Raw genomic sequence first — 72,089 nt, forward strand, 5'->3', positions numbered from 1 at the left:
CCCAGGTGACAGAGAGTGAGATGGGGGAGGGGTTCCTGCTTGCACCCATATCTCAGGGAGTAGGAGAGCAGGGTGGGGGTCCTGAGTTTCTGCTTGCACCTTTATTTCTGCTCTAGTTTGCTTCTCTGTTGCTGTCATACAATGCTGACCAAAAGTAACCCGAGGGAAGAAAGGGTTTACTAAGCTTACAGGCTACAGTCAGTCAGTAAGGGGAGCCAAGTGGCCAAGTGGGGGGGAGGGGGGGACGACTCAAGGAAGGAGCCTACTGGAAGGATCTCAGCAGAGACCACGGAGGAAAGATGCTCACTGGAAGGAAAGGCTCTCTGTGGCTTATGGTCAGCCAGCTTTGCCAGGACCACCAGCCCAGGGATGGTGCCACCACAGCGGGCTTGACCCTTTCACAGCAACCAATAATGAAGACATCCTACAGACACACCTACAGCATCATTTGATTGATCAGGGCAATCGCTCAACTGAGACTCACCCGGACTTCTTGTCAAGTTGACAGCCGGATCTAGCCAGAAGAATTACTGTGACCAAAATTAATATTAAAGGTAATTTCGGAATCAGCTCATTTGTTTCTTTTTAATCCCTCTCTTCATAAAACTAGAACCCAGAGAGGGTCATTTTCACCTCCCTGGGCATTTTGTCTTTGGGCAGAGTGTATTCTCTGACCCCTTTCTGTCCCCTTTCCATATAGAACAGTAGCTTAGTAACCCTGCATAGCACAAAATCTTCAACCAAGTATTTGACTTTGAAATTAATGTTTATAGTTATATTTGACTTTGGTCATCAATTCTATTGGGAAAAGCCCCCTGGGAGCCAAGTTAAATATTGTTCACTGTCCCCAGCCTCGCCTCCTCCCTAAGCATCAAATGATGGAGACTCTATTTGGTCCTTTTTTGAATTATTTCATGTTGCTTGGGACCAGATGTCAAATTGGGAGGTTCCACCCACACACCCCACTGCCGAATTAAATCCTTTCCCATTACCGATTCTGTAATTGTTGTTGTTGTTTTGTTTTTTTTGTCTTCCTATTCATTCGTCTTTGGTGACTGTTTTTTCTATGTAGCCCCGGCTGACCTGGAAATCTCTACATAAGCCCAGGCGGGTCTCATGGCAATCTTCCTGTCTTAGGCTGCTAGAATTACTGATATGTGCCTCTGTGTATTGCTTCCTGTAGGTGTTTATTAGACATTCTGGTATACTCAGTGCTGTCAGCCCTCTGGAGACTGGGGGAAGCTGAAAAAAAAAATCCCTGCTTTCAAAGAACTTAAAAATCCAGTTAAAAATGAGGAAATGCCAGGCCAGTAAAACCCAAATAGAAGCAAAAGAGACCAAAACCTTAAGTGACCAAGTGTGTGGAGAGAGCAGAGCTTGGGAGAGCAGAGACGGAGGCCGAGGTCAGCTCCAGCTACAAGGGGAAGGTCCTCAGCTGTGTGTGCAGACTTCTCATCCCATTCAAAGCTGTTTTACGCAAACCCTCTAACTGGCCACTTCCCCTGTTCCTGCCCTGCATCTTGAGGTGACCAGGCCTGAGTCAAGCCTGCCTTCCAGATCGACACCACCACAGGTGTCAGTCTGACATTTGCTATTGTCCTTTGGTCCCCTGCTGCCTGGCCTGTACATGGGCAGCCTAACCCCTTTCTCCACACGTGCTCCTGTGTATGAGCGAACCAGAAGGTATTGTTCATTTCAAGGGGGAAAGTATGTGGAGATGAGGCCTCCCCTTCTCACCGATCCTGAGTGTGGAGAGGATGTGGAAGAAGCGAGAGGGGTGGGATGAGGAACAAGTCCACTCTTCAAGGGAGCAAAAGCTGAACTCTGACCTGTCCACCGTGGAATCCCAGAGAATTCACTTGTCCTCCTCCCAGGCTACTCCCACCCATGATGGCCTGCTAGGTGGACTGCCTCTTCTCCAACCCACAGAGTAGAGTAGCAACAGAGGCTGGCTTCTGCAGGGGCTAAGCTTGCAAGTGTGGGCAAGTGTTGGCTGATGTTCCCAGAGATCAGCAGGTCTCAATTCACTTGAATCCATCCTGAGATGCATGCCCCAGGACTCAGCAAAGCATCACCTACTCCAAGGTGATGCACATCTGTGACCCGCAAAGCTGGTCCCCTGTCCCATGCTGGCACACTGAAGGTGCTGAGTCAGTGTTCATTGAGATGGTGCTATTGTCCCCTCCCCTTGACTTCAGGACAACAAAGAACGTCTTTGGGAATGACAAGTGCTTTAATCATGACTTGCATTTTTTTATAATTCCTTCTCTCTTTTGACCTAGTTTTTTTTTTTTTTTTTTTTTTTTTTTTGTTTTTTTTTTTAGGTTTTCAGTCCCTTTTCTTGTTGCGCACACAGTGTTTGAAGCAGACGTAGGTGGCCTTGAGCTACTCCACTGTGCAGTGCACAGTGCAGGGAGTCAGCTTTCCAGGGCTGAGTCTGGCATCCTGGGGGAGGGGTTGGAGCAGAGGCAGGAAGTGGAGGAAGATGGGTAAGGACGGCTGGTCCCCTACAAAGCTTCCTGTGCCTTCCTGTCTGTTTCCCTCCTGCCCACTCCAGCTAGCCTAACCTCCTGACATGTTCTCAGAAGACATGGATGCCCAGACCCTTCCACTGACTAGCTTCCCATGATAGCTCAGGGGTTAAGAGCAGAGCTGGGGGTTCAATTCCCAGCACCCACATAGCAGTTCATACTATCTGTCGCTCCAGTTCCAAGAATTCAATGCCCTCTCTTCTGGCCTCCATGGGCACCAGGCATGTATGTGACACCCTTCCATACAAGCAGCCAGACACTCATAATTAAAATAATAAGTACAATCTTTACAAAAACAAAGCAAACAAGCAAACAACAACAACAAAAAAAAGAAACACACATCCTAAACTGGCTGTTGTCATACACACCTCTGATCCCCGAACTCAAAAGGCAGAGGCAAGTAGGTTTCTGTGAGTTCAAGGCCAGCCTGGTGTACACAGTGAGCTCAGGGCACCCAGTACTATAAGGACACCCAGTACTATACTGAGAGAACTTGTCTCAAATATACATACATACATATGTACGTATGTATGTATGTATGTATGTATGTATTTTTACTTTTTTTTTTCTTAAAAATGTCTTTATGACCATAATGAGCTGCCAAGGGCCAGACACTCTGACCTACTAAGATGGCAGAGTTCCCCCTTTCTCAGGAGGAAAACCTGCTTAACAGGCCTCTCTGCAGGTGGGAGGCGTCCCTAGCCTGGGGACTCAGAAGTATAATTGGCTTTATATTCCAGGTCATATGTGAACCCAGAACTCCTGTGCCTCAGTTCCCACATCTATAATCTAGAGAAAAATAGCAACGTTTCCTTTATCACATCATTGTGAACTCAGGGGGTCAGATGTTGTTTTGGGGTTCTCCAGAGAAGCACAGGCATTAAATAAGTGGATATCTAGATAGGGGATTGGCTAATTTTTCATCCTTGACACCTTGACAAAGTGGCTGACATTGATGTAAGAAGTTTTAATTTGAAATGTAGAGAAGACAGCATCCTGGCTGAAATCGGCCAAGCAGGAATGGGGCCATCACACTCTTGGTTCAGTGCAGACCTTCAGCCTCTCATCACAGACTGTTGTACTCAGTTAAACAGCTCAGACATTATCCTTGTCAGAAACAGTCACAAAGGCACAAGCAGAGTAACTAAATGTCAGGGCACAGTCAGGTCAACGCAGCCATCCTAGGCACAGGGAGATGGCATCCTAGGCACAGGGAGATGGCTAGAGCGTTTAGCGGTCATTGCTGTCCACCACCATCACTGGGCATGCTGTTGCCACTTAGGCTCATTGCTCTTACTTCCTGCCTAATTGTACAAAGGGAGATAGCCCTGGCTGGATCTTTAGAAGTTCTTATCTAGAGGATTCTGTAATTGCCTTAGACAGTGACACTTTAAACCAGTGTTTCTAAACATTCCTAATGCTGTGACTCTTTCATACAGTTCCTCATGTTGTGGTGACCCCCCAACTGTTTGGCTTCAGACCCCAGGACAAGGGACTGAGGTACATATTCCACATACCAAAGCAGAGTAGACCTTGTCCTCAGGTTCTCCCAACATGCCCCAGTCCCTACCAGGCATACCCTGCACCCACCCCTGAACTTTCCAGCCCAGGGACTGGGCTGCCCTTCCCCCAGGAACTCTTCCCTATATAATGAAGACATTTTTTCTCTCTCCTTCTCTTCCCCTCTTTCTCTTCTCTCCCTCTTTCTGCACATGCCTCCTTTCTCTCTCTTCCCCCTCTCCTCTCTCTCCCTTCTGGTGGAGACTTCCCTGCCTCCTTCCCTGGGGTTGGTGAACTTGCTCACCCAAGAGCAGTCTCCCAATAAGCCTGCATTTAATAGACTCTAATCTGGTTTGAATTGGCTCATTACACTGGCAGAGAAATAACTTATCACCAACCAAAAATTTATTTTTGTTGGTTCTTCATAGCTAATATTGCTCCTCTTTTAAATTGTAATGTGTTTCCCCAATGGTCTTAGGGTGACCCCTGTAACAAAGGCGCTTTGATCTATCTCTAAGGGGTCTTGACCTACAGGCTGAAAATGATGCTCTAAACCGTTCCTTTGTCTCCGTATGCCAAACAAAAACAAAACAAGACAAAAACCCCACCTCCCATTGGACCTTTTGTTCCCAGGGGTGATGTACATAGCCCCTGACACACTCTGTCCTCCCTTTAGTACTGGCCCCACTCTTGCAGAAGTGTCAATGCTCCTCTCAGCCTGAGGGTCAACCTGAGCCTTTCCTCTCACCGCAGCTGCAGGACAAGTCAAGACTAGTCCAGAATGGTTTTTTTGGGGGGAGGAGTGAGGGGACAGGGGGAGTTGGGGCAGGGTCTTGCTAGGTTGACTACGAAGTCAGAATCATCCCACTTTTTCCCTGAAAGTGCTCTAACCACAAGTGTGCCACACCGGACTCAGCTTGAGATGTGTGTCCCAAAACTCAGTGGCTTTAAACAACAGCCTCATTATCTCTCACTGGTGGGTCTGTGCAACGGTGATTCCGGTGGGTGTTTCCATCTCGGGTCTCTAGCTGCCGTAGTCAGACAGCGAAAAGACGAGAGTAAGCTAAAGGCTGAGCTGGGCTGTGTGGCCTAGATGTTGGCTCCCTTGTTTGGGTGTTTGTTTCATCAGAGACTGCTGTTGAACCATAAGCCTGCCTAGGTCTTGGGGTTTGCCTCTGAAAGCAGGGAGTGGGCTGCTTCCTAGCTTGCTAAGATGCCTTGAAAATATATGACGCCTTTGCTGGCCTTTACTATTAGCAGAAAAGACAGTGCCAATTCCAAAAATTCTGATAATCTGCCTTTACCTCTGCTGATATTTGCTGACTTAGCATGGACTGAAGAGTTTGCAAAGCACCCCAAGGCATCTTCCAGAAGACAAAGATACCACTGGCCACATCGGACCCAGTTTCCTCATTTCTAGGAAATTTAAGTACCACATGTTTGTTTGTGTGTTGAGGACTGAACCCAAGACCTTGTTCCCATTGATCACCTACCACAGCGTTACATCCCAGCTCATTCTTAACTAACACTGCCAATCATTTACAAAGGTCACTTGACCACAGTGCCATTCATCTTTCTTTTATTTCCAGAAGCAACTGTGAGACCAAAACAGGAACACAAACAATATACCTCACAAGTTAATGAGAAACTAAAACAGGAAAAATACACCTTGCAAGTTAAGGGTTCCATTTGCAATTAAGACAGCTAAGAATATGTTCCGGTGGGGCTGGTGAGATGACTCAGCGGGTAAGAGCACTGACTGCCCTTCCAAAGGTCCTGAGTTCAAATCTCAACAACCACATGGTGGCTCACAACCACCTGTAATGAGATCTGATGCCCTCTTCTGGTGCGTCTGAAGACAGCTACAGTGTACTTATGTATTATAATAAATAAAGCTTTGGGCTGGAGTGAGCAAACAGAGCGAGTAGAGGTTAAAATTCAATTCCCGACAACTACATGAAGGCTCACAACCATCTGTAAAGCTACAGTGTACTCATATATATATATAATAAATAAATAAAGCTAGAAGAAGGAGAAAAGAAGGAGGAGGAGGAGGAGGAGGAGGAGGAGGAGGAGGAGGAGGAGAAGAAGAAGAAGAAGAAGAAGAAGAAGAAGAAGAAGAAGAAGAAGAAGAAGAAGAAGAAGAAGAAGAAGAGGAGGAGGAGGAGGAGGAGGAGGAGGAGGAGGAGGAGGAGGAGGAGGAGAAGGAGAAGGAGAAGGAGAAGGAGAAGGAGAAGGAGAAGGAGAAGGAGGAGGAGGAGGAGGAGGAGAAGGAGAAGGAGAAGGAGAAGGAGAAGGAGAAGGAGAAGGAGAAGGAGAAGGAGAAGGAGAAGGAGAAGGAGAAGGAACTTGTTCCAGTTTGTCCTGCCTTTGTTTGACCCATCTGCACCAGATGTGCTTGATCACATGTCAGAAGATAGATGGGCAGGAAACATATCAGGATGTATGCTTGCCCCTGATTGGACATGATGGGAAGTGTGGTGAATTATGGGTTTTGCTGTCCTAAGCTCTGTAAACATGACTCAGGGCCGTTGTTTTGGAACCCTGAGATGGACCTTGCCAGAGCCATCTCTACCTGACCAGTGTTTAATTAAAGCTTGTTTCAAATATGGCTTTAAATTATGGTAGACTGCCTTATTCTCAACACCTGGAATCAACACAGCCATTTACAACATTGCTAATTTTTCAACTTTTAGTTCTATTTTAAGAATACGGATACACACTTTTCTTTTTTGAAGAATTTACTTAAATTCTTTTCACTACAAGTGAATATTCCAAAATTATATATTTTTATTTGAAACAGGGCCTCATTCTGTATGAGAGTCCAGGCTGGCCTAGAGCTTGAGGTATAGTCAACTGGACTGGAGCTTGGTACCTAGCTCAGGGGATGACTGCTGTGTCCTCCAGCCTCCACCTAGGAGCTGAGAGTCCAGGCACACACGACCACAGTCACTGTAGATGGATGGCTTAGATCATTCACTCTCCTTCCTGTGTACTTTCTCCTTCCAACATAACTGTTTATGCACCTTTGGTAAAATTCCATTATTATGATTTTGTAAAATAAACATTATCCACTGCTGCCCCAAGTCATAAATTGAAAGGAGACCCTTTGTCTCAGAGTGTCCTCTTCCAACAGAGGACAATTCCTCCAAATTTTGCTTGCTGTTTTCCTAAAACATCCAAGTCTTTGGGTATTGCTTTGTAGGTCAACTTCACATCCTTTCTGGGTGCTCAAACCCATGGACTAATGTTGTATTGCTTTGCTAATGCGGTGCCTCTCAGAGCTCCCCAGTCCTGTGCAATGCTATCTTCTGGGATTCTCTGTCATCTCCCTAGATCACAAGCTTCCCTTTTTTGTTTTATTTCTGTGGATTTTTATCATTGTTGTTTTGTTTTGTTGGGACAGTGAAGTCCTGGCTGGCCTAGAACTTGACATGTAGATCAGGCTGGCCTTGAACTCACAGAGATCTGCCTCCCCTTCCTCCTCAGTGCTGACAGCACCATGCCTAGCTGGCCTTCCTGTTTTGTAATGGAGTCTTTAGCAGCTTCTAATACAACAAAAGTTGGGTGTAAATTTTTTGTGCATTTTTTCATGTTCGCATGTGTCTTTGTGGATTGATAATGTCTGGCACTAACAATCACACTTTTTGAGGAGTGTGGTTAGGGAAGAAATTTAGAAATTTAGGGGAAACTCTCCCCTGGAGCACTGAGGACAGCTTTCCATGTATCTTATTCCCCATGCTGCTAATGGGAAGCACCGTGCCATACATTCAATCTCTTCTTCTGGAAAACTCTTAAGATTGCTGTGTCCCTGCTCTGTCACGTGGTGCAGTCAACTGCTCACAGGGTGGTGCAGTCTTCACCAGCCAGGCCATTTTTCTTAAATTGTTTGTTTAATGAGTCCCTAACCATCATTTTCTCTTAGAGTCACTTCTTAAATGCTGAGCCTTCTGGATTGCTTTTTCCATTTCTTTATGTTTGCCTTTTATTGTCTTTTAAGAGGGTCATTTCAGAGTCTGTACTAGTCAGTGTATTTGTTTGTTTTGCCTCTTGACAAAACAAGAATCACCAGTGAAGAGGGACTCCCAACTGAAGACTGGCCTCCACGAGCTTGGCCTGTGTGTCTGTGGCTTTTTTTTTTTTTTTTTGGTTGTTAGTTGATGTAGGAGGGCCGAGCCCATTGTAGGCAGTGTCATTCCCCAGGCAGCTATCTAGGTCATGTGAGAAAACAACTGAGCATGAACCTAGTAGGCAGCTTTCCTTCATCATTTCTCTGACTTCCCTCCATGGTGAACTTTTACCTGGAGGTATAAACTGAAATAAACTCTTTTCTCCCCAAGTTGTTTCTGGACATGGTTTTTCCTCACAGCAAGAGAGAAGAAACTAGGCCAGGTACATTTTGTCAACTTTACCTTTCAATGCTGTACTAAAAGCTTTGAGATCTCCTCTCATATTTTTAACTCTCAGTAACTCTTGCCCTACTTACACCGTTTCACACAGTGTGTGGATACACGTCTCCCTGCTTCTCCAGACAAGAACTTTCATTTGTCTCCAGTTTCTTCTGCTGTTCATCCTTTGTCTCCTTTGCTTTTCCACTTCATGACTCTGTTGTCATGAGTAGGGATCAAAAGTTCAAGGCCAGGGCCTAGAGAGATGACTCAGCAAGAGTTCTTGTACTGGGTGTGATGGTACCTGCCTTTAATGCCAGCCCTCTAGAAGCAGAGGCAGGCAGACCTCTCTGAGTTTGGAAACAACCTGGACTACATAATGAGTTCCAGGCAAGCCAGGGCTAAAAAAAAAAAAAAAAAAAAAAAAAAAAAAAAAAAGGAAGAGAAGAGAGAAAAGAAAAAGGAAAGAGAACACTTTTCTTGTTCTTACAGAGGACCTCAGTATGCACATGAAGGTTCACAAACATGCATGACTCCAGTTCCAGGGCATCTGACACTTCTGATAAAATAAATGATCTTATTTAAGAAAAACAAAAATAAAAACCTCTCAAGTCCAGCCTGAGCTATATGGTGAGCTCATGGCTAGCTTGGGCTGCACAGCAATACGCTGTCTCAGGAAGAAGATGAGGAAGGGAGAAAGAGGAGAAAGAAAACAATAAAAACCCTGAGGAGTCCATAGGAAGTTTGGGAGTGCTGTGCAGGGGCGGGGGTCCTTTTAGGGTCACCAGGCACCCCCCGAGTCAACACACACGTGCTTAGACTCACTGTTTCCGGAGTGGGTTGGTTTCTGCAGCAAGAAATTCTCAGTCTCCTGCCAGCCAAGGTCAGGGGCAAGGGAGGAAGTTCATTTCTAATACAAATTCTGACCTCACTCCAGCTTCTCTCTGCATCTGACATCCCTAGCACAAAGTCTCTCTGGTCCAGTTTCTCTAATGAATAACTCCCTCTCCTGCTGGGTGGGGTGGGGGGCAGGGGGAGAAGAGCTTGGCCCTTGCAAGTCTACTTCAAAATAACCTCTCTGTTTCAGGCTCCATCTGCTCCCTTCCTCAGCATCTCGTGTCTCAATTCCTGAGACTTTCCAAGATTCTCTGGGTCTGGGCAGCTCGCTTATTTCTCCAGACCCTCAGCTTAGAGCCCTCCTCTGGTAACTCTACCTCAGCTGTCTTTCCACACAAGGGCTCAAGGCTACATCTCCCTGTAGGTGAGGCTGGGAATCTGCCTATCCATCTTAAAACCCAGTCCCAGTAGCCTTCAAGTCAGTGGAAAACAGTCTTTCATGCTACCATGCCTTTTAAAGGGCCCAGACCTCTATAATAATAAAGGGTGGGAGGCATTTCTTAGCACCTACTGTGTGCCAGGCATTTTGCATAAATTATCTTTAATTTGAAAACTAGGTATTCTTGTCCTCATTTTACAAACAAGAAAACTGAAACTTGGCAGAGTTCTATACTTAATTTGTGTTACTTCATGCCCTTGACAATGGGAAGGCACTGGATTCGAATCCGTTCCTATTTAGCTGCAACTTGACGGTGACAGTCGTAACTTCGTTAAGCCTACCGTGATCACTTAGTGAGTGACCCTTGACATCAGTCACACCCACACACTACCGTGCATCGATATCGTACAACGGAGAGGTCTCAGTTGGTAAAGTGATTATCTTGCAAGCCTGAGGACCTGAACTCACATTTAACCACATGCAAATCCCTGAACCCACATAAAAAATAAAAATAAAATAAAAATAAAAATAAAAAAAATCTGAGCATTGTGACACCAACCTGTAATCTCGGTGCTTGGGAAGGCAGAGACAGACAGATCTCTGGGACTTGGTGACTAGCCAGTCTAGATCACTTGGTGAGTTCCAGGCCAGGGGATATCCTGTCTCAAAACAACAACAACAGGTAGAGAGCATGTGAGAAATGACATTCAAGGTTCTCCTCTTCCTTCTACTCATGAAGCTACACATGTGTATGTGCACTTATGCACACATGTGTACCTGCACACACACACACACACACACACACACACACACAGAGAGAGAGAGAGAGAGAGAGAGAGAGAGAGCTAGTGGCATCCTCCCAGGCTATGACTAAGCCTCCCTGGGCTAGGATATCCTGTTTAGTTAAGCCCATCTTTTCTGTGGAAGGTGAGCCCTCAAAGAACCGGCTGGGCCCAGGACATACAGGGTGCAGCCCCAAGCTGACTTTGAGAGATCCCAGCTTAACAGGAAGCCTAATGACCGGCCTCCCTCCCCCAGCTCTGACTCCTGTTGAGTGTGGAGCAGAAGCAGAAGCAAGCGTAGCCATGGTGATGGTGGCAGTCTGCTGAGAGCCAGGGAGATGCGGGGTGGGGGAGAGAGGAAAAGGAGAGAGCAAGCCAGAGCAGGCACCGTGCAGAGGCTGGGCAAGCCGGTCTCTGGGAGTTAGACATGAGGAGGGGAGGCTGGTGGAGGGCTGGCTCTCCATCCCTCAGTATGCTGGTGCCCTGCCATGCCACCTTACCTGGGGTGGCCAGGGCAGCCTCTTTCTGGAATGATCTGCCTTGTCAGGCTCCAGAAGGGACACAGACCATTTGGAAAGGCAGGCAGCAAGGACATCTTCCTGCTTTCTGTCACTGTTCCCGCCCAACCATTTTCTCAGGTTTGCATCCTTGCTTAAGGGCTGAGCACGAGGATCCCATCCTTAGCACTGTTGACAGAGAGTGGAGAAGCCCCTGCCATGACTGCCCACCATGCAAGATGCCCTAACATATATGCGATGTACCCCAAAAGTCCTTCCTGTGCAGCCCTGCTCACGGCACAGAAACAGGTGATCATGGCCCATGTGCTCTGTGCTGACCTCCCTTTTGATCCTGCCCTAGCCTTTGCCTGTAAACCTCACTCTGAGCATCCATGGTTGAACCTCTCAAGGGTCAGGAAAGCCTGCCCCCTGCCCTTCAGGTCAGGCACATCACAACTCAGGACCCAGAAACCTCACTCACTATGGTAGCCTTCTTCAGAACTGCTCTAGGTAGGGTATCTCTCTCTCTCCTACAGGACTCTAGAGCCAGAAGGGCAGTGGCCAGCATTGCCTCAGATCTCACATTCCCTGTTTCTTGCACGCTGTCTGGAAGGAAGTCCTTGGGAAAGGGGGTAGGGCACGAGAGGGGAACTATCGCTTTGCTCTGCTTAGAAAAGTAGCTGGAGTGTCTCCATCTGACCTCAAGGCCAAGAAGATAGTAAAAATCCTGAGGATGCCCAGGGGCAGGAGGGAAGATACAGTCTAAAGAGAGACCCTTGTGCTGCTTGAGCTATCAGACTTCTAAAGAAAGGCTTCAAGGAAACTGGAACTTCCCAGGAATCCCACAGCGGCGTGGGGGGTGGGGTGGGCTGAGGAGCCTAAAACTTGCTTCCAGACAGAGGAGGAACATGTCTCCTCTGAAGAGATTTCACACACTTCTCACAATTCGTCAGACTATCTTGGAGGACAGACTGGAACCAGAGACCAAGTCAGATCAATAACAGGCAGGACCACACCTTGGCCAGGACTGTATAACTATGTGTAACACTTGCCCTCTATTTGAACTGAAACCTCCTGTTAGTTCCCTGAGCATGGACTTGAGGAAAGAGGAGAGGGGTGTGGGGAGGGGAGCTTGCGCCAGTGGGGGCGGGGAATGCAGTCCCCCTTATTTGTTTCTCTTCTCAGTGTGAACACACTGAATAAACTGTCTCTTAGCTCTGCTCCTCTCTTTTGCTTGTCTGTTTATTCAGGACAGGGGGTTGAGACTTGCTTGTTATGGCTGCCAGAGTGCACGCTCTAACCCTAATAACTCCAGACTCCACGGCCTCCTAAAAGCAAATGATGACGTCTTACCTCAACACTGCTTCTTGAAGGTGGGAGCAGCTAACACTAGGATTGAAGGCAGTGTTCTCTCAGCCCTGCCTCTGTGTGGGGGACAGACGTCTGGCTCAGGGTTCAACGCATTTGCTTTCTCCTCTGCCATCACCAGCCGGTACCACGACCAGTTCTGTGCCATCTACCCTCCCTAGCTGTCTGACTTCCTCAGAATCCTTTGCCCATAAAAGCCACTTGTAGGAAAGCTCTCCACCGACAGAGTCGCCTGGAGCCAGGGCTGCAGAGGGCTGGGCCAAGGAGGTGGAGGAGGTGGTGCAGGGGTGGAGAGGCAGATTGTCAGCCCTGTCTTTGCAAGGAGGGAGCCACCCCCTGATAAAGCAGCCAGGGTAAGATAAGAGGGAGCTTGTGTCCACACTGGCCCTCCTACACCAGGAGAGGCCCCTGTTGTGGAGGTCAAAGAGCATCCCTGGAAAAAGAGCAGTCCTGTGAGAAAGCAGCACAAGGCAGAGCACCTGTAGGCAAGGCTTTCTCCAGCCTACAGTTCCAGGTGCTGATTTAAAAAGCTCCCCGCAATCCCTACAAAGTCACCGATGTGGTGGAAGATCACTGCCACCCAGTAAGAACCGAATGTGTGCACTTGCTGTGGACTTGAGCAGATCATGTCAGGCCTCTGCCTAGTGAATCACTAGGAAGCCAGCTTCGAAGGTTTTTGAGGCCCCTTTAACCCTAATATATGTTTGTGGGTTTGATTAGCAAGATGCTGTGCATGTTTCTTCACTCCTGACCCAGGTCAGAGCTGAGTTCTGAGTCTTGATTTTAGCATTTTTAACTTCCTGCCTCTATAAAGTGAGCCTCTGCACGGTCATCAAGTTCCCAGTTGTAGAAGAATGGAGGTCCAGGTCCAGGCCCTGGTAGGAGAAGGCTGCCAGGTGTGGAATTGCCCCACTTACTGCCCACCTGCTAGGAGGTGAGGCAGTAGATAGACAGGGAGGGTGAATGGGAAATTAACAGTGCTTAAAGACCATTTATTGTACTGTGCTCTGCAAAGCCCCCTGGCTTGTTCAGCTCCATCCAGGAATCAGGAAACTTGCTCCTTTTCCAGGAGGCCTGGGTCCAGAGTGCGTCAGCCTCAGATCCACAGAACACTTCTGTCATTGTCAGGAACAGAGAGGCAGAATAAGGACCAGTGTGAACAGCGTGAAAGTGGCACCTGCTTTGAGGCTATCCCTACGAAGACAGTCCTAGAAGGGAACTTAGGGGTGCTCAGATTTAGATCGCTTATTTAATGAACAAGACAGCAGCAGCAGCGCCACAGCCACCCAGGATCCTTCAATGCTTGGGTGTGTTAGCACTGCGTCGCCTTTGGATGACTCACCCATTGTAAGCCTTCTGTGCTGGAGGTCACTGCTTATCCTGCCAAGGGTTTACAGAGAACTGAGGCACAAAGGTCGGTTATTACTCTTCTGTTGACTTAGTTCACTTTCTTGTTTTTCATCTTCGCTGAAGGTAATCATTTATGTTAGACCTCTTGAGACTTGGCCACTGTGTCAAAGGTCTCAATGAGATTGCTAGGAGGCGATGTAAGAGGAAGGAAAGCCAAAGGTTCCAGGTAGCGCATGCAGCATCCAACATGTCTGACCTCCTGGGCCCCTGCAAAGGCCTAATTCCAATGGCGCTGTGGAAGAAGGATGATAAGGCTGGGAGAACTTCATTTTCTCATCAGAGACCAGGCGCAAGCTCTTCTTAGGGCTAGCATTCCCCATCCCTTACGGGGAGCACAGGACCTTCTGGCTCCTCTCAGCACTGTCATATAAGTAAATGGAACCATCACCAATTTGGGTACCACCACTGAATGATGGTCACTACAGTGGGTGAAGGCTGTGACAAAGAGATAAGGGGCAAGAGGTGTAAGTCCCTGTTAGATGGAAGATGGAGCTGCTGATAATGATGTAGTCTGCCAAGATTGTGGAGCAGAGGCAGTCCAAGCATTTCTAGCTCTGCTGAGATGTTAGAACTAAGAAGATTAAAAGACTTGGGGGTGTGAAACAGGACAGAGGGCCGCAGGAATGTGCTAGCTGCAGTCGTTAGAGACTCCTTGCAGAATATATAGTGCCCGAGTTATGAGAACACCTTCTTCTGCTTGCTAAACATGGAGACACTACAGTGATGATGCTTAAGCTATAGTGTGATTACTGACATTGTTGGGACAGTAATACTGTGTCAGCTCCTTATCATTGTGATCTAGTGGGAAGCAGTGGAAGGGAAAAGAAGCTTATCTTGGCTCTCAGTTTAAGGGAATACAAGACCATCCTGGTGGGAAAATGTGGTGGTAGCTCTGTGATAGCTCCTTGTTATGTTACTGTTAAGGCCTCGGTAACTGTTACCTGTCCAGCCTGCCATTTTGTGCTGTTACTAATATTATAAGGAGACTTCCTCATATGTTGTTACTGCTGTGACTAGGAATCTTTCTCATGCCTGAGTTGATTACATATTCTGTTATATTCCGTGCTTTGGTGTTCCTGGAAACCAATCACAATAGAAGTCAATTAGTACTGCTTTGCATAGTTAGCCACAATAAGCTTGGCGCCATACCAAGTGCCAGGCTGCACGTCCTGCACCTGGGGATGACTTATGGTCTTTGTTTTTATAAGCTGTCCCTAGGATGGACCCCAGCAGAAGAGAAACACCTGTACCAGTCTCAAAAGCTATTTAGAAAACCACTTCCATCTTCAGTAAGGGTCAAGTAAAGTTTAAGTTCCCAAGACCTCCCCAGGAACTGACATCCAATTTGGCAGAAAGAGACATGTATGGAGATAACTGACATCTTGGTTGGCAAGTTAAGACATGAGTGTTAGACAAGGCAAGTTTCTCACCACAATTGAATACTCCAATAAATGGGAACAGAATAAGCATTTAACGAAGGCATGTTTCTAAGGAAGTCTCCTATCCCTAAATCCTGATTGGTGGAATAACTGGGCAGGGATGTTTATGGATTTGAGGCTTAAAAGCCCTCTAGGGTCTTAACTCAATGTTGCAGCCAGCTCCTGAGTCCGCTCTGTGACCCTGATCAATCAGTCTTGGGGTGTGGCTTTCAATAAGCCATTCCTATTTGACTGAGATTGGTATCTGAGTGGCATGTGCAGTGATTCCCAGACCCCAACAATAACCCAACAGACTTGAACAGACCCACATGGGATATAACCTGTAAGTCCTACCCTTGTATGACCCTGTATCTGCCAACTAGGTCACATGTCCCAAAGATTACTTCCACAATCTCCCAAAGCAGTTGATGGGAACTGAAGTGTTCAAGCATATGAACCTATAGGGAGACAATTCACATGAGGGCCATTATAAATACCCATCTAAGGCTGTTGACTAATTACTTAGATAAAACAACTACCACAATGCTTGGCATATTAAAGCACATGTTTCTGTTACTTACTAATTGTTGGGTGACAAGTTATCCCCAAATTCAATCAGAAAATGGGTTTGTTTAGATAGATGCCTCTGGTATAACGACTCTTGAGAACAGCCATTGAGAAGGTGGCCACAGGGTTTCATCTGAAGGTTTGGCTAGGTCTGGGAAATGGTACAGTCCAGCTCCATCCCCTGACAGTCTGGGTCCTTCAGTCTGGAAACCCAGGGCCACTGGGGACTCTTAAAGACTGCCCATCACGGCATTTAACATATGGTATTTGCTTCCATTAGTCCCCTTTTGCGTCTTGTTCATTCTTCAGACTATTCTCCACTACTGCCACCACGACTTCCTGTGTCTGCATTCTGTAGCTATTGCTCCTACCTCTAAGGTTCTCCTTCTGGATCTGCTTCTCCTAATCCTTTAAGGCAAGATGAAAACCCTCTCCCTGAAGCCTCTGAAAATCACTCCCTTTGCCAAGAAGCAGCCATCTCCTTCTGTGGTTTCCAAGAAGGAAGTGAGCATGCCCAGGACCAGTGAGGTACCCACTTGTATTCCCACACAGATTGCTTCCTAGCCATGCTTGTGTTGGGTTAGCTGAGCACCTGCCTGTAGCCAGCTCTTAGCTTCTCTGACACAATGATGTATGTCAGGGGTTGTGGATGAGGCTCAGTGGTAGATTCCTGGATTTGATCCGGAGCATTGTACAAAACCAGGTGTAGCAGTGCATGCCTGCAATCCCTGCACTTGGGAGGCAGGAGGATCAAAACTTCAAGGTCATCAACTATAAACAAGTTCAAGTGTGTTCCAAAATGAAATGAAAGCATGCATGCATGAAGTGCATCAAGAAACTGAGGACTCTTCTGAAGGCTAAACCCTACCAGCCCTGACAACATTTACAGACAAAAGAAAGAGCTGGCTCTCAACAGAGATAAACTATCAGGGAGAGAAATCTGAGTATTTCTTTCTTGTGTAAATTCTCTTGTGAGTCTGCAAGTTGCATCTTCAAACAAGGCTCCCCTGGGCCTAAAGGGTCTCTCCACACCAGAGAACTGTTCTGTAATGGGTCTGTTCTAAAAGAATGAGCAGCCATAGTGACCACAGGTTTACAGGAAGCTAGGGGGAAAACCAAGCCTGGGCAGCAAGCATGAGCATGGAGTCCTGAATCCACATGAAGCTGATTTACCACAGTTTTCTGCACAGGGGCAGCAACTGGGAAGAAGCAAGAAACCTGACAGCATTGTCCACCTACAGCGTGTAAGACCTTCAATGGCCTGAGGCAAATAATCTCACTGAAGGAAGGCTCAGGGAAGCCTCTTGAGGAAGATAGCAGTTTCTACATTTTCTCTGAGAAGTGACTGCCCCGAGGTCACACCACCATCAGCGGGGCTGCCTGACTCCTTCTGGTGCTTACACCATGATTCCACTTGCAGAGGACTGTGGAAGAACCATGGGTTGGGGGAGAGGTTGGAAGCAGTGTGGGTGTTGGGCCATGAGCTAAGCTAAGTAAAATAACTTCAAAAACAGTTCTGATGGACCAGGCAGGAAGTCACGGAGGGTTCTCCACCATCCTTCTTAGCTAGATTCTAACAACTTTTACCCATTGTTCCCTCTCTGCACAGTGAGCAAAATGTTAGGCCAGCAGTCAGAGAGAGAAGATATCGTTTGTCTGTTAGGTAACTTCAGTCCATTTTGGCTGTTGTAACAAAATATCTGAGCTTGGATAATTTATAAAGAACACTGTGTTTCCTTCAGCTCTGAGGAGTCCAAGGTCAAGAAAGAGGCTGGCACCTGTCAAGGGCTTTTTGGATACATCATTCCTTGACAGGAGGCGAAAGGACAGAGGAGCAGGGTGTGGAGGTGAAGGTGGAGAGGCGGAAGTCAGTCACCTTTCGTTGGTTGGCTGTTTGTTTCTTGAGAAAGGGTCCTACAGTATAACCTGACTGGCTGGGAACTCACTAATTAGGCCATGCTGGTCTTGAACTTGTGATGCCCACTTGTGATGCCCAGAGGGGAACTGCCTCTGCCTCCCAAATACCTTGAGTATGGACATGTACTAGCACACCTGCATGAGTCATCCTTTCCAGGAACTCTCTTCCTCCTCAAGAACCAGCTGACCACCTTTCTCTCACGACAACAGCGTGAGTCTAGGCGGCAGGCTGTGCCCATCTCTCTCTCTCTCTCTCTCTCTCTCTCTCTCTCTCTCTCTCTTAGACTTATTTATTTTTATTTATACGAGTACACTGTAGCTGTCTTCAGACACACCAGAAGAGTGCATCAGATCCCATTACAGATGGTTGTGAGCCACCATGTGGTTGCTGGGAATTGAACTCAGGACCTCTGGAAGAGCAGTGAGTGCTCTTAACCGCTGAGCTATCACTCCAGCCCTGTACCCGTCTCTTACTGAGGGCTACATTCTATCATGTGAGCTTTAGGGAGCTATAATGAGACTTTCACAGCCCTCTGACCCTTACCTTCATCTTTGTCAGAAAATACATTTCAAAAACAATGACTTTCATAACCAAAAGTTAAAAATCTAAATCCCAGTGTTATTTTCGTATGAATCGTCCCTGTCACTCTTCTACGGTTCTTTTATGAGTCAGCTTTCCAGTCTCAAAGGAGATATTTCCCAAAGGAAGCCAAGAGTCCCATCCAGAAGAGGCTACAGACTGACCAAAGATGCTGGGTAACAAGATGGGCTTGAGACCGATGGGGTCGGTTGCTCTCTTTCTTCTTGCTTTGGATTTTATTATTATTATTATTAACATTGTTGAGCCTTTTAGATCTGTGGACACTGGGGGTCGGGGGCACAAAGGCTCTTAGAAGAGTCTAGCTGAGACCAGATGACCACAATCGTTTTTGATTCTCTTTACACAAATTTAGAAGGCACGTGCTCTCTGCTGTACATTAGGCTAATAGATACAATGGAGGCTCTGACTACAGACTGATACCATGTCCTCTAGAAGTTTAGAACTGTATAAAGAAGACAGCATTCTATACAAAGCTTAAAAAAAGACAGCATGTTATGTAGGTCACTAGAAAATAAGCCAAATTATTATTCCTGGAGAAGAAGTTAGTTCTACCCCAGGGCAGGGCAGAGCAGTTCTAGGCTCTAAGGACAACTGGTGAGACAAGTCAGTGACAAAAGACAGCAATTGTACAGTTTCTCTTAGGAGATACTGCCAAACTTCCAGACAGAACAGCTGCAGGTTGTCCCAGCTGTGGGGGAGGGCCAAGTGTGGACTTACTGCTTAATAGTTTTTTTCCCCCCAAGACAAAGATGTTCTGGAACTTGATCAGGCAGTGGGCATCACAACACTGCTTAACTGCGCCCTTAGAGATGGCTGGGAGGCTCGGGAGATAACCTTGTCAGCATCTGTAGGCGTGGTTCTGGGAGGCAGGGTTAGCTGGAGCTCTGGTAATCACCAACTGGATAGCCTTGCTGAACTGGCGAACTCCAGCTTCAGGCAGAGATCCTGCCTCAAAAAATAATGTGGAAAGCAATAGAAAAAAAACCCAAAACACCCAATACTGATCTCTGCCTTTTACAAGCATCTGCACACATGTATCACATACATAAAATCGCGAATATGGTCATATATTTCCACAATGGTTTTTTTTAAATTATTAATTAAAAATCTATAAAATGACAGGAAGTGAAGTACTAGTGCATTTAATTAGGGATACTCAAAAGGCTTTGCAGGACTCAGGGCGCTGAATGAGTGCTGCAAAACAGAGAGGTCACAGATGGGCAGAAAAGGGCATTCCAGCAAAAGCCAAAGAGAGAGACCCGGAGAAAGGGGAAAGGCAGACATTCCTTTCTTGCTCTGCAGCAGGCTTTATGAGAAAACATCTTTCCAGTGATCAGGCTGCTGCTACGTGGACATCTCACCTCCTGCCTCCTGAGGAGCCCCGCTGGACTCTCCCACCTCCTGCCGCTCCTCATCCCTCCCTCCCTGCTCACTTCCTGCCTCCTGTTCTCTCGGGCTCCAGTGTCTTGGAATATTTTTAAGTGAACTTGACACAGGTTTGCTTTCAGGAAGGCAGCAACCTTCCAGAAGGTCTCTTTAAAAACGTCAAACACCCGGAGGAAGGCTCGTGTACCTTTACCACCACACCGAGAGTTTTGCTTTTCCCCTTTCTCCGTGGACACCAGCAGCTTAAGAAGGAATTACCTCATTCCCCATGGGAGGCAGGTCTCACCTGCAGAGCGGGCCTTTGACAGATGCGTCGTTGCCAATTCTCCGGGCTTGTGCAGCTTCAGTGCTTAGCCTCGGACCAGGAAGGAAGCAAGGAAATTATAATTCATATTTAATTTGTAGGCAAAGGAGGGCCAGTTCTGCAGAGAACTGCTTCAGTTTTGGAAGTATTACTGCAGTCAGAACTTATTATTCTCGTGTTCATCACAGGGACTCTGGCGAGACCAGGCCATTTTTTCGTTCATTTGTTTTTGTTTTTTTTTGTTTGTTTGTTTTTTGTTTTTTTCTCCTTGCAGCAAACAGCAACTGCAGATGAGGTGTGTGAGGCTGGAGGAGGTGAGCCTTGCAGATCTGCATACCCTGCACACTGTAGGTGCCAGCGACTATTCCCCAGAAACCCACATGAAGTCAGAGATAGGCAGGGGGCTTGTGTCACCAAATTGGGCAGCAAGGAGCTCAGGCACAGTCCCCGGAGTGCAGACACGTGTGGTGAGAAAGAAAGGAATGTGCAGCAAATTGAGTCAGCCTCAAGGGAAGCCTCCATTCTACTCTGCCAGATCGCCAACCAGAAAATCGCCTTACGTTCAGTTTTGCACCTTTTCTGTTTCTCAATTTACCGCCCTTCAGTATTTAGTGAGGTCGAACTGCTCGCTAGGGAGCAGGCGGCACGAGGGGCATTGTGGCAGGCTGGTGTCCTCTCCCAGTCTAGAGGTTCCATGGGCCACTTTCTCTTGATTCCTGCAGAGCCTACTCTCAAGTGACCCGGTAAGTGCTAGGGAGAAGGGAGAGTTCTGAATCTGAGCCCATCTGACCTGCACTTCCATGGGACCATCACAGGGAGCTAAGTAGATAGAATGTAGCAGGGACCACAGCCTCCCTGGAGGGGGAAACCATACACAGCCTCCCTGGATGGGGACCATCCACAGCCTACCTGGAGGGGGAAAACATACACAGCATTTTGGCCAAGCCCAAGGGTCTGCATCTGCTATGAATATTGAAATTAACTAGACATTTTCCCTGCAAGAAAAACACAAGCTCCCTTTGAGTAAAATGCTTAGAAAATTCTTATTCAAACTAAATAAAAAAAAATGAAGGTTGTTTGTTTTCCCATAAATACCAATGCTGGCTTGTGTGCCTGCAATGACTAGCCAGCTGCCTAGATGAATGCATGCATGCATGCACGTATGCATGCATGCATGAATGAATGAGCATGGCAAACTGGTAAGAAGGGAAAGAAGGGGAGAGGAAGTAGTCACAGGCTGTGGAGCAGCAGAGGAAGGGAGAAGAGAGCACTTCTTTCTGAGCAGGTTTTCATTTTGTTGGGGAGAAGCCCTGGCTGCTCCCGTCACACATTTTCATTCTTCAACATCTTTAAAAGGAAACTAGCAACAATGGCAAGTCACCAATCCAATTTACCACTGAATTAGATCTAACAGACAAGTCCATTTGGGAAAAAGGAAATTATCGTGATTAGGATTAAGGCTGCTAAAGATAAGATTATTTCCTCAAATTGCTTCGTATGACCACAAACATGTGCATACATATTCATAAACACCTATACATATACATATATTTGTGTGTGTGTGTGTGTGTGTGTGCTTGCAAACCATTGTTTCCTAGCTTCCTTGGAATGAACCAGGTACCCTGTTCTTCCTTAAGCAGTCTTTTAATCTACTTCTTACCCCCAAAATAGCTGCCCCCACCTCCATACTAACTAGGATTCAAGAGGCCCTCCAGAGCATCCTCCCTGCTCCCTCATCCCCAGCTCCACACTCTGGCCGCTTGTGAGAGCAGGCTGGTGCCTCCTCCCAGGCCACAGACCTGCAAGGCCACTGGCTGAGCATCCCTCCCTGGGCAGCATGTTCTTCTCTTGCCACATAGGAGGGCTGAGGCTCTAGCTCAGAGCACTGGCGCCTAAATCTGGATGAAGGTGATGGTAAGCACAGCTTTCCAAGGGTTTCACTTGGTGTCCCTGAACCAGGGCTCCACTGGTTAAGTATAGCTCTTTCCTTCTTCCTTCCCACTCCCCCATAGACCCCATATACTCCCATCAGGAACTCCAGCACACTCCCTCTTCATAAGTAAGAGAGAGGGCCATGGCATTTTGTCTGGTGTGTCTGTCTACTGGAGCTTGTTCCAGCTCATCTTTGCTGTGGGGACTAGCACATCAGCAACGGCACAGAGGATGCTACTGAAAATGCCCTTCATCCTGCATCCTTTCTCCTGTAAGCACTCCTTCTGTACCACTGCCATCTCCCCCTCTTAACCTAGTATCAGTAATTGGGATACAGGGGTCACCAGTCCAGTGAGATAGATGGGAGGAAACCATACCCCACTTTCAGGAAGCAACAATGGCCAACTAGGCCCTGCCAGGCTTCACTATGAAGAGACCCTTGCTGTCTATTTTATAGGTAGTCATAGTTAGATCTCATCTATCATTTACAAGGCTTTCTCTGTACATTTGTATTTGAAGCAAAGCTCTTAGGGTGTAAAAGACCATAATATGAATTGGAATTTATGAAAATCCTATTGTGTTTTTGACCTTCTGTTAGAGGGTACATACCTGTCTGTGAGGCGCACAATACCTTGCCCAGGCCTTTGGTCTGAACTCATCATTTCTCCCAGCCCTTTCTCAGCATTGTTGGATCGAGTACCCAGAGTGTTGCCTCACATCTCTCTCTCTTCTGTTAGTGGACTATCTCAGTGCCAATCTGCTCAGGCTGGAGGCCTTGTGTGAGCAGGTCACCAGCCTCCCGAGTCCCTCCCAGTTCTCAGGACAGACAGACACACAGAAAATGCTTCACAAAGTCACGCGTGGTAAAGTCTCATCTCGCTTCCTGAACTGAACCGAGGAGAAGCCTTTAGTCTTAGTGCAGGGAGCCTGGACCCCCCCTATGTACAAGTGGGTCTTGAATGTAGGAGACATAGAAAGGGAAACGGGAACATGCTAAATGTCCTGTTCAGGCCTGTCTGGCTCTAGAGTCAGTACTCTGTCTGGGGCCAGTTTCAGTCATGTTGGGCTGGGCTAGAGCCAGTGATGACTTGCAGTCTAGTTTGGTTGCAATAGCCTATTGTTAATTTTAAGGAAATTTGCAAGCGGGGTTGACATCATCACATTAGTTTTTAGTTAGCCATGTTGGGAGTATTTGCTTATACTCCATTATTATTATTATTATTATTATTATTATTATTATTATTTTGAGACAGATGATCTCAGTGAATGAGAATTTATTTACATTCCCTTATTTTTTGAGACAGTCCCACCTCCATGAATGTGCAAGTTACCAGTTCAGCTAGACTGGCTGTCCAGCAAGCTCTAGGAGCCCTGCAGAGGCAGCTGTTAGATGTTTGCCATAAACAGTTCAGAAGTTTCAAATAGGTTTCAAAGTTCAAAAGTGACCACTGAGTCACAGGGCACACCATCAGCACCAGTGCCACCAGGTGGTGTCTAAGGCTAGCAAGAGATGACCCTCCTTGGTCTGCAGAGGGTGCCTTTGAAGCTCCAAGGCTCCGGTCAGACTCAGGTTAGAATTCTGGGTGGAAAAAGCAGAGCCCCCTCTGCTTTTCATGTGATCTCAGCTCAAGACTCAGTGAGCATGTAAGGCCCAACTGCGCAGTGCTGCCCTTCTCCCACCAACCCTGTTCCATCTCTGAAAGGAAGGAAGGGCTTAGATGTCTCAGACCCCATCACCCTCCCATAAAGAAAGAATAACGGGAATCTTGAGAGATAGCTAGCAACCAGGGGTACGCCTAAGCACACCCCTTCTTCTGGGCCTCCCTGTATCATTCTGGACATTGGCAGCCTCAGGCCAAGAGCATCCAGAACCTTAGACAGCTGCACTCCTCGAGCTAAAGTTGGCTGTGGCCACTCTCTGTCTGTGTATGCAATGCTGGGGAGCGAGCACCCTGGTCCTCACATGTTGCGGCCTGCCCGCAGAACGGTTCAACTGAGAATGGCAGTTCGCTGAAAAGAGAGGAATCTAGACGGGGTGGAAGAAACAATGGAGCTAAGACAACATCCTGATCAAAGCTCAATTTTACTATTTCCAGACACTCAGTTATAAAGGAAGGGGGAGGGAACCCAATATCCCGCCAAGTAACTCAGGGTCCAGTAGCAGGACGAACACGTGTGTGCCTCCAGGCAGCAAAGGCAGGTTCCAGCAGTGGGCGTGGCAGGACGAATGAGCCGGTAGCTCCACCTTTGAGCAAGCAGGTTCCAGGCTGGGGGAAGGGAGGCCACACTCACACATGTGCTTACTTCAGAGCCACCCGACCACGGACACATTTTTGAGGAAAGTTGTAACTGTTGTGAAAACAGAAACACAGGAAAAACAAGCCTGATTGTGTTTTTCTAGCCCATGTTTGAAATGGGTTTGGCCTAATGCTGCTTGTGTTATAATGTTAACTTTGGTCCCCAATACTGCCTATGGGAGTGTCAGCACGGAAGACACTGAGGGACCTGCCCCCAGTTGGCTCCAATTGGTAAATAAAGATGCCAGCAGCCAATGGCTGGGAAGGAGACAGAGGCGGGACTTTTTGGATTCCTGGGCTTGGGAGGAAGAAGCAGAATCATGAGAGGGGCATAGGATGAACCAACCATGTGAGAATTGGGGTAAGTGGCTCTAGTGGCCACTTCCCCAATTGCGTCTCAGATAGCAGAGATGAAATATAGATTTTAAAGGATGTTAACTCCTGGATACTGGAGGGGAGTGTTTGTTAATGGGGAAAGGATTAGAAGTGCTCAGCCTTTGAGTTAGCCAAGGTATATCAAAATTAACCGGGGTGTGTGTGTGTGGTGGTGGTGTATATGTGTGTGTGTGGTGTGGTGTGTATGTGTGTGTGTGTGTCTTTCATTTGAGAATCCAGATGGCTCTTGGGACCTGTTGGGAGCACAGAGTGTGTTAACTAGCCACCGCTACACGTGCTGTGTTTTGTCTGTTGGTTTTTCCAGAATCAGGAGTCTTTCAGAGAGGAAGATGGAGACTTCTGGGTTCTGAGCAGAAACCAGGACAAAATCGGGCCAGAGGGACATGGCCATCCCCAAGCACAGAGGAGTCTCAGGGCTGTACTAGAGCAGACAAGCAGAGGGGCTTCTGTAGGAGTAGTTTCCAAATCTAGTAAAGTCCCCCCAGGTTCCATGTGATAGTGTGATCAAGGCCCAGTGCAAAAACAGTGAAAATTTTCAGGCAACAACTTAGACTGGTTTACCTCAAACTGGCAATAAGTGGCCTTACAGGAACACACCATAGAGTTACTGAAGTGTCTTTAGATAGCCCTGTCCTGGTGGTATTTTCTTTTTTTTTTCTTTTCTTTTCTTTTTTTAAGATGTATTTTTTATATTTATATAACTACACTGTAGCTGTCTTCAGACACCAGAAGGGGGCATCTGATCCCATTACAGGTGGTTGTGATCTACCATGTGGTTGCTGGGAATTGAACTCAGGGACCCCCCCCCCCTTTCCTGATAGTATTTTCAATAGCCACTAACCTTGCCTGGTACAGTCTGGGGGTTGTAATTTGGCATGGAAATTTAAAGCAGGTTCTTGTTGGTGCACAGCACAAATTAGTTATATATGGGGACAATAGTTTGATTTTTGTTTTTGTTTTTTTTTCTTTTAGTTTTATTTTTGGGTTTCATTCTTTTTTCATCTTCAGTTGTCTCTGATGCAGCTTCTACGAAGATAATTGTTGTTCTGTTACCTGAATACCACTCTGTAATTGCAAAAGAAACAAACAAACAAAAAACGGTGGCTGTTGTGTCGACATTCTGAATGCTTCTGAGTAAATACAATTTTTTTTTTATTTAAAAAAAAAAAAGAGCTTCTCTCAGGTCTCCTGTGATCAGAGTCAACCAATCAGTTGAATTCCAATAACCAAAAAGACAAAACAAAACAAAAAACCCCACAAAAGAACCAAAACAACAAAACAAAAAACAACTTCATAGCCTAGCAGAAAAGAAAAAGCAAAGGGTTCTAGAATAAAAGTGGGCATCGGCCTTCAGTCCACTCAGGGAACAGTAAAGATGAAAGCATCGTGTGCTGTGAGGACAGCAAACATCAAGCAAGAGAACTTTGAATCCACAGCTCTTCGCCTAAAAGGAAGGCCCAGGGCACGAGGGCTCCACACAGTCATGTCAGCTCAAGGCACTCACTGTGACTGGGATTAACTATCTCTTGTATGGCGTCTTCACCTTTAGATCATTACTTTGTTTAGTAAGCATCAAAAGCCACAATTCTGAGACTATGCTACACAGAGATCGCTTTTATATGTGTTCCTTATTTAGAAAATTTCTGCAGGAATTAATCTTCTTCAGCAGCTGAAGATACACACAGGCTGAGTAGGCTCCGTAGGCTGGGAGAGCATCTTTCTTCAGGAAATCTGAAAGGAATCCTTTAGGCAGCCAAGGAGATCTGCTCACACTAGCACTTCAGCGACACAGAACACAAACAGCCCCACCATCAAGAGCTGAGGTAAGAGGTGATGGCATCCACGGACTTTAGGCACAGCTGAGACTTCAGTGCTGCTGGACTCTCCTGCTACCATACTTTCTATTGAGACAGAGAGGGTCCCAGGACCTCATAGAGCCCACCAGGCCTCATAGCATTGGGATTACACATCGGCATCACCGTGTAGTTCTAGGTATGAATCCGGGGCTTTGAGGATGCTGGGCAAGCACTCTACCACGTGCGTCATCCTCAGCTGCCAGCTGTACATTATTCCTGCAAGGACCGGGTTCCTCAGCATCTGTTAAACCAAGGCTTGCCCTTGCCTCAAAGCTTTTAGGATGTGGTTGGCGAAAGAATCAGAGTGAGAGCAGAGCGAGGCTTGTCCGTGTGAGGAGCGACCTCTTTACTTCCATTGCTTGTCTGACTGACACTTCCCACACTTCCCGTACAGTGTGAGCCTCGCCCACCGTGCCTGCTGGGCCTGTGGGGGGTGTTGGATGTAATGTAAAGCAGCTCAAAGCTGCAGACAATGCTTCAGCCAACACTGCCCTGCTCAGGAACCTTAAGAGTTCTGCTACACCAGGGACCCAGCGCCCGCCACAGTGTTTCTGTCTTCTGAGTGGTGCCAGAGGAGACACTGTGCCTCAGAACTGGGGCAAGTTCTGAGGAATGAGAGCAGAGGGTAGTGCCAGCTTTAAGAGCTCAGGCTTAGTGGCCTGGGCTTTATGGGTTTGCTCTGTATGCATTCTCTAATTCAGAAAGCCAAGCGGAGTAGGTTTCATTTTGCAGGCAGACGCAAACACTGCTGGCTCTAGGTATATGGTCGGTCCGTGCTATGCAGTAGAGAGCACAGAGGCAGCTTGGACCCTGCGCAGGCAGCAGATACACACAAGCATGTCCTCTCTAGCATCTTCCTGCTTGTGGCTGTGAAACCCCAGTGCATACTCTCTGCCCATGGGAATGATGGGTAACATGAGTAGATCTAGCTGCTAGAGAAAGCTTGGCTGTTTGGAAGGAGGGGTGCTGTTGATGAATTAGTCTCCAGCTGGGTGTCTGGTACACAGAATCACCCCTGGTTAACTTCAGACCTCACACATTCCTCAGCGGGAATGAACCTCTTGCCTGGCACTGGGCTGCTGCCATCTCCCAGCATGGAAGGTGGGTTGGGTGGAGCACCCTCCTCAGAGCTTAGCCAGAGAGCACCTGTTCTGAGAAACAGTGATGACTCACGCTTGGCCTTGCCTCTTGTGAATGCCTGCTGGCAGGGGCTTGGAACAGTCCACAGTAGGGGTGGCTCTTGGGTGACTCATGAAGTGAGAGCCTGACTATTTTCACTCCCAGGGGACTCTGGGCTTTCTCAGAAATAAAATAAAATAAAGCATGTGGACGCAACATGGGTTCACCTCTTCCCTTGAGGCCTCTGCTTGCCTGGGTGACCAAAGGAAGTGCTAATGTTCTCCACCACCTACAAAGCTGGCTGGAAGCTCCTGGGCCCCGTAAAAAGAAGAATCTGTTTAGGAAGCTTGAACAACAACAACAAAATCTGTCAGTTTAGATAATCAAGTACTAAAGTGAGAAATCTGGGGTCAAGGGGATAGCTCACATGTCCGAGTACCTGCCTAGCCCTCGAGAAGCCTGGTGTGACAGTGAACTCCTCTGTCTGACCCTAGCACTCAGGAGGACCAGAAGTTCAAAGTCATCACTCCTCTGCCTTTAGCTAAGACCAAAGCTAGAAGATCAAGGCTATCCTCAACTTACAGAGCGAATTTGAGGCCACCCATGACACATGAAACCTTGTCTCTCAAAAACAAATAAATAGCCAGGAGCTAAAGTTCTGTTTGTTTTGTCGACTTGACACAAGCTAGAATTGTCTGAGAAGAGAGAACATGACTAGAGAAAATGTGCTGCCTGCAAACCTGTGGGGTAGGGTCTCAATGAGCGATTGATGTGAGAGGCCCGGATGCTGTTGGTGGTGTGCCACTCCTAGGCTTGTGGTTCTGAGTGCTAAAAGAAAGCAGGTTGGGTAAGACATGGGGAACGAGGCAATAAGCAGCACTGCTCCATGGCATCCCCCTCTTCAGTTCCTGCCTCCAGGTTCCTGCCTGAGTTCCTGCTCTGATGTCCTACACTGATGGAGTGTGCCCTGAGACTTGTAAGCTGAAATAAACCCTTTCCTTTGCAAGTTGCTTCCCCCCCAACCCCTGCTCCACCCCATTGGTATTTTGTTACAATAATAGAGCTAAGGCAGCAAATAATCTAAATCTGTATCACTCACTATGGTAACCACCAGTCAGAATTGACCATTTAGCAAAACTGATAAAGAGAAATCTGGTAGCCCAGTTGTTCAAGCTGCATTTTCTTTCTCAAGTGCTCAGGAGCCACATGGCTGAAGTACTGGGTGGCTTTAATTTTAAACTCTAGAATCTCCTAGAACATCCTCACAGAACATTCCATGGGATGGCGATGATCTAAGCCAGGGCCAGACGAGAGAATAAAGATGATGAACAGGCAGCTCCTATGCTCTAGGCATTGTCACTGGCTGGGACCACAACTGTGTCGTCAAAGACAGACCTGTAATCCTGAGGATGAAGCATGAGACACAACTGGGCAGAGCTCTTACCAAAGGTTAGCTTGCAGTGAGTCATCTGTGAGGCGTAAGCTCTCATCCTCCGTGCAGCATCTGCTTGACAAAGGAGTGACAGGTGCCATCCACAGGGCGTGGAGACTGAAGGGGACGCCGCCAAGGTGGCTGAGTCAGAAAAGACCTTGCTGAGCAAGCATAGGGGGCATCAGTACAGACCCTGATACCATGCACAAAGCTGGGTGTACTGGTCTGGTGTACAGTGCTTTCCTACAGCTGGAGGGACAAAACAAAAGAATCCCTTGGGTGAGGGTGTATGGCACACGCCTTTAACCCCAGCACTCGGGAGGCAGAGACTGACAGATCTCAAGGAGTTCAAGGCCAGCTTGGTCTGCATGTCAAGTGCCAGGACAGCCAGGGCTACATACAGAAACTTTGAAGGTTGGGGGAGAAGGGGAGTAGGTTGGGAGAGAGAGAGGGAGGGGGTGAGGGAATCCTTCCTACTCTTTGACTGACTCCAGTCAGTCAGTCTAGCCAATCAGTAAACTCCAGGTTCAGTGACAGATCTTATCTTTAAAAATAAGGTAGAGAATGGACAGAAAATGCTCAATATTTTAAAAATGTGTATGTGAGTGCACACACATGGGGGATGTGAGTGCACACATGGGGGTGTTGAGGGCCACACACCTAGAGGTCAAAGAACAGTTTGAAAAACTTGGTTCTCTCCTGCCACCATGGTTCCTAGGGTTTGAACTCGGCCTTCAAGTTTGCTGGCAGACATCTTTACCTATTGAGACATCTAGCTGGCCCAAGATACTCAGTATTGACCTCTATCTTCTACCCTCCCTCCTTCCTTTCCTCCCTCCCTCCCTCCCTCCCTCCCTCCCTCCCTCCCTCCGTCCCACGCTTCCTTTAACCTTCCTTCTCTCTCTCTGGGACATAAGGACCTCCTAGAAGAACTTCCGGATAGTAAGTATTCAGTCAGCATCTCGAGGACCAGGCCAGCACCTGTACCGTTGAGTTCTGTCTCCTTACCAACTCCACCCCTCTCTTGACATTTTTTTTTTCAGGCAGGATGCCATGAAGCTGCCCAGGCTGACCTGGAACCTTGCAATCCTCGTGCCTCGTCCTTCCAAAAAGGTAGAATTTCAGGCCTGTGCCACCAGACCAACTTAATGGTGCCTTTTAAAGAAAGCAGTTGGGGCCATCGGGATGACATCAAGGCACTTGCCACAAATCCTGCTGACTTCAGTTCAATCCCCAGAACCCACAGTAGAAGGAGAGAAATGATTTTTGGAAGTTGTCTTCTGACCTACACACACACACACACACACACACACGCACATGCACATACACAATCTACAGACACACACACATGCACATAAACGCGCCATATGCACATACAATAATAATAAATAAAACAAAACCTACAGAGAGCAGTTGCTTAACGCACCTGGCAGGACCATTGTTACTTGTGGGGCTGGACATTGCCCTCATCTCCAGGACTCTCCAGACACTGCCTCCTGCCGCGCCTCTGAGTAACTGAGCAGCCAGCTGCCTTGCTCTCCAGCACAGCGGTTCCGTGTTTGAAGGATTTTCATGAAGTTGTTGGAAAGTTTTGTTTTTGTTTGTTTTTGTTTTTGTTTTCGAGACAGGGTTTCTCTGTATAGCCATGGCTGTCCTGGAGCTCACTTTGTAGACCAGGCTGGCCTCAAACTCAGAAATCCGCCTGCCTCTGCCTCACAAGTGCTGGGATTAAAGGCGTGCGCCACCACTGCCTGGCTGGAAAGTTTTTTTTTTTCAAGGTGCCCAGATTGGGTAGGCACAACTGACATGCACACAGTATGGGGTCTGGACAAATGACTACAAAGCACAGAGTGACCAGTTCTTACAGACTTCAGGAGAGGAATGGCCAAAGAACAAAGAAAGACACCAGAATAGAGGGCAGGTTCAGACTTTACTCCAGAGACACCACCCAAACATGGCAACTTGACTGGGAAAGAACTACTAGGAAGACCCTAGTCCGTGCTTCCAGAGGAGGGGCAAGGAGGAGGAGGAGGAGGAGAGGGTGACAGGGGGGGCGTCATAACAACTAAAAATCAGAGCTGCCTCCAAAGACATTTATGTGTTGTTTTGGGGTATTTTTGGTTTTGTTTGTTTTTATACTTAAGAATTTCTGGGGACAATTTGTGAGTTATAAAAGAAGGTGCTGGGCAGCCAGGCTATAAAAAGCTTTTCTGAAAAAGACTACAAAAAAGGAATGTATTTGTTTGTTTATTTATTTATTTATTTATGCACATGTGTGTGTGCGTGTGCGCGTGCGTGCACAAGAGCACACATGCTGCTTAGAATAGGGTCCACATATTCATAGAATAAGGGACAAGATCTGAGTGGAGACCCTTGTCACCTGTTGGCGTGGTTCTCTCTCCTCGCACACTTGTTCACAGGGACAAACACTTAAGTTCTTTTGGACCCAGCCCAACTTCCTTTACACCTTTATAAGAAAGTATGAGTACACATTTGCCCTTTGCTAACTCTACTTTGCACACAATGTACTACAGAGCCTGTTCTTCATGTTATTAGTCCTTCATACCTATGTTAGAGCTCTGTTCATACAGAGAACCTGCCTCTGCTGTACAGTCAGGCTGAAAGCTGTCTAATGATGCTCTCTGGATGGATGCGGAGCCACTGCCTAAACCTACTGTTACATGAAGGCTGTGACCAACACTCCCAATACACATCACCTCACACATACAGAGTGCACCCCTTCAATAAAATCTAAGAGAGGGGGATTGTTGGCCAAAGCCTTTACAATTTGATTAGATGTTGCCAAATTGCTCTCCACTGGATCTATGCTAATTTAAAGTCCTACCATCAGTGTTCGAAAGTGCCAAGAGAAGATGCTATCTAAGTCTTTGTTTCCTGTCAATGAAATAGGTCACAATGATAGCTCAATAGAGAATTAATTGGTATTTTGTGTATTGAGTTGAGGTCAAATGTCTTGTATGTATTTGAGTCAGCTGTCATTGTTTTCCTGTGAACTGACCTTGTTTGTTTGTTTGTTTGTTTCTCATTTCTCCCCCTGTGAGTTTATTGGCTATTTTTAAAAAATCAATTTCTTACTTAATTTAATTTTTCTCCAACTTTCTTATCAATTTTAAGATTACTTCTTTGTCTATGATCAGAGAAACAATTAATATAAACATACATAGAGCTAATAAGTAACTCTTGTGACCATTTTAATGACTAAACATAAAATTATTTTCAAGGAAAGTTCGCCCCACCTTACCACGGGCCCAGGTTTCTGGCTGTCTCTTTTAATTTGCTTTCTTAGGGCCTTTGTACTAACTGCTTCCTCTTCCTGGAATAAGGCTTCCCTTGGTCCTCCTGGTAAGTCCCCCTCACTTTCTCAAGGCCATGTGGCACTTCCTCATTTGAAAGGGCAAAGCAGCGGAAGAGGAGACTCTGAAACCAGGAGGCCTTTCCCAAGCAAGGGCCGGAAGGAAGGAAGCAAATGAGGTGGACAAAGGATGGCAGCTCAGCTGCAGGGGTGTTGTCGATCAGTCCAGAGGCTCAGCTGACTAAAGGGTCAGGTGAGGACATGGCTGAGTAAAAGACACTGTGAGGTCAGTGTGTGTGTGTGTGTGTGTGTGTGTGTGCGCGCGCGCGCAAGTGTATTATGTGAGTGTGTGCACAAGTACATGTGCACATGTGAGTATGTGCTTGTGTGTGTGTGTGAGTGCATGCGTGTTGTGCATTGTGTAAATGTGAATGTGTGTGTGAGTTATGTAGGTGTGCGAGTGTGTGTGTGGTGACTGTGAATATGTGTATGAGTGAGTGTATATGTGTGTGTGCATATGTGTGAATGTGAGCGAGTGCATGTGTGTGTGCATTCATGTGCGTGTGTGAAAGTGTATGTGCTCATGTGTGTGAGTGTGTAGGCACAAGTGTATGTATGTGTGAGATGTGTGAGAGTGTGTGCACATGTGGTGTGTGTGTGTGTATGGCTCATGTGTGTGAGTGTGTGTGTGTGTGTGTGTGTATGTGTGAGAGAGTGTGCACATGTGGTGTGTGTGTGTGTATGTGTGTGTGTAGGGGAGAGTTAGTCTGGATGAATGCACTCATTGGGCAGAGCTTCTAGATAAAGGAGGAGACTTCTGGAAATCACACTAAGAAATGAATGCTCTCTTCCTGCCAGTTGTCCTGACCCATTCGGTCAAGTGCAAGTCGCAGGCCAGGAGGCTCTGCCTCCATCGTTAGGATCCATCGTTACTGTGTGGTCATCAGCTTTCCTGTCAGCCTTTATCTGACAGTCAGCATTTTCTGCTACCATCTTCTGTATCTCCTCCTCCCGAACTCCTTTAAGGATTTTGGTCTTCCCAGCATCCTTATTCAATATTTATGTAATCTGAAACCATCAAGGATGCTTTGATCTGCAGCAAGGGCTGGGGGTGGGGGTGGGGAATCATCCAAGGCCGGTCTTCAGTAGCTATCTCTTGGCTGGGCCTCTGGGAACCACAGAAGGTGCAGGCACTCTTCTTTCTGCAGAGCACCTGCCATCCCCTCACCTCCACCCCCAGCAGGGAAGGAATTATTTTTGTGTTTTAGCAAATTCTTTTCTAAAGTCCCATAGATTTTTGCCTTGCTTTTTCATCACGACATAGCAAGGAGAAAGATGTGCACAAGCCCTTACCAAATATCACACCCCAGCAGGACCAGCACAGGCAACATGAGAGTGAATACAGTCTTACTGTTGCAAGTTAAAATCCCCAAGGCCAGGCTGCCTGTCTTCTTCCATCAGAAAAACAAAGAGATGGTGGAGCCTAGGTGACTCATCACTTACAGCAGCGTGCACCTCAATCAGGATGCTAAGAGTGAAAGTGACCTTGGACTTGCTGTCAAGACTTTCAAAAGGTGAGGGCCAGTTTAGACATCTGTATTGATGGCCTGCAGCACTGAGAATCTGCAGGTTCTCACAGCCACCATCCACTCTCTCAGCCCACCCATGGGAAGAATGCCTTCATGGTGGCGGCAGCTAGGATGTCTTGCACTGTCAACTAGCCGTGAGACTTGAAGAAACTAAGCTTCCTGTGGGAAGGAGGCAGGGAGAACATACGCTACACAGGGCTTGTTCAGTGAGCATACTAAAGAAGCAATACTGCGGCAGGAACGGCACAGGTTGGGGTGGATAAATACACAATGCTGTACTTCCTCTCAGGCTTTCTACCTATGCTTCATAAACATCACTAATCAATCATGATCTCTCTCTCTCTCTCTCTCTCTCTCTCTCTCTCTCTCTCTCTCTCTCTCTCTCTCTCTCTCTCTCTCTCCCTGAAAGCATGTACCACCCCTGGGAGCCATAGCTGCTGACAAAGATCCCCGAGAAAGTGGAGATAGCATTATCTCCCTTGTGAGGTTAAACCTTGTGGTTCATAGTTTAAGAGGCCTTATTGGTACTTTAAGTCCAAGTTTATTCTTGTGGAGAGGAGACAATGAGCTGCTGGTTTATTGGATGAATGGTCACAGGCAGGAGCAGGGCTGGACCTAGAAGAAGTTAGTCCTCGGGCTTCCTAAGACCTCAGTCCTAGGGCTTCCATGGCTGCATTGAGCAAGATGGAGGTGGGGATGCTTGATGCCTGTCTCCATGGTGACATCAGTCTCTTCCCCAGAAACTGGAGACTGAACAGGAAGAACAGGGAAGACCAGTCACACAGCTCGGAAGCCTTTGGTGATTTGTGGTGCACAGAGAGAACAGAGAATGGCTCCCTCCTCACCTTCCCCCTCAGACGTTGCTCCGAGGTTTTCATTCGTTGATTTGTTTAGTTTTCCAGTCTTTCCCATCTTTAGCCACGATGATGATATTAATGTGGGTGAATGAATTGAGACTCTTGCTTGGGAAATTCTCAGCTGCCCCCAACCATTCCCCCCACCCCTTACCACAGGCATTTGTTGCTTCAGGGAAAGAATAACACCACGAGACAGACAGACAGACACAGAAGTCGGACATGGCTTCCTATTCGTCACAGCATAGTGTTTGGATATCAAAAAAAATCAAGGTCCTAGCGGTGACTTTTCAGAGTGACAGATCTGCTATGGATCACCATTGTGTCTTGTTGTGTGGACACTTATAAAGGAGGAAAATGAAATGCAGAGTAGAATGAAGTGGAAAGTTACTGTGGACAGGAGGATGCCATATGTAAAAGTTCTAAATGGATACAGCAATGGATGTGGTCTTGAAAAGGCATGAACTAGTAACTGCGGAGGGAGGCTCTTCAGGGCACACCAGCTCCTGTCTACTCTCACTTTAGGGAGTGGGAGAGAGTGGAGGTATTTGGCACTATGTGTAGTAATTAATTTTATTTTTAAATAGAGAGATCTAACACAAATATGGTACAATGTTAACATCTGTTTATTCTTAGAGGCAGATACAAAGGCGTCATGTTATTTTTTTGCATGTTAAAATATTTTGTAATTTTTCTTAAAAGTTAAAAACCATACATACACACACCACCACACATATATATGTATCATACATATCACACATACACACCTACTACCCACCTATCATACATACCACACACATGCCATATACATCATACATAGCACACACATCAAATATATACATATATATCATACACACACACACACAAGGATCTAAGTGTAAAGGCTCGCTCACGCACATGCAAGAAAGAGAGAGAGAGAGAGAGAGAGAGAGAGAGAGAGAGAGAGAGAGAGAGAGAATTGGGCTCCAAGGGTCACAGGATGCAGCCACTGTGCTCCCCCTCTAGGGAAGAGGAAATGACTGAAAAGTCCAAGCAACACAGTAGGCTCTGGCAGGATTATCTGCATCCTGCAAAGCACAGACACAACTAAGTGTGTCCCATGGCCCAAGGAAGAAGCTGAGAGGAGAAAGGCCCCAGAACTGGCTGTTCCTGCTTGTCACAACAGACACAAATTGGGGCGAGCAATAGAAAAGATGGAGATTCTGATAATTTGGCTAATGAAGGATGAGTAAGACACAGGCCCTGCTCTCAGGGCCACAAGCTTATCTTGAGGGCAGGGAACACACAAGTCATTAGGGTGTGGCATCCTGGGGGGAGAGGGGCAGCTAAGTGATACAGAAGCTCTTTGTACAGAAGTGAGACGCTTCCTTAGTCAGTCGGTGCTCCCTAAAAGTGATCATAAGAAAACAACTTCAGGGAGGAAGTGTTTGCTATGGTTCGAGGCTGCAGAAATTCTGGTCTTCAAATGGCTGGAGGCTGTTGTTCCTGGGCTGCGGTAAGTCAGAAGATCATACAGGACCAGTTACTATCCTCATGGCAGCCGAGGGAAAGAAGAGTAAGAGAGGGCAAAAGAACCCTTCAGGGGCACAGCCTAGTGACCCCCTTCCCATGCAGTCCCCAACTCGGGCTCCAGCTGCCACAGTCCCACCTCCCAGTTGTCTTGGCTCATGGAATTTGGAATCTACCAGTGATCTAGTGGTGAGAGCTCTCAAGACCTCACCATCTCTGGAAATGTCTTTGCAGACACACACAGAAGTATACCTTACTAGTCTCCTAGGTGTCTCTCAAGCCAACCGTCAACCATCATCAACCATCAACACTAGAGATCACATCTGTCCCTCTCCTAGAACCATCTTTGGGATATGCATCAGTTCTCTGTGGCTGAGTAAGAAATTGCCTCAACATTTAGCAGCTTAAAGCAATAAGCATGACCTTGTGACATTGATGTCGGGAAGCATTTTCACAGGGCCGGCAGGCTCAAGGTGTCTCAATAGTACCAGGATACCAGCATCTGAAGGCTTACTGGAGGTAGGCTGTACCACTCCAAGAGAGCTCACTCTCCTGGTTAGCTAGTGCTGGCCACTGGCAGGTTAATTCTCACTGTGTGGTCCTCCTTGTGGGTCTGCAGGCGTTCTTCAGAGTGAAAGTCTGAGAAGAGGCAAGGAAGAAATAGCATCTCCTCCTTGAGAGGCAGAAGTGATGGAGTATAGTGTTTTACAAGACAGTCATACCAAAGTCCGAACTGCAACCAGATCTCTGGGCACAGAAACTGGCATATGAATACACAGTACACAAAAACATCCCCCAACAGTGGGTTAGTATACACCCAGTTATAATAATAGTACTGGAGGTTCATTTGACAAGATTGGAACTTGGAGTCCGCCACACTTGGGAAAGATTAGATATCTAAACAGCAAGTCTAAGGCAAAACTGTACCACTCATGGAATGGAGTGCTCAGGAGAATCCAGAAAGTCCCACCAGACTCAGGGAACCAGGGAAGTAGAAGCCACATAAGTCACAAACTCTGATAAGTTCCGATCCTTCCTTTAAAACAGAATGTTGAGATTCAAAAGCGCTGGGCAGGGCTGTCAGGCTGCAGCAACTCTAATCCTGAGCCTTGGGCCTGGGTACCAGAATGCTGGCTCGGCAGAGCAGGATACAGCCATGGGCACAAAGGCTTTGGAGTTGCGGCTGAACTACCCAACTGCTACCTAAATATTGATTTAGAGGCCCAGCCAATCACTTCCCACAACGCTGAAAAAAAAAATCCTACTTCAGCTTCAGGAAGTGCTCCATCCACATTTTGCAATCTAAATCTCTCAAGTGAAATCACTTTAATGTCTGCACTTGTGTTGTTTCATGCCTTAAGGGTCAGCATCATTTTTATTTTGAACTACATGAGGACAGGAATTGGGGGAGATTGCAAAAGGCTCTGAACAGAGCTCACAATCCAACACACCACAGTTTTCCAGGGTCCACGGCTAGGCTGGGAGTACCTCGGGCAAGAATGTCCATGAAAGGGGCAAGTGAAGGCCGGAACAGCCCACGCGGAAGCTCGCCAACAGGACTTTTTGTCACTCCCAGTGTCTGCTCTCTGGTGGATTATGGAAGGGATGACTGTGGAGTTCTTTGGCCCTTGGGCAAAACAGGACATGAGTAGCACACTGTGCAGATTCCTGCTGGAAGCAGCCCTGCCCCGTGTCCATCTCCACAGCTGCTCAAATCCATCCCTCGCCAGGCAACCGACGACTCTAAGAGTATCAGGACCCTTCCTTACTACGTCTGGCAGAAATAAGGGCCCCTGCTTACTAATTCACTTCAAATCTAAGCAGATTCCGGGCTCCAAAAAGGCAAAAACCAAGGCTGAGTAGGAGTAAGACAACAGTGGGCACCAGAGAGCCTGCCCTGCAGGCTGACTGGAAAGAGACTGCTGAGAAAGCCAGCCCCCTAGGAAGGGCAGTTGAGTCCCAGCAGCATCTTTTAGCTGCTCCCCTCTGACCAGCCCACCTGTCACTGGGGTGTTTCATCTCTGTCAGAATTGGTTCAAAGAAGCATAAAGCAGAGAGACATGAGGCTAGACCCCCAGCCGCAAGCTCATCTGGACCCAGCAGCAGCTCGCACTAGATGGCTTTTATTTGCTCACAGGATTTCAGGGGACCCCAGGCTGAGTTAAGTTGAGGGAACTGACATGCAAATGGGTAATTGTGCCAGAGCAGACTGTTTCTGTAACAACCTGTGTCTCTCAGGGCCTGTTTATACGAGACCTAGAATCTTCTCTTTTGGCAACTCTCCAGCCTGCCCCGGCATGACTTAACACGGAAATTTGGTTTGATTTTTTTTTTTTATAGCACTCTTTGGGACTCCGTAGCTCTGCAGCAGGGCAGGCTCTGCACTGAATTATTGAACAGTGCGGATGTTTGCCTTGCCTGTGACAGCGTTTCCTCTCCACAGCTCCTTGTCAGGCCAGTCATTCCAAATATGCAGCAGGGCTGAGCCAGATTCCAGTCATGTTTGAACAGTTGCCAAGACTCCAGGGGCACCAGGCCTGTGGGGCTCCAGGGTCATGGGGACCTCAGCTTTTGGCACATGCATAGCTTGGTGACTTCTAGCTATTGTTCTGAAGGGATGAAATCTTAGCGACATCGAAACCCCACACCATTAACTCTCCTCTAGCTTCTTCATCTGCTTTGCTATTTTTTGCTAATGGTACCAGCATCTCTCCAGTTGCCCAAATGCTTGCCTTGGCTACACCCTTAACCCTCAACAGGTGCTTGGTGTCAAGTTTGGCGCTGGTGCTTGTGAAACAGTTCCCAGCACTAGTCAGCGCACCCTATTCCCACTACTGGAGGCATTCAACAGCTAGATTTATTGCTGGTTGACTGGTTGGATGATTGGTTGTTTGAGCTGCTGTGCTGGGGCTCAAATCCAGAGTCTCTAGGCAAACACTGTCCCTAAGCTACATCTGCAGCCCTTCTTCCGGGTTCTTAAGACACTTCTCCAGTTAGCATCCCTTTACCCAATTCTTTGGCTGTAATCTCATCCTATTAATGTCCAACACCCATTTTTTAAAAAATAAATACGAAGATATAGTCTGCTTTGCTTGTTGCTCAGTGAGAGTTCAATTTGGATGAATTCTGCTACCTACAACCTTGAAAACTGACTTGACCAGTAATGTAGGAATAATCTCATGAGAAGTAAAGATGATAAAGTGAGTAAGGGAGGTGGTTTGACATCAGATATCCAGGCAGTGCTGCAGAACGTTGAGTTTCTCCATATCTGATGCTTTGAAAACGCTGACTTCTGCTTTCAACTTTCTGGGGGTATTGTTCGTTGTTTTTGAGATAAGGTCTCAGGCTGGCCTTAAACTCTCCATTCTCCTGTGTAGCCCTAGACATTCTGGAACTTGCTATATAGGCCAGGCTGGCCTTGAACTCACAAGATCTGCCTGCCTCTGCTTCCCCAGTGCTGGCTTACAGGTGTGCACCACCACACCTGGTTCTCATCTTCATGGTTCAACCTGCCTGGACTATCTTGTGAGATAAACATATGTTCTCCAAATGTGGCTGGCTGATGTGTTTGTGTCTTATGTAAACCATTTTCTTTTTTTCTTTTGCTCTTTCTGCAGGGCTAGGGATTGAACTGAGGGCCCTATACACATGAGAAGTGCTCTACCATCCCGCTGCACTTCAGTTCCATGGTATCTACAATCAAAGGCTGTCACAAAAGTTCTCACCCCAAGGACATCTTGGTGCTCTGACCTTGGCACTTACATGGCAGACAATTGTTGCTGAGGTTGCTTTGAGCCATTTATTATCCTTGGTGACTCTCTTGGCATATAGTGAATAGCCCGAGAGCAGAAAGAGAAGGATCTGTGCCCATTTACTCAGCAAGCACATGGAGGCAATTCTGGGTTATCACTGTCCTGGACACTGAAATTACGAATGTATTCGACATGATCTATAGTCACCAAGATACTGTTTGCAGACAACTGTGTCCCTTTAGTTTAAGCCGAATAGCTTTTATTATTTTTATTTATGTATTCATTCATTATAATAGCATCTTGGGGCAGGCAGTGCTGGTATCTATATAAAGGCAGCAACAATGTAACTAAGCGCTGAATGGACTAAGGAAGTAGATCAAGGGCTCTGAGACATTGGCATAGAAGCCTCATTGACACAGGTTGAAGAAGCATGCACCTACTGAAGTGCCCAAAAGATGCCATCTTCATTGCTGGCATCCATTTGAAGCCTCACACAGTTGATGAAACTGTAGCACAAACCTGCATTCCAGTTACAAGAAAGTGTCATGGGAGCATTCAGAGCTTTCCGAATCCACCAAGGGAGCAAACTGTAAGGGCTTGAATTGGGGGGTTGAATGTTAAACTACAAAATTCTTTCTGTTACAAAACTCCAGCCTGGGGAGAGAGTCATGAATGCATGCAAACATCACAGTTCTGTCAGAGTGGCACGGGTGAGCTACGAAAGCCAGAGAAATGATTCCCGAGCCAGACGAGGGCCTGTGCGCAAAAGGGAGAGCTTTGCAGCCCCAGGAAGGCTACTTTGTTTGTTTGCTGTGCTTGTTTGTATGGTACCAGCACATCCTCTGTGCTAGGCAAGTATTTCCCCACAGGAGGCCAAGTGTAAAGTCTTGGTGATATGGAAGATGACTCAGCAACGACTCAGCAGGGAAAGCGATTGCCACCTAAGCAGTATAAGGATGGAGTTCAGATCTCCAGCGCCCATGTAAATGTTGGGTGGGTGTGGTGGCCTCCCTGCAATCTCATCACTCCGGAGAGGAGGCCGAGGATTCCTGCGGCAAGCTGGCTAGCTAGCTAAGCTGAATCAGCCATCTCTAGGTTTAAGTGAGGGACCTGACAAGCTCTGAGTTCAACAGAGAGACACTGCCCTGATACATAATGTGGCAGGTAATCAAGAAAGTCACTGAACACCAACCTCTGGCCTCCACATGATACGCACGCACAGATGCGTGTGCCCACACACCTGAATCGATACACCTACACACATCACACCCGTCCACAGCAAATAAAGATAAAACGTATCCTGAAGGTACTGGGCAGTCACGCATGATTTAAGCAGGTGAGTCACTTGGTCCTGTGTTAGCTATGGAAAGACCTACTTGGTTTTGAGAAGGGCAAGGCTAACAGGAAAGAATGACAGTTAAGAGTCTACTTCCTCCAGGAAGAGATGCTATGACTCAACCAAGGAGGTAGCAGTAAGGCTAAGGCCAACAGACACAAGTGAGGACTAACAGAAGCCAATGGCCATTGCCAACGGCCTGGTCGGGGTGGCTGGGACTGCAGTGTGCAGCAGCATCAAGAGATCTAACAGGATGTAAGCCTGTGGGGAGAAAACAAAGATTCCAGTCTCTAATACAGGAACTCGGAACTGTGGTGGCTTTATCCAAGTCCAGATGGCTAGAAAACAGTTGGGCCGTCCAGCTCTGGAACTTGTATGGCTTGGGCTGTGTAGTCACCACCTTCTGACTTTTGCCCCTCCCCCATTTCATTTTAAATAAAATGTCTTTTGGAGAATACATATGATTGTGAGAATTTGACTTCTACATTTCTGCAAATAGACACATAACCTAGGCAAAGCCAAACAGAACTAATGTCTAGGCATAGCGATAGGGCAAGAGTGATCACATGACTTAGACTGCGCTCACCAATGCACAACTAGGCTTCTGGACCTGTTACAGAGAAGACAGTCTGTTCTTGCGGCCAGGCTGACAAGTAGACATCCCCCTACCCCTGGGAGCGGTCATGTGACTCCGGATGCATGTCACAGCACAGGTTGCCAGAGGCTGGAGTAGCTAAAGCCATTGCCACAACTACTCTAGTAGATATTCAGAAAGCTCTAAGTGGATGATTCTGGGTTTCTTGGGGTGGATGCGTGTGCAGGGCAGTCACATTGGCCATGCTGAGACGCTCTGTTTGACCGCTTCCTTTCAGTGTTTCAGGATACAGATGAGCAGCCTATGAGCATGGACCTGATGGGTCACCCATGCCCTCCTTCATTGGGTCATCCCAGTGTGACAGCAGGGCTGGTCTCCATTGTCTCACAAGCCTGCTTTCTGAGGGTTGATGGAGCAAAGCAACCAGTCTGACTAAGAGCTAAAGGCCACTTTAATCAAGAAGAGATCTAACTTGTAAGAAGATACACGGCATATTCTCTCAGTAGGGCAAGCCACACAGCATCCGTTAACTTCTGCACACGTGAGCATCCACAGTTTATTCTGTGAGTGGAACTAGCCCCAATCTCCATGTTACCCTTGCCCTTGACAGAGAAAAGGCTGTAGACATTAGGAGCACCCTGGCTCAGGCTGCAGGTGACTAACTCACTGCCCTCTTATTTCCTTGCCATCTCCCCACCTGCACAGGAACTAACAAATGTCCCCAGCTTTAATTACAGGAATGACCAGAGGGGACATGCAGCTTTCTTCTCTCACATGAGCATGTTCGTTAGCAGGTGGACTTTGTCTTGGGCTCTTGGGGAATTGAGGGCTAGGCTATGGAAGAGAAGGAGAATTCTAAGCAGGAACAGTTGCTCCTTCCCAAGATGTAAAGGTGAACAAGCCAGGGCTTCCCACATACCGCCCTGGAGTGTCTGTGTCCGGAGCCCGACACAGGGAGAGCGGAGGCCTGAGTGTGCTTAGGCCTCACTGAGGCTTTTCTTCTGAGAGAAACATTACTGTGTCAGGGATTGTATTGGTTTAATTGTTGCTGTGACAAAACCAACTTTTGGAAGGAAGGGCCATCGGGCTCAAGGTTCCAGCGTACAGTCCATCACAGCAGGGAAGCCATGGAGACAGGAGTTGAAGAGGCTGGTCACAACCAGTCAAGAGGTGAGAGGGATGCATGGACATGGTGGGTCGCCAGGTGCTCAGACAGACAGCTCCTTTTATTCAGTTCAGGTGCAACCTGGGGAATGGTGCAGTCAGCACTCAGGGTTAGAGCTGCCCACCTCAACCAATCACATCATCTAAAAACTCCTCCATGCATTGCCCAGAGGTTTGTTTCCTTGGTGACCAAGGTGACAATCACTATTACTTATCTGGGCCAGGGAGTGTGATTTAGCTCATAAGCATATCTGCTGTGCAAACACAAGGTCACATCCATAGCAGCCATGTAGGTGACCCCCAAGCAGGGCCACCTATGAGCTTGTGAGACCAGTGCTGTCAGGGGTATACAAAGAGTGGTAAGTGATAGGGTGTGACACCTGGTGTCCTCTGACTTCCTCATGTGTAGGCACTGACTCTTACACTTGTGCACATGTGCACCAACACACATACGAATTAACAATTGCAAGCATACACATACATACACACACACACAGTGGAAGTTTCTAAGCCATTAGAAAATCAAGGCAAGTGTTGGATTTGTACCACCATCACCACCTGTCGGAGCTGCCTTGGGGATTATCATTGGCATTGTGAGCCCATGTGCTGGCCATTTTGCTAAACAGACGCTGGCCCTTTCTGCTGCCTGTATGAACCCATCCGTCTGCCCTGCCCCAATCCATTCCCGCACACTGTCCCTCAGTTACCCAGTCTTCCCCACTCCTCAGGGAAAGCAGTTTGTTGGAACACAGCGACCCTGCCACAGCAGACTCAGGAGTACGCACGGGAAAAGAACCTGCGTGGCAGCTGGTCGTGGAGAAGGTGAGCAGCTGAGTGACAGATAGACTGCTAAGTGACAGATAGACTTGTGTCTGGCTTACCTACACAGTAGACCCAAGGGAGCTGTGCACACAATATAAAAAACACAAACTGTTCTTCCCACCCCTCTGACTCATGTTATACCCTCCTGGTTTCTCTGAATACTGACCCCCCTCCACACCACACATCAAATGCTGTTGTAACTTGGCTGCATCTCAAAATGATTAAATAGCTCACATACCTCATGAGTAGAGGTCTGGGAGGAAACCCAGACCACGGTTGAGTTGTCTGAAAGATTCTCTTAGACACCAACAAGTCACCAAGGCTTGTTGTCACACTTTCTAAGTCTAAAAGCAAAATGCTGCAATCACTGGGCTCTCATTGGCCAAATTCAGGCTGAAGGTGGCCATCAGTAATAGATGAAAATCACCACTATTGTGCACCAAGTCGGCTGTGGGTGGTCTTGAACCACAGAGAACTTCTCTGCAGCCCATTCCACAGCTGGGCACACTGAGGTGCAAAGAGAATACCAGACCTGTCCAAGGAGCACATGGAATGCTGGCAGAGCCGGGGACTTGAACCAGACCTACCCTGTTCCCAGCTAACACTGGGCGCCCCAGGAAGAGAAAAGTTATGAAGGAAGTGAATTCTTCGCTGCTGCGTTTTCAAGTGAAGTCTGAACATTTTTCCTGTGGCTCAGCTTTTCTCTTACATCACATCTGACCTATTCCAGAGATTGCTGTCCCTTAGAAAACCATTAAGACAGTCTTGTGAAAACCACCTCTGACCAGATGAATTGGAACAGAGGTGAACATAACAAAACAGAGCCCTCGGTGCTCTAAGGGAGCCTGTAGCTTTTCTGGCCTCCTGGTGTTGGGACAGGTAGAAATGTTATTAGGCAAAGCCACAGAAATAACAACCCAAATTAAGGTTTAATCTCCAAGCCACTGTAAAGATAATGGGTACACTTTATACTAATTGCTGAAGTGAGGGGTTAGGGGTGGCACGTGCTAGAAAAGAGCTCATGGTTCCAGCATCTTCATACGCTAAGCTCACCCAAAGTCCTTGAGGTTGAGCACCCATCAGTGAGTCGTCCTGTCTGAGCTCAATCTCTGACTTAACCAGATACTACCTGGAAAGTATTTATTGTTTCCTTATCTGTAGATGGAGACAATGGTGCTTCGTTTGCTGTATTAAATAAGATAGTATCTCTGCTACCTGTTTTCCAGCCAGTTCTTCATAAACATTTACTACAATGTTGCAGAACCAGTGTCTTTCTCGGTTATCTGTTATCCTTCCTCCCATCAGCAGGTCCAGGGTCCCTTCTGGTTTGTTTGTGGTTTCCAGCGTGAGTCAGGAAGGATCTTGCAGGATGTGTGTGTACAACTGGCTTTGAGCCAACTGACAGCATCACTGGGGAAAAACAAACAAAAAAAAAAAAAAAAAAAGGTACAGGGGACACAGCAAAGAGAGGAGTGACTCTGGATGACTGACAGTGGCCCCTGGAGAGACAAAACAAGAACATGCAGCAAGAGTGGCAAGGAAGCCATTGTTATCGGCAGCACTGCCAACCCTTCCAGAACAGAGCAGGCCTGTTTCCCTACACACTGAAGGCAATGACAAATGAAACTGTTAGATGCTCCTAATTTCCATGTCTGCAAGTCCCGAGTTTTAAAGTCACTAAAGATAAGGCTTTGCCCTCAAACACATATGTATATGTATACATTAATCAGAGCACTACTTTTATCAGCCAAAAGATGGACACAACCCAAATATCCATCAACACATGGGCAGATAAATAAAATATGGGTTGTCTACATATGGAACATTATTTGGCAGAGAAAATGAATAAAGGACCAATGCACAGGACAAGTTGGATCAAGCTCTGAAGCATTGTGCTAAATAACTGAAAAGCCACAAGTGTGAGGTCATGTGTGTGTTTCTGTTCATATGAAAAGATCTAAAACATGCAAATGCGTGCTGATGAAAGGGTTTTAAGGGGCAGTGAGAAGCAGCTACCTAATGGATACTGGATGTTCATGTCAAATGACAGAAGTGTTCTAGAGCTAGTAGAGGCGGTGCGGGGATGCTGTGACTGTACTAACCCCAGGGAGCTGCTCACCTTAAAGTGCTTAGTTTTAGCTGGGTGGTGGCTCATACACATAACTCAGCACTCGGAAAGCTGAGGCAGGAGGATTACTACAAAATTCAAGGCTAGCTTGAGATACAGAGAGTGAGACCCTGATGCACACAGACACAGACACAGACACAGACACACACACACACACACACACACACACACACACACACACACATATTTCATTTTATGTGAATTTCATCTTATCCTTTTCTCATCTCTTTTTTAAAACCCATACCTCTACCAATGAATTCAGGTTGAAACTATTGCTTTTATCCCCTCTGTCCCAAATCTGGGCCTAAGATGTTTGATTATTAACCAAGGAAACAAAATCCTCTGCAGAGTTGGAGGGCGCATGCAGATTCATCCTCCAAAAAAGGACTATTTTTAAAGACCCAAGAAAAATGCCAGGTCAGGGCATCTGAAAAAGATGGATTTGATTTCCAAAAGCATTTGTTCCGACTTGTGATGTCTTCCTTGTATTCAATTAAAACCTTCATTCCAGAAATATCAGTGTGCTTAATACCTCCCCCACACCAACTGTGCAACCTCACAGCCACTTTCTAGATTTGTAGCCAGCCCTGATTCCTTCAGAACAGGCTTGGCCAAGGTCTCAAGGCCTGACATATGGAGAGAAGATCACTCTTCCTACCGAGGCAGCCACTCTTTCAAAGGTCTTTGCTAATGGCTATGGTTTTTCTCAAAGGATCAAATGCTAACATCCAGGGCAGTGAGAGTATGCTGTCAATGTTGAGAATCTAGAAAATATCAAGACTGTCTCTCTGCTTACCCTGCAAGGCTGTCTTTAGTCACGCAGTCCAAAATGGCTTTACAGCACATACACACTCCAGCCTTCAGGAGGAAGAAAAGGCAGGTAGCAGAGGATGCCACATCTGCTGCAATTCCTTTAGCTGGAATCCAGTTACATGCTCACAACTAGCTGCAAGGGGGGCTGGCTGTGCTCAACATAAAACATGTGAAGAACGGGCCCTGCCCTTGCTGATGGGCTATTGGCAGTTAACAGCCACTGGGGGAGGGTCAGTGCTTTTCTTGAGTGGTGTGGCCACTGACAAGTTGCTGGTGCTGTAGTAAATAATCTCTGTCTTCATGCATGTGAGAAATATCAGTTCAACTCAGTGGTGGAGATGGGGTAGAAAGAGGGAAGTAGAAAAGGAAGAGGTCCAGAGGAGAGTAGGCAGGGCATAAGGCCGAGTGATGGAGGATCAATATGATCAAAATATTATTTACATGCACAGAGTTGTCAGAAAGCAAATAAAACCAGGAAGAAAGAATCCTGGTAACCAAATGGGTGGGAGTTTTGGTTTCACTAGCCAGTGGGGCATTGCTTTCCCTTGCTAGGCTTGGTCTCCTCTGCTGTCCATGATGGCAAATGGGTGCTTTTACTCATGCCCTCCCTCTGACAACACACTCTGATCATGTCTCCACATCCATGCTGCCTTCCCCAACTCCTCAATCATCATGTCTGCCCCAAACCTTCCCAGTCACCCCTAACCGACACTTTCCACACATTTCTGGCCTTTGTATTTCATGCAGCTAAGTCTTGCTTTCAAACCTAGACACTTGGCTTTGTAAAAGCAGGGTCCTGACATCATGTCCCCAAATCCCACTCTGAAATTTGGTTAGAATATGTTGAGTGACTTAGGATGAAATTTCTCTTTGTAACTAAATAGCTCTCTCTCTCTCTCTCTCTCTCTCTGAATATATATATATATATATATATATATATATATATATACACACACACACACACACACACACACACACACACACATATATATATATACACACACACACACACACACATATACATATATTTTTTTTCACAAGTCAAGAGGCAGGCATGGAGGATTGGGAGATGGTTCAGCAGGTCAGATCACTTGCTGTTCAGGCACAGAGCGACTTCCAGTCAAATCCCCAGAACTCTCCCCCACCAAAAGTGTGAACACCTTGGTGCCTGAGATCCCAGCACTGGTAGGGAAGGGGATGGACACAGCTGTCAGTCTAGCTCTAGGTTCAGTGAGAGACCCTGCCTCAAAGGAATAAGGTAAAGATGGCTAGAACAGGACACAGGTCCTTCTCTGACCCCTGTGTGCACACAGGGGCACACACACATGTGCATAAAACAAACCGTACACAAATGCACCCCCACCTATTTTTAAAAATAAAGTTTTATTTTTTGTGCCCCCCCCCATTTAACTGCTGAGTAACTTCATGCCAATACTATTCATACTGATTTAAAACTAAACAGGCAAAGCATAAGTCAACATTTAACAACAGACTGGGCACACCACAACTGTCAATCAATGTTAAAGGAAGGGGAGGGGCTGAGCCTCAGGGTTCTGCCTTTGGTTTGAATCTTGCCTCTGATTACAGGACTGTGGGATGAGAAAAGAGTCACAGTGTGTGTGTCATTACCCGTCACCATTCGGGGTAGATGCACACCCTAGTGTACTCCGATTTGTAATTCTGAATATTTGGAGTCTAAACATTGCAATCCCCAAATTCCCTTGCAAACTAATTTCCAATTGGGGTCTACAGCTTGGAGACATGAGTGGAAGGCAGAAGGCAGGAGGAGAGAGGGAAGAATTCATATGCATCTATGTGTGTCTGTTTGTATGTCTCTGTGAGTGTGTCTGTGTGCCTGTGTGTATATGTGTATGTTTATCTGTCTGTCTGTGTCTGTTTGTATGTGTCTGTGTGTGTTCTACCACCTGCTTTTAAATGATCACATATTCTGTATCTTTTGGCATTTCCAGTCTCAGAGTCAAACCATTTTCCTGCCAGAAAGCCAGAGTGGCCTCTTGGCATCCCGGGTAACCCTGTAGCTGCCAAGCTCCCAAGGCAGGCTTCCTGCATCCCTCAGTTCTAACCACATAACCCTTTCTTTTGTCTCTCCAGCCCTAAGACAGCTCCTGGACATAAAACCCACCACTCCATATTGTATATTCCAACACCGGAGAAATTCACATACTGTACTAAATACTGCAGGTTAATATATCCAAGCTGGGTAGTGTTGGTGCACACCTTTAATCCCAGCACTTTGGAGGCAGAGCCAGACTCTCTGTGAGTTCGAGGCCAGATTGGGCTTCAGAAAGAGTTCCAGGACAGTCAGAGATGCACAGAGAAACCTTGTCTTGAAAAGTAAATATCTGGTATTGATAACATTTTTCTGACCAGATTTTTAAAAAAATTATATGGTGGCAATAGAAGAGAGATATGTGAATATGCATTCCAGAGGCTGAGGAGGCCAGCAGCACCTGAACCCCCATGGGGATGGAGGCTCCCATGGGGTACACAGCTGTGAGGGAGCTTTCTGGGCTGGATTGTGTGAAGAGGGAGACCCACCTTAAATCCCCATCATTTGAGATCAGAAGACCCACACTAAACCTAGGTCACACTTTCTGGAGGCAGACCACAGAAAAGGACATGGAAGAAGAAAGCTTTTGCCTTTTGCCTGCTTGGTCTCAGCCTCACTGGCAAGTTCATCTACTCTCTTGCTGAGCCATCCCTTCACCGATGTTAGAACCCACTTCTTCGGGGTTCTAGTGTGGACTGAAAACTGGCAGTCTCTAGGACCTTCCTGGGATTCCAGCACTAGATTGGGATTGGTGAGATTTTCAGTCTGGTGGACTGAACGGCTACTGCATCCTCAACCTTTCAGGAGATGTCCATTGTTGGACTACTGGGACCACAACCTGTAAACCACTGTAATAAAATCCATATATAATACATATGAATATAATTTACATAATAAATCACATATATCAATTAAAATATATCAGATAGACTATATATCAGTTAGCATATATACCAGATACATGTGTGTGTGTGTATGTGTGTGTGTGTGTGAGTGTGTATTCTATAAGTTCTGTTCCTTTAGAGACCCCTGATTAGAGCAAGATAAGGGTTGTGAGCTACCGACCTGGATGATGAGGACAAACACGGATCCTTAGCATGAATAGTGCTCTTCTTAACCACTGAGCTACTCTCTAGCCCTTCTTAACCACTGAGCTACTCTCTAGCCCTTCTTAACCACTGAGCTACTCTCTAGCCCTTCTTAACCACTGAGCTACTCTCTAGCCCTTCTTAACCACTGAGCTACTCTCTAGCCCTTCTTAACCACTGAGCTACTCTCTAGCCCTTCTGAACAGATTTTAAGCAATACAGTATACAAATGTGCAAAATGCACTTAACCCCCCACCACTCATACCACCAAACATTAGTTCTTCCTGGGTGACCCCACCCTGTGCTCTGAAAAGGACTCTGATGAAGCAGTGATGCGTGACCTTCTCTTTAAGTTACTGCTTTTCAGAAACCTGTGCTTCCTCTATTGCCGTGGTTCTCAACCTGTGGGTCATGACCCCCCCCAGGGGTCACATATCAGATATCCTGCATATCAAATATTTACATTATGATTCATAACAGTAGCAAAATTGCAGTTATGATATAGCAACTAAATACTTTATTGTTGGGGTCATCACAGCATGAGGACCTGTGTTGAAGGGTCTCGGCCTTAGGAGGGCTGAGAATACTGCTCTAGAGGCTCCCAGCTCTACAAAGGCTCTTGGGTTTGGATGTGAATCAAACTCAGTCATGTGTTATCAATGGGCCTGGTGCTACTTGTATGTTGATGCTAATTCTGCTCTCCTGGGAGGGGTTTCAGACAAGGAGTCAGTCATACTCAGGTGGTTTCTTGTGAACCAATCCCCTAATGAATAAAGGAGCCAATCACTGGGCTAGTAGGCGGGACTCCCAGGTTGGATGCAGGAAGAGAGGAAGCAGGAGAGAGTTAGGTCTTTTTGGATGGGGATAGCATGAGAATAAGAGAATTCTGAGAATTTTCCCTTCGAGTGCTGACACTGTCCCACCAGAATGAAATCCTTTAGATCATGAGAGATCACCCTGCGCCATAATCTACCTCCCGACTTTCTGAAGCAAACTCTATCAAGTCTTACTAGAGAAAAATTGTCCTACATTCACTACATTCATCAGTCTGTCCTGACAAGCTTCTGATGACATCAGGTCACCAGAATCAAAGACAATCAGCATGAAACTGTAGTATTTTCTACATGCTGTGCCCAATTCAATAACACTACTGTGGTTGAGGTAGACAGCAGGTTTAGCCAACAAAGAACAGAAGTGTATTTCAGATTTCCTCAAAGCTGGGAGAGGAGGACCAACCAACTTAGCACACCCTTTCTAATCATCTTCCGGGTCAGCTCACACCCATGTGACCTTTTCCACTTTTTGTAACGAGTCATTCCCTCCAGGGACTTTTTCGTCTCCTTCATGGCCTCTGTCTTCTTAGATATGGGATAACTCCTAGACAGGAGGAGCAGCCACTAAGTTGGCCAAAGGGCAAGAGAGTGTTCTACTGTTTAAGTCAAAGGATGTGAATTTGCTATTCTTGTTGTAGTCAAGGATGGTGCTTACAGATCTAAGTTTCTTAAATAGCCCAAATAGCCATCTAGACCAGCCAAACCAGCATCCCTATTGACAACAGGCAGGCAGAGATGCAAGGAACGGGTTTGAAGGACTAGGCTTCCCTGTCTGATCAGGACAGACAGGGAAGGGGAGATCTGGAAGGCACCAGAGCCTCTCCTGTGCCACTATTCATGGTAGTAAGTAGTAGTGCCCCAGAGAGTGATGGAGACTGTGAGGCTCTGCTGGGGCAGCAGGTGCCTGTGCATTCTCTGAGTGGCCATTTTCTGTGTATCCTGCAGGGGGCTAATTAGCACCCCCAATGGGATACTTTTCTGGCTATGCCACCACTAGGGCATATAATTAAGGTCACTCTGAAGTTAAGGGAAGACAATAGCAGCTGCAGGCTTTGTTTCATCCAGACCGGAGCTGAGGTAGGGCCCCAGCCCCCTCATCATTACAGGCAAGAGCCATTAATAAACTGGCAAGGGACTCTTGAATGTGGGGTCAAGTGCTGCTGTGGAGTATGCGCCACTTAGTATTCTCTTTAGGGCCAACACACACTTCTCCTCGGGACTCTCTGCCTCCAAAATAACACTCACAAGTTCCAAGATGAGTGCCTTCTTGGGGGAATATGGCCATATTAAATTTTGTTATGTCTCTGTCAAACTTAGAAGCCCTCCATTTAAATACCAGCCATTGTTCACTTTGGTCTTCTTTTCCATGAAGCTGGGACTGCTCCCGTTGTTTAAAGAACAAGTTGTATTTAAAATGCACTAGGTGACGTTGAAACTATAGACGTTTCCTACCATCACATAGCAGGTTATTTCCCAGCATGGTATACAAGCACAGTACTGAAAGTCTCCTGTCACCCTCACAGTACCCGTGGGTGACAGGCAGAAGTGCCTTAGTTGTGCAGCTTTGGGCTGGGTGCTGTGATAGCTCACCCTCATCAGCACTGTGACTTGACTAGATTTGGGGATTCCTCTGGGAGACAAAGGTTGGCCAAGTCTGAAGGGCATGTCCACAGAGGTTTGGGGAGACAGCCCTGGGTGTGAGTGCACCAGAATATGTACTGGACGAAAAAGGGCAACTGAGAGAGCACTGATTCTCTCTGCTACCCAACTCCAGAGCTATCCTACCCCAGGTTCCTGTCATTAGAGCTGGAAGCCACTCTTGCCACCATACCTTCCTGGATGTGATGGACAGACCCTCAGGTTAGAAGTCAAAATCACACCACCACCCCTCAACTCAGGTTGGTTCCTCTCAGGTATTTTTTTGTCACAGAGTAAAGAGGAATCCTCCTGAGGTGTAGTCAGTACACACTTGTCCAGAGAACCCTTTGCAATTTGGTTCATGTATGTGGTGAGCAGACAGCCACTAAACATCCGTATAGCAAGATGGGGACACACTTACACCCCAGTGAGCAATTCATGAGCTTGTTAGCCAAGTGACCTAGCCTGGGAAGTCACACCCAATAATGTCTGTCACACTGTATTCATTAGAAAGGCACCCAGTCACTAAATTCAGCTTACATCTGAAGAGGAGGAATAAGCTGTGTGTGTGCTCGTGCACGTGTGTGGTGGGGAGGATCTGATGATGGCAACAGTGTTACACATGCACAGGTGATGTTCTCATGTAGAGGCCAGAGGTCAACCCCAAGTGCCATTCCTCAGGGCATACTGGCTGGCTTTGTAGGCTATTGAAGTCTGGACAGAGGACATCGGTAAATCCCAGTTGTTCCATCTGAATGCTGGTTAGTCCTCTTAGTTTTCTGCCAAGACACAGATGGGAAAGAGAATTCTCTTGCTCCCACAAGAACTAGCCTTCCCTACCCCCACATGGTTTGGAGGATAAAATGTCCTGTGGCTATCCTATTGACCCCAGGCCTGCTGAGAAGGAGCTGTGCTCACTCCAGATGGCTGTAGGGCATGCAAAGCAGAAATCTAAGCAACTCACCCATTCTTGAGGAGGTCACATGCAGAGATCTCACCTCAGTCACCGGGGCTCTACAGGCAGGAACCCAGACCACACCCCACCAGGAGCTGCCCAGCCCAAGGGATGGTGAGATTTGCAGATCTCTGAATAATGAAAGGAGGGAGGACGAGAAAACACGCAGGCTTGGGCATGGCCTACAGGAGCTGGCACACTGAAGAACACGTAGTTTTCTAGGACTCCCTTGCTGACGTTGACAGGGGTGTGAGACTTAGGGATAAGCACTCTAGTATGGTGTGGGTACTTAGGTGAGGAACTGACATTCTAATTCCTCTGCCCAGCCACGAAGCTGCAGAGGCCCAGGGCAGGTTGTGCATGGGCACCATGTCTGCATTTCTAACCTAGAGAAGGTGGTGACTAAGATCCCTGGGACAGGTGGAGCAAAGCCTGCTCAGGCACTGGCAGGAGATCAAAGGGAGGGCTATGCAGCTAGCTAGAAGCAGCATCCGCCGCTGTTGCCAACACAGTACAGCACACATTGGCCAAAGATGGCGTCAATGACAGAATAAATGAAAAGCTCGACCCTGAATATGCTGGGCACCAGGGACTGTCACAAAAGTCAACCATCTCCAGGAGGATTCAGCAGGTGCACTCTGGATATGAGAGGGAGTACCTACAGCTGTGTTTAGAGCCCTTGGAGCACTCAAAGCCCACGTTCATTCTTAGAGGACAATATCTTAAGATGTGTGACGCAGAGGCCTGGCTGGGCAGACACACTCAGCCCCGTGTCCCTGTTATGTCAAGCACTGGTTGTGTCTCAAAGAAGATTTCTCACCAGTCAAAGGGCAGACTGAAGTGGGAAGAAGGTGACTGGGATGAAAGAGTTAGCCCAGTTCCCAGCCTCTAGACAGCAGTCAGCAAATCGTTGCTATTTTTATTGTTGCTATTTTTACCAACACTGTGGACAGCTGCTGCCAGTCTTTGTTTGGTTTGGTTGCCCAGCATTTCTTCCTTGGAGAAGCTGGCCTCTGCACCACGCACATGGCTTTGACGTTCAACTAATCCGAGGACCCCCCCCCCAACCACTCCTCATAGGGAGTAGGCAAGTCACCAAGTCCCATCAGACAACCCTCCCAGGAACTGAAGCCTAAACACAGACACACAGGAAGTTCGTTCTGGCTGAATCACAGTGACTGGGAATCCGTGTTGAGCTCCCAGGGCTGTGCCTGCTGTCACCACTCCCAAGGTCTGAGTGTCGACTCAGTTCTCCACTGACTAAGTGGGGCCCACATCCATTGAATGAACCCGTTGTTAGCCTAAATCAGTAGAGCCCCTTCTAAGTTTTGTAGCCAAGAATCCTTGCTAGACAAGTAAAAGATCCTTGGCTGATACCTCTACAGGATCTGAGTGAGAGTGAATGGATACGCCTCCTTCTTCCTCTCTTTCTTCATGTCAGGCTATCAGGACATACATACATATATACACACATATACATGTGTGTGTGCATATATGTGTATGCTATATATGTATATATATAAATGCAGCTAAATGTTAAAGGGTTAGTAAGTACAAGAGAGTGACTTGGTGGCCATCTGGTATAGACTAAATCAGCCTAATATATGAGGATATAATATAAATTGATCTAAGATTTAAATGTATAAAATCTTATAGTGACTAGAAGGAAACATAGGTCAGCGGAACCTTTTTAAGTATGATTCATTAAAAAAGAAATGTGGCACATGCCTTAAGTCCCAGCACTTGGGAGACAGAAGCAGGCAGAGCTCTGCGAGTTCAAGATCAGCCTGTTCTACAGAGTGAGTTCCAAGATAGCCAGGGCTATGGAGAGAAACCCTGTCTCAAACAAACAAACAACACTACAAAGAAAGGAAGGGAGGGAGGGAGGGAGGGAGGGAGGGAGGAAGGAAGGAAGGAAGGAAGGAAGGAAGGAAGGAAGGAAGGAAGGAAGGAAGGAAGGAAGGAAAGAAGGAAGGAAGGAAGGAAAGAAGGAAGGAAGGAAGGAAAGAAGGAAGGAAGGAAGGAAGGAGGAAGGAAGGGGAAAGGAGGAAGAAGGAAGTCCTTTTAGGTATCACTACATATAATTTAAAAACACCAGAAAGTCATAGCAAAAATAAATTGCAAATAGAAAGAAAGTGGATGTCGCAAAGTAAACAGCTCCTAGAAACCAACAAGAAATGTGGACAAAGGGTGAATGAAGAAAACCAGAAATGGAAATAGCTCACCAGCGTGGGAGAGATCCCTGCCAGAGTCTTTACCTGTCAGACTAACAGAGACTGAACGTGACTTCTCCACTATCTTGGTATGAGAATAAGAAGGCCCCGGCCCTATGGGGATCACTAGCAGCTTGTATCAAAACTACAGGTGTATCTGCCCTTTGCTCTCTGGAGATGGATCCTTCTGCTGCATCTGCACACGGATGCACATGCACAACAAATTCGTGTCTGCTTGCTGCTATGGAAATATTGAAGTGACCCCCAAAAGACTGTTTGTTGTTTGTTTTTAATAAAAGGCAAAGCCTTGTACTGGTTTAGAATCCACCCCCTGCTCTCACCCTATCCCTATTCTCACTTCTTGATACCAATTTAAACATTGACTACTGACCTCTCCTACAAAGGAGAGGGATTTAATGCGATTCCTCTCCTTGTGCACACGCAGAAATATCACTATCTTCATTTTTCTTAAATTTTTATGGCACAAATTTTGTTAGATTATACTCAATATTTTGGACATTTTGACATTCTAGTTTTACAATTGATACAGTGTAGCATTAATGAAATTCTGTCTTAATTTTTTTTTTTTGGTTGTTGTTGTTTTTCCTAGAGTTAATAATTGACTTGCTCTGATCAAGAAAACATCTTTTGGCAACAGATGGAGACCATTGTAGAAAATCACAACCAATTAAATCAGCCCTAACTGATATATCTACAAAACACTCCCCACCCTAAAGTCCAGGGAACATTGTAGAAGAGGGGGCAGAAAGAGCAAAAGGATCAGAGAGTTTGCTGTGACATGTGTCTCCTGGGAATGTCAGAAGCTACACACATAAAGTCTCACCAATATGACAGTCTAGATGTAAACGGAACAAGAATGATGTCAACAGGTATGCAAGAGTGGACGGGGGACTTCCACAAGGTCTCAACACACACGAAGAATTACAGTAACTGAGGAGAGCAGAGAGTGGGCTGGGCTTTCCCAGGGAAGAGCACCCCAATTGGTTTTCCAGTACCAATGCTCAGCCCTGAAAACATGCATGCAAGTGACATTACACAGACTGAGCAGGGTGTGTTCATGTAACACTTAATGGAAAAGGGGAACCCAAAACTCGAAAGACAGCAAAGATCCTGCAGTCGTGATTCTTCTGACTCAGCCTCCTCCGAGCTGGGGTTACAGGTCTGTGCTACTGTGGCTGCCTGAGAGGTGGTGCGACTTTTGATAGAAGGAGCTTACCAAATGGGAATTAGGCCACTGGGGGTGCTGACCTCAGACAAGCTTAACAGTCATTGTGTGACTGTTTCCCACATGAGGTAGTTGTTATAAACCAGTCAGACCAGTTTCCTGACTCTGTGATGCCTTCTGTCCTAAGTCCTCACCAGTGTGAACCCCCACAGGACCATGCCCTTGCACTTGGAATTCTGTGTGAATGAAGAGGATACACAAATCAATCAGGAGAAAAGCAGTCTCAGGCTTTGAGACATGGCTAAGAACCCTAAATGTAGGTGTCTTAACTCTCCCATTAAGAGAAAAAAGAGATGCAGACTGGAGCCTAAAGAGATGGCTCAGCAATTAAGAGCATTAGCTGCTTTTCCAGAGAACCCAGGTTTGATTCCCAGCACCCACCTGGTAGCTCACAACCATTTGTTATCCCAATTCCAGGATATCGAATGCCTTCTTCAGGCCTCCCAGAACACTAGACATATCTGCAGGCAAAAATACTTATACACATAAAACAAATTTTTACAAGATGCAGACCAGCTAATTGGGTTAAGAAACAAGAACCACTAGTTTCTATCTGCAAGAAGCACACCTTTCCGGGTGCACATCCAAACCAAAGGAGAAAGGGCTGCCCAGGGAGTCACTGAGAGGAGACCCCCCTTCCACCACCCACTGGCTCATCTCCCTGGGATTCCAGCTCTCGCTGGGTAAACCCTTTGGAGACATACTTGGACCGACCCAAACTGCAGTGTCCTAGTGACTGCTACCTCTTCTCTTTTCTAAGAAGTCAGTGTTTCAGCCTCAGCAGAAGAATGGCAGTCAACCTATTGTCCTACAGTTCTAGCCACACTGAAAGAAAAGAGAGGTTTGTTCTTTTTGTGGTCAGATGATATTCCAGTGTGTGTGTGTGTGTGTGTGTGTGTGGTGAGTGTATGATGGTTGTGTGGGGGTGATAGAAGAAATCAGAAGAGAGTGGGATCCACCGCCACCCCCCTGAAGCAGGAGCAATGGGCAGTTGTAAGTAAGTAACATGGGTTTTGGGAATCAAACTCAGGTCCCCTGAAGAGCAGCCAGTCTTGGCCACTGAGCCATCTTTTTAGCCCTTTATCTTGGCTTTTATATCCTTTCATTTGAGAAGTGTTTCTTAAATGATTCAGTAATTGTCTGTGCTTCTCGCTCTGACACGCAGTGTTCAACCCGAGAGTAAGCCCCTCTCGCTCTCATTTCTTCTGTTTCCCAAATCTGTCTTTCATTTACTCCATCATCTGGGATTCACCAACTTGAACTTCCAAATTTCTTTGAATGTGACTGTTTCTATGCCTTTACTTCCAACAGTACCTTCTTGACTCTAGTTTTTATAGGAACTTAAATTCCAGTTTTATAGATGGACCATCCTGTTGATCTTTTTTTCTGCTAACTCCAAGATACCTGCTCTTCTCTTTCTTTTTCCTTATTTTTATCTTGCCTTCAATCAATTAGCTTTCCATCATCTTAAATGTTAATCTTACAGTTCTTAAATACAATGCCTTTTGGATTTTTAAACTTGTTATTTTAAAATGTGTGTGTGTGTGTGTGTGTGTGCATAACAGAAAAAATTCTTTGCCAATAGAAAAATATAGGGAGAAAATGTAAAATGGCTACCCTCTCCCTCTCATGGTCCCAGAAGAAACCACGACATTAGTTTGGAGTGGCCATACAAGTATCTCCACGCAGAGCACTTGCTTCTAAGCTGACACAAATATAATAAACTGACTTTCACTAGTTCCTCTCTCTCTCTCTCTCTCTCTCTCTCTCTCTCTCTCTCTCTCTCTTTCTCTCTGTTATATGAATTGTGTGGTGTGTGTGTTATATATGTATATGTGGTATCTGTCTCTCTCTGTGTATATGTATTGCTTTAATTTGTTTAACCCACAAATAGGTTATTTAATATTTGACTTAAATGCCCAATATTTGAGTATCAAATTTATATCCCCATAGTGTCTTTAAAATCTGGGAAGTTGGGGTTATAGAGATGGCTCAGCAGTTAAGAGCACAGGCTACTTTTCCAGATGACCCAGGTTTAAATCCCAGTACCCACATGGCAGCTCAGAACCCTCTGTAACTCTAGTTTCAGGAGACCCAGTGTCTTCTTCTGGCCTCCACTGGCACTAGTAGTGCAAGTGGCGCACAAACATTCCTGCAGGCAAGCTACCTGTACCAATGAAATAAATCTGTAAAGTATATAAATGTCAGACCCATACCATATATGCATATCACAAACAGCATCTATTTAAAGATTTACTTTGATTTTAATTGTGTGCCTATGTGTGCATGTGTGCACATGAGTGAGTGAAATTGCCCACACAGGCTAGAAGCATGGGGTCACCTTGAGCTAGACTTCTAGATGACTGTGAGTCCCTGCCCCCTGTGTGGGTGCTAGGAACTAAGCACAGGTCCTCTGCAATAGTAGAGCACCATCTGAACTTCCGAATCATCTCTTGTACCCCAAAGGGGATCTCTTCTATGCCTCTCTGATCTACTGGCATTGCACACTGCCACCACTTGCCTGTCGCCTGTAAACAATGGAGTGGGAGAGTTCTAGACAAACGTGCTGGTGATGTGTGCTCGAGAAATCTCAGGAGGGCATTCCTAAAGACTGAGTGGGACCAGAATGGCACAATGGATGATGAGCTGGGTCAGGCTAGACCTTGTCAGTGTGATGCTTGACCTGGAAGATAAAATGATGTCCTGCTCACGGGTTGAAAACCAGTCCCTTACTTTCTCCACTGGTCCTCCTTCTGCCAATGTTCCCAGTTGATACTTCCTAGCACGTGGTCTGCTTCCTGAGAAGACTGAGGAGAACAGTAAGAGAGGCAGTAGCATGATAACAATGAGGTTGGCCTGCGACAGAAAGGGAACACTCAGAGCGAACTGTCTGCCATTATGACCTTATCATGAATGGCTGCCACTAGCTCTCAAACAGGCTCTCACCACAGTCAACTCTTTAGCTCATGGATCGTGCTAAAGAGATCCATGCTCAGGACAGGGACATCATGTCATCATTTGTTCTTAAGCAATGTCCTGTATGCATCAAATGTAAGACGCTTGGTGCGTGTAGCTTTCATTTCTGTATAGGCAGTCACAGGTTACATGGCCACAGACCTTGTCATCCAAGGCTCATCATGATTTAATTGCAAATAAATGCTAAGGAACACTTTTTAAAAATTAACTTTAATGTTGTAAAGCATAGGTGGGGCGTTGGTAAAATCATGTCCCTGGGGAGGAACTTGGTTGTAAGAACATATGATGTAAGGGCTGGAGATTTGGCTCAGTGGTTAAGAACACAAAATACCTGCCTCTAAATGACTCAAGTTTGCTTTTCAGCACTCATATCAGGCAGCTCACAACTGCATATAACTTCAGCTCCAAGGGATACAATATTCAGTTCTGAACTCTTCAAGCACCTGAGAAGATGTGGGCACACACACACACATCTACACACAACACATACAAACACAGACACACACAGTCATACTAACAGACATAGACACCCTTACTTTAAAAATAACTCTTCAGGCTAGTGGAGAGATGGCTAAATGGTTAGGAACTCTTGGTTTTGCAGAGGACAGTGTTTGGTTCCCAGTATCCACATGGTGGTTCACAACCATCTGTAACTATAGTTCTAGAGGATCTGACCCCTTCTGACTTGTTCACCTCAAATGAGCATGATACACATACATGCAGGAAAAATACACATGAAACTAAACAAAACTAACGAAAAATTTTTTGAAAGAAAAGTAAATACATCTTAGGCTAGGCACAGAGACCCACGCCTTCAGTCCTAGCACTTGGGAGGCAGAGGCAGGCAGATCTCTTTAAGTTTGACGCTAGCCTGGTGCAAATTTCTTTTTTTTTTTTTGGTTTTTCGAGACAGGGTTTCTCTGATAGCCCTGGCTGTCCTGGAACTCACTTTGTAGACCAGGCTGGCCTCGAACTCAGAAATCCTCCTGCCTCTGCCTCCCGAGTGCTGGGATTAAAGGCGTGCACCACCACGCCCGGCTCTGGTGCAAATTTCTGACCCATTTAAATTTCGCCATACACAGATAAATTTCAGTGTTCTTTTGTAAAACTTTCAGTGTGGTTCAAGTGCCTGTGGGGCCTGGAGGAATCGGCTGTACCCCTGTCAGCCTCCAGCACACAGAGCTCCCCTGGGGGCCCTGCTCACACAGGAGCAAAGTGACTCTGGTCCTGTCCTCACCTGCCTCCTGCCAGCTTCCCTCCCAGGAGTCTTCCTGCTAGCTCCCCATGGACCTGTGGCTCTGGCATCTGTTCTGAGGCCAGAGGAGCCCTATCATGGCGACTGCTGCTGTTTATTTTGCTCTCAGAGAGACACCACCTTCCCTGTACTAAATCGCTGCACTAAGCTCCACTCAGAGAATAAGGTTTGGCTCCAATGGGACATTCAATCTGAATGAATTCTGCCTCTTCCAGGTTCACTCTGGTTAGGAGGTGGCCAAGGAAAAAGAGGGCGCTGTGGACATGAGTTTTCTGACATTTCTTTTCTAGAGCTGTTCCTGTATTCCTTTTGTCTTATATTGCTGCCATATTTTTTTCTTGTTTACTTTTAATTAGTCATAGAAAAATAGAATTCTTGTAAATCTTAAGATCACTTAAGATATCCAACTCCTGGAACATCCTGCAAAATGTAATAAGTTTCTCCAAATGTGACCTAATTATAAATGTCCTTTTAAGTTTTATTCCCATTGGGACCTAATGTCTACAGTTAAAAATAATTCTTGAAACAGGTCCTGTGGCCACAAAACTTGCCAGAGTCACTTAAATGTTATCCATCTTCCCAAGGTATTTTTCTCTTGTGTTGGTGTGATAGAAGCCAGACTGTTAGAAGCAGGAGGAAGCCAAGCCATGTTTCAGCAGGGTCGGGCCAGCAACACTCTCTCACCAGAGTTCACCTCTCCTCTGACTAGACTGTTCTAGGGTACCAGTGATTCCTACCATCCTCAGTCCCAATTCAAGCCTTGGGCACTGAAGGTCAATACCATGCCTTCCTCTCCACACCGGGAACATCCTGCTGCTATGCTTTTAGTGCCTGGAACACCTGATGCTGCCCAGATATGTTGTTTCAGGGAATTCTTGTGCTCCCTCCATTCTCATGGCTCCAGGTGTTTGTTCTCTCCTTCTAACATCCTTGCAACAAGTCCCCCTTTAAAGGCAGCTCTGCTTTTCTGGACAGGAGAAGCTTACTGACAGCTTGCCAGCATACACTGCCTGTCTGCACTGACTTAGCCTAACTGACCTCCTAAACAGCCAGTCTCTACGGACGCTTCAGAAAGGTTTTTTTTTTTTTTTTCAACTTCTCCATTTAACTGTCACTTTAAAAGAGCAAACCATGAGTGGCATTCTGATGTAGAACCGCTGCCTTGGTTGGGGTCAGAGTACCCACCAGGAGTGTTCTGAAGTCAGACAGGCCTAGTCCCCCACAGAGAGCTCGATCGGGTGTTTCTCTCATCTCCCTTTCCCTGTCCGTCGTGGTAAAACAGTGACTGCCGGATGGACCATTTAGAGACTGCCGTATCCAGGGATCCATCCCATAATCAGCTTCTAAACGCTGACACCATTGCATACACTAGCAAGATTTTGCTGAAAGGACCCAAATATAGCTGTCTCTTGTGAGACGATGCCGGGGCCTAGCAAACACAGGAGTGGATGTTCACAGTCAGCTATTGGATGTATCACAGGGCTCCCAATGGAGAAGCTAGAGAAAGTACCCAAGGAGCTAAAGGGATCTGCAACCCTATTGTTGGAACAACATGATGTACTAACCAGAACCCCGGAGCTCTTGTCTCTAGCTGCATATGTATCGAAAGATGGCCTAGTCGGCCATCAATGGAAAGAGAGGCCCATTGGACTTGCAAACTTTATATGCCCCAATATAGGGGAATGCCAGGGCCAAAAGAATGGGAATGGGTGGGTAGGGAAGTGGGGGGCGCTATGGGGGACTTTTGGGATAGCATTGGAAATGTAATTGAGGAAAATATGTAATAAAAATATTAAAAATCAAAAAATAAATAAATAAATAAAATAAGCACAAAAAAAAAAAAAAAAACAGTGACTGCCTAAAGTCACCATGAAGATTGAAACACATGTGAGGAGCGGCGCCGAGTGCTTAGCACGGAGCCTGGCACATGGAGAGCAGCAGGCGTGAGCTACTATTGTTAGACAATCCAATGGCTTCTTCCAGCTAAGATAATAACATTAGCACAAACTGGGGATGCCAGAGGGATTCAAGCCAAAGATGGATAGAAAATAAATCACCCCAGCCCTCTGCATGTTCTTCCAACTCCCAAGAGAAGCAATCAACTAAGAAAAGAGAGACTGGCCAGGCTCACTCTCGGGAGGCCTCGAACACGCCATTCCAGACCCTTCTCTGGGAGGAGAAATTAAGCATTAAAAAGGCAGGCACATTTTAACTTTGATTCCAGAGTGTGCATTCATTCTGTGCTGAGTGGTACCTGCGAGCCCTTGCCAAGAATGGAGATGCAGGCTCCATTAACCTGTGTTGGAAGCGCGATTGAAAGGCTGAGTTTGATGTTGAGAGTTTTTTGGAAGATAATGCAGTCATGCAGGTCTCCACACTCAGCCTTGCCAGAATGCTGTGCAGGCTTAGACGAGAGAGAGAGAGAGAGAGAGAGAGAGAGAGAGAGAGAGAGAGAGAGAGAGAGAGAGAGAGAGAGAGAGAGAGAGAGAGAGAGAGAGAGAGAGAGAGAGAAGAAGAAGAAGAAGAAGAAGAAGAAGAAGAAGAAGAAGAAGAAGAAGAAGAAGAAGAAGAAGAAGAAGAAGAAGAAGAAGAAGAAGAAGAAGAAGAAAAGGGACAAGAAAAGAACATCGCTGCCTGGCAGCAACAAAGAACTGACTAGAAGCACACAGGCTGTGGAGCAATGGTTGACAATGGCCATGGTGGAGACTGAGGCAGGGAGGAATCTGGAAGGGGAGACGACAGCATCACTCACTCTGTCCGCTTACCCTGATCAGACAAGCCCCTACATAGAACATCTGACAGCACTTCTAGCACATTCTGTGAGATCATGACTGATTTAACACAACAGCAGAGGAGTCCTGTGCCTTCCTATTCCCAAAGGGCTCCGCTCGCACACTCTTGCCAGGTGCTGACACACAAGCTGACCAAGGCTTAGAACTGGTCCCCCCAAGTCTACTGGTGTAGACATTCCTTGAGGTGTCAGAATGAGTTCGTCTCTGTCTTCGTTTCTCTCTAGACCTGTGTGTGCAGGGCTTTCAAAAGCTAAAGCTGAAGGGAAAGGATAGGAAAGCACGTGGTGTGCCTCCCACTCTGCCTAGAGCCTCTCAGCCCACCCCAGAGCTTCCCCACAGATCTGAGCAGCAAGTTCTCCAGATAAGAGCCTTGGCCGCTGATCTCACAAGAGCAGCCTCCCCTAGTAAGGATGGAACTGAGGAACACCCCACCGTTTCCTCACACTCTCTCAGAATGTCTCCGGGACAGACATGTTGACTTCTTTCTGCCAGCTTGCCTCCCTCCACATCACTTGTTCCCTTGCTATGCCTCCCAGGTCACACCAAGGTCACATGTTACAGTCCTCTCCAAGAACTCCTGGAATGAACTACTTGGCCACTTAAAACACTGGAAGGTCACTTCCCCTAGTTCTAGAGACCAGAAATCCACAGTGACAGTGTGCACAGGCTGTGTTCACTCTGCAGCCTCTGAGGATCCATCCCTAGTCAGCACAGGAGCTGCCAGTGGCTCTTGCTACTCCTCACCTTGTGACTGCCTCCCTCTTCTTTCCTCTCCATCACCTAAACCCCTACCCCTTACTTGGCTGTGGTTTTCTCCCCCAAAGCATTCACCACCATCTAGCAGGAATATAACCCCAGCTTCATATGGAGTACGTGCTTTTAATCCTCAGAACTTGGGGGCAGAGGCAGGCAGATCTCTGTGAGTTCAATACCAATCTGGTCTACAGAGTGAATTCTAAAACAGCCAGGACTACATAGAGAATCCCTGTCTAGGAAAAAAAAATATATATATATATATACACACATACATATATGTATGTATGTATACATTTGGGCATGCACACACACACACACACACACACATCCTATGTTTGGCATGTTCATCTGTTGCCTCCCGCCATGGATGTTATGCTGAAGACAGAGATGTTTGTCTTTCTGGGTTACTTCTAGATTGCCAGGATGTAGTATTGTGCCTAGGACACAAGGTGTTCCAATAGTTATTAATAGAAGGACTGATGATACCAGTGGCTGTGTACCTCACACCCTGCAGCCCCCAAGAAGAAGCACAAACCAACTGCCCTAAGCTAATCACCCAGGAGGTGTAAAGGATGAGCGTGGGTTCAGCCTTCATCAATATTCTCAAAACTGAGTAGCAGGCTTAGGAAAACCACCAGATCTTTGACTGCAGAAGGATGCCTCCTCCACTTCATTCTGGCATACCAGAAGTGTCCGAATAGGAAGTATCCCAATAATTTGTCTAAAGAAAGGTTTTTTGTTTTTTTTTTTTTTTTTTTTTTTTGCTTTAGAGAGTAAGCAAGATCAAGTAACTGTCTGGGGACTACAGAAGCCAAGATCTCAGCCAGTTCTGGTTTCCTGGAGGCGGCAAAGACCACACCCCACCCATCACTAAAAGGCCCTTCCAGGAAGGCACCACCTGTACCCTAACTGTGGAACTGGGCCATGTGGCCCATCCAGATCTGCTGGCCCCAGGTATCCGGCAAGGTGTGGCTCTCCTGTTGGTCACAGGATGCTTGGCTCAGGAGATCCCTGGCTGACATACTATGCCTGCTCTAGGAAGCAAAGGCTTCCAGTTAGGGGGTGCTCCAAGACAGAGTGAGTAGGCAGAAGTTAGCAGAAGTTCATGGTGGTAGAATCTAGGGAACAGAAGAAAGGCCTCAGGAGAAGGCCAAAGGAGGCCACTGTGTGACCTTTAGGTCCCTTGACCTGCCATGATTCTAGGGACTTAGAGGCCTAGCTTGTCCACAGACTTTGTTTTCTGGAAGTTCCCATTACCCTTAGTAGTTTGCAATTTCTTCACCATAAAAACATTAAAAATAAATAAATAAAAACCACCTCATTATAAGAACAGGGCAAATGGCCTTTTCTTCCTCACAGATCAAAGAATTCAAGTGTGGTTTTATTTGTTTTAGCTTTAATTTTATTTTATGTATATGGGTGCTCTGCCTGCTTATATGTCCTGTGCACCACATGCCTACAGAGCTGGCAGAAGCAGGAGAGGGCACTTCCTGGATAGTTGTGAGCTGCCATGTGGGTGCTGGGAATCAAACCAAAATACTCTAGAAGGACAGCCAGTGCTCTTACCAGCTGAGCCATCTCTCCAGCTCCAGCTTAGGTGCACAGAAGAGAGGCGGAGCTCCAGTGAGGAGTCAGAACTCTGGCGGGGAGGCAGAGCTGGGGAACATGGTCCCTACCCTGGAGCTAATGATCTGGTCTTGCTCTCTCTGTGCTGTGAGCCTGGCACTATGGCTGTTCCTTCAAAAAATGTGGCCCAGAAGCCGCCTGCACAGACCTCACCCAGAAGACTGTTAAAAGCAAAATCTCTACTGGCTCCTCAGGGCCGCTCCACCCGGTCCATCAAAAGAACGTTCAAGTGTGAAGTCCGCCACCCCTCCCCTGTGCTAACACACCACAGTCAACATCTCATCTTCCAAGGCACCGTTCCATTCCCCACCCCCATCCAACAAACCTCTGCCTCGCATCAGTAATCGAACGGGTACCAGTTCAGTGGGCAGCCTTTGTCTGTAAGACACAGGCTTAAAGCCTCCTTTCCTTCCCAGTGTCTTCCTGTGTTTCTCGTTAGATTTCCTCTGCAGGGTAGGAGGACATTCTTTCTTTTTTCAGTGGTTCATTCTGCTTTGGTCAAACCCCACTGAATAAATCCAACCCTTAGGAGAATCTGTTCTTTACAGCTGCGGGCGATCCCTCGTGAGCATTTTAACAGCATTTCTTCACCATAGCATCATCCCTGAGAACTGTGCTTTCAGGTTACAGCTTGTTTGTATTGCAAACACTGAAAGGAAAAAAAAAATCCCAGAGAGAGATGAAACAGCAAGAAATGAAGGTGGATGTTTTCCACATTATTCATGTTTCAGGCTCCAAAACCATGTGCCCTCACGTGACCCTCACAAAGGTCCGTCACTGGTACTGTCCAGATCTGTGCGCCCACTGGCATTGACGAGCCTGCCCAGAGGCCAGAAGGGAACAGGGAAGAAGAAGCTCTCAGAGTGCCTGCCCTTCTCTCCACCTTCCTGTCTTTGTGCTTTTTGTCTTTGCTTTCTCTTAAGCACACTCTAAGGGCTGCTGATGAGCCCCACACTGTTCCCAAGCCAGGGGACAGGGCCACCAAAGAGTCCCGCAGGGTCACATAAGAAGACAAACACGGAGCCCAGCTCGAGGAACCCGTGTTCAGGCAGGCAGGCCGGCCACCTCCATGGAGAATTAGCTGAGTCATTTCAAATTATAAGTACTGTTTCGGAGAATCACCCTGTGGTCAGAGAGTGGACACAGGTTTCCTTCGCCGACTAATGTCAAGGTCCGCAGGAGAGTGCTGTTGACTGTCTGTTCCCTGGCTTGCTTCTTCCCTGGTCCTGCCTTGACCTTGAATTACCCACCAAGTGCCGCTGCATCATCCTGGAGTCTCTGGCTGTTGACTTCACAAAGACCTTGCACCTTGCCCATTGTCCTGCAGAGCTGGGCAGGTCCACAGCCCAGGCCTGGGAGTTTGCTGCTGTTTCTGGCTGACCTAGGCCTGAGTGATTCTCCACCCCACCCTAACTCTCCCATATTGGTGCTGACAGCTCACAGGGCCCCGACCCAGCAGAGTGGTAAGAGATATAATGGCTCACTTTCCCTCTGGTTTGGTAGCCCACCCTTTTCTTTCTCGGCAGCATTGATTGCTCTGGGGGCCAGGGTAGCTACTCAGGTCCCAGGAGAGTTTGTAATCATGGTATGAGCAGTTCCAGCCCAGGAAGTCATTCATCTCCAGCAGCCACACCTCTCTGCCCAGAACCAGCCAGGTGCCAGAGGCCAATGCAGCCTAAGTGTGCTCGCAAGACCAGGGCAGGTTGCGTCTTGCTGATGGCCTCATCCCAGCTGGTGGAGGCTGAGGAATTGATGTTCCCACAGCCCTGAGTCTGTGTTCTTCCTTCTTGCTCCAAAGAAAGCCAGCTGCTTTGTTAAGTGGACCATGATTTCTTGTTCTGAGCATCCTAGACATATTGTCTGGAGGTTTCTACTGTGAGCAAGAGTCACAGGAAACACGATTTGTGTGTTTAATAGGATGTTAGCCTGTGTTTCGTAAAAAAAACAAAAAACAACTCTTTGAAAAGGTAAACTGGTCTGCAGGAGGGCCTGTGCTCACCTTCGGTTTACAGACGCCCCATCTGCTTAGGTCCTTTGATTTCTGTTGGCTGAGATCCAGAACGGCTGATTTGGTTTATTTTAAGGAGTTTTATTTTAAGAAACTTTTGACATTTGAGAATTTAATTGGAACAATCTGTACCCAGAAAAAAAATTTTTTAATGCACTCTAGGATTAAAAGATATAGTTCTGAGGATGTAAGATTTTAGAAGAAAAACAAAATAGCAGAAAAGCAGACCTCATTCCTAGCTGGTATTTGTGCTTCAAGGGTTTGTTCAAGACACGTCATACAAGGCCTTCGGCTGGGACTTCTGTCCACAATGAGAACAGTGAGAATGGGACTGGAAGTGTGGCCCCTTGGTAGAGTATGCCTAGGTGCACAGGCCCTAGGGCCCAATCCTTAGCTCTAGACAACAAAATGGCTGCTACTAATACTCTAACCTTCCAGCACATTCCTCATAGTCTACTGGGGAACTCTCTACCACAGGCCAGTCACATAGACATCAAATCAAGGACATGTCTTGATGTTCAGCTGGCTTTCTTTGTGTGGCCAGGCCTATACTTAGATGGTTTACAGCAATCTACCACATTCTTTTGAGCAATTGCCAATATGATATAATGTTGAGAGCCTGTAAACAAGCTACATTGGCTCAGAGCTCCTCCACCTAAGAACAAAGTCCCCACCAGAAGTGCAAGAGCCTGGTGGAACTGGAAACTCCCAAGAAGGCCCAGCCTTAAGACTAGCCTGCATCTCTATGGATGTTCAAATAAGACTTCACAGTATTTTAGTAAGTTGGAGTAGAGCCATGATCTTGAGCATCACTGTGAAGCACAGTCAAAGCTGTGTAGCCTAGCGTCTGGGAGGGGAAGAGAGAGGGAGAAGCCAGTCCCACTGCCAGGTGTGTGGGAAGAAATGAAAAAGAGGCTGGAAACAAGCAGCAAGCCATGCCCCCATCCCCAGCTTTTCTCACACAGCCTGCCTTTGCTGCTGCACATCGCCACACCCACGTTGACCAGTGTACAGGCTCTGCAACTCTGCCCTAGACCCATTATTCAGTTATTTCCACAGTCACACCACTGTTCTCCGTTCACCCAGGCACCATCTTGGAACTCTTGTCCACCTCATGTTACTGCTGTAACAGCAGATAATTGAGCATTCTTTTCAACGTTTTTAACCTCTCTGATACTGTTTCATCACCTTTGAATATCCACTGCACACTGGCTTTGTAGAGATCCCTAAATGTTAATAGTTTGAGTTGTATTTGAGAAGTGAATTAGGAGAAAAAAATGGTATTGAATCTTTGTGAGTGCCTACTATGTGTCAGTTTCCACTGGAATCATATTGACGGTTCAGACTGAACAGATTCCCCCCTCCTCTCTGCAGCTGTCGCGGCTTTCCCTGATTTACATCTAATTTGAGGCAAACTAGACTCTTCTTACTTGAGCAGGTCTGAGTTCTTGCTCAACAATTGGCTTTGGGCCTTCTTGTCGTCCAATCTAGAACATTTCATTCCCAATGCCCCTCTGGGCTGGAATCCTACCCCATGTCTGTGAGGTTCTCCAATATAGCCTCTATCCAGCCAAACAAATTCTGATTTACACTGTTTTCCAGTGCCCATCGCTCTCACCATCACTGATTCAAGTTAACCGACATTGACTCAGTCACACAATTTCTAAAGATTTAAGTGCCTTTTGTAGCGAATAGTACACAAAGCCTATAGAAGCACAGATGTCACCTTCCTAGGTATTTCCAATGTGTGGTACCTTTTCTTCCTTCAAACTTTGTTTGTACTTCCTTGCAAAAAGCAGTCTGCATTCTTCTATGAGCATAAACACTGCAGTTGCCCCATCTGCCATGCTTGACTTCCACTGGGCATGACCTGTGTCTTACCATCTGTGGGTTCACACCAGTGCCTACAGCAACAGTTTTCGTATTTGCTATTATTAGATGGATGGTGAAGATTATCACATGGATGGACATCCAGTTGTGCTAAGGATACAATGACATCACGTATATACAATACTTCCCAGCAATACTTGGACCAGCAACGGCCCAGTTAGTGATGGCTAGTAGTACTGATTGTACATCCATGGTTGGGAATGAAAAGAGCCCAGCTCTAAAGTTCTGTGATTCTCCATGATGCTGTCTACCTCACCTAACACACATTTTATAACCACCAGGGGAATTTTTATGAATCCCAGGGCTGGGGCTAATACCTTTTTCGGTTTCCCCAAGTAACTCCATTATGTGCCTGACTACTCTATAATGCTTCCAATCTTCTTCCTGGCAGAGGAGCCAAGAGTCTCAGAAAAGAAACAGCAGCTAAACAGACAGAGCCGCTCCTATAAAAATCTTGCTGATAAGCAGGTGCATGCCAGGCATAGCTTCTAATGCCTGGGAACCCAGCACTCAGGAGGCAGAGGCCAGTAGGTCTCTGTGGGTTTGGGGTCAGCCTGATCTACATAATGAAGTCCATGTCAGACGGGGATACATGTGAGACTCTGTCTCTTATTAAAGCCTGTGTCTCCATTTTCTTTGTTAGGGGCTGGAGATAAGGCTCAGTGATTAAGAGCACTGGCTGCTCTTGCAGGACAAGGGTCCCTTCTCAGCACCCACACATGGCCTCTCAGAGCCATCGGCAGCATCTGTTCCATCACAGCCCTTCAATGAGTGTGGGGAAAAACTCAGAAGCAAAGAGTTAGGTTATATTTAGAGACTGCTTCTCCAGTTAAGGTACTGAGCGTGTCACGTGCCCCTCTCTGTTAATTTCCCTTGATGTTCCATTACAAATGAGTCTAGTTATCTGAATATGTCTTGGTATTGGAGGAAATGTGAGCGGGATGAATGGGCCAGAGGGAATCTGCTGGACAACACCACAGTCTTCTACAAAGCCACGCTTATTTCACTCTGTTCAGCGTGGATTTTCTTATGGAAACTTTGGGTTGTCTTTGAAATAAACATCTTTACCTATAAACAATATCAAAAATATTATTGTTCTCAAATAGCATATCACTAAAGTATGTGGGCTTTTAAACTCGAAAGTGCAATGAATCTTTAAAGGAAGTACTGGTTGGGACCTTGCATTTAGATCAAGATTCTTGACTATCATAAATCAGATGTGAGATCATCAGAACATCTGTTCCCCGTGATTCATGCCCTCTGAAACATGACTCCTCTTTCTAATGCTCTTCCTCCACTATAATATCATAAATTATAGAAAGCATACATGAGCATACCCAGCACCTGTATAACATATCTGTTCCTGGTGATCACTAAGCAGTGCCACTAGTACTACCAGTGCAGTTAGGATTCATATCTAGGAATCAAAACATCTGCTGCTAGGGACAGGGCTATTGTTTACTGGTAAAGTGCTTGCCTAGCAAGGATTGTGTCCTCTGTTTGATTCTCAGAGGGATGCAAACCAAGATGAGAATGTCTCATATTCTCATTGTCTTGAAAGATGAGAAAGAAATTAGAATCTCCCTAAGTTCTCTGAAATCCTGGCCCTCCCTAAAACGTCAGTCTGCTGAAGCCTGGTTGTGGGAAGAGGAGGATAAACCAAAGTCTAAAGATTTCAAAGATGGGAAGACAGGGAGAGCACTGTTCTTCCTCATGTTGTGTGAGAGAGAGGGGCTGCAAATAGGTCTGTTTCTTTGAAGGTCTGAATCAGCACTTTTTGGAAGACTCATTAGTCTTATCTTCTGGCGAAAAAAGTACCAAATACCCTAAGAGAGCAAATGTGCTGCCATTTTAGCGCTGGAAATAAACACACAGAAAACTTAGAGATAT

Source organism: Mus caroli, unplaced genomic scaffold (genome assembly GCF_978045245.1).
Source record: "Mus caroli unplaced genomic scaffold, Mus_caroli_1 scaffold_16, whole genome shotgun sequence".
In the NCBI taxonomy this organism is placed as follows: Eukaryota; Metazoa; Chordata; class Mammalia; order Rodentia; family Muridae; genus Mus; species Mus caroli.